This window comes from Nicotiana tabacum, chromosome 11 (assembly GCF_000715075.1).
Source record: "Nicotiana tabacum cultivar K326 chromosome 11, ASM71507v2, whole genome shotgun sequence".
Taxonomy (NCBI): domain Eukaryota; kingdom Viridiplantae; phylum Streptophyta; class Magnoliopsida; order Solanales; family Solanaceae; genus Nicotiana; species Nicotiana tabacum.
The window spans coordinates 74,054,442-74,126,530 of NC_134090.1; the positions used below are offsets into that span (position 1 = coordinate 74,054,442).

General features: G+C 38.0%; 2 protein-coding genes across 2 annotated transcripts in view; one reads left to right on the forward strand and one right to left on the reverse strand.

The window, feature by feature from the left end:
- The first annotated feature begins 20,403 nt into the window (after nt 1-20,403).
- Nucleotides 20,404-40,516, forward strand: LOC107760155 (vacuolar protein sorting-associated protein 53 A). The gene is made up of 24 exons (XM_075225173.1): nt 20,404-20,675; nt 23,214-23,308; nt 24,617-24,673; nt 24,830-24,980; nt 26,823-26,893; nt 27,714-27,838; nt 28,773-28,933; nt 29,036-29,177; nt 29,645-29,708; nt 34,895-35,080; nt 35,184-35,225; nt 35,847-35,951; nt 36,033-36,092; nt 36,338-36,415; nt 36,907-37,014; nt 37,102-37,167; nt 37,462-37,539; nt 37,618-37,751; nt 37,833-37,926; nt 38,062-38,139; nt 38,360-38,422; nt 38,929-38,997; nt 39,092-39,187; nt 39,765-40,516. The coding sequence occupies exons 1-24, from the start codon at nt 20,618-20,620 to the stop codon at nt 40,065-40,067; spliced, it is 2,484 nt and encodes an 827-aa protein (XP_075081274.1). The 5' UTR covers nt 20,404-20,617; the 3' UTR covers nt 40,068-40,516.
- Nucleotides 40,517-71,080: 30,564 nt separating this feature from the next.
- The window catches only part of LOC107813938 (aquaporin PIP2-2), a 2,031-nt gene continuing 1,022 nt past the window's right edge, over nt 71,081-72,089 (reverse strand). The window contains exons 2-3 of the mRNA XM_016639263.2: nt 71,803-71,943; nt 71,081-71,516 (exon numbers count right to left, since the gene is read on the reverse strand). Coding sequence (XP_016494749.1) covers nt 71,397-71,516; nt 71,803-71,943 — 261 coding nt within the window. The 3' untranslated portion in view covers nt 71,081-71,396. The remainder of the gene's footprint in view (nt 71,517-71,802; nt 71,944-72,089) is intronic.

A 72,089-nucleotide genomic window follows, 5' to 3' on the forward strand; every position in this document is an offset into this window, starting at 1 on the left:
ATTCTTTACGTGACTCAGAAAGCGATCAAAGGACGGGCATTGGTAGATCACCTTGCCGAAAATCCCGTGGACGGAGAATACGAACCCCTAAAGATGTATTTTCCTGATGAAGAGGTATCATTCATAGGAGAAGACATTGTAGAATCCTATGATGGTTGGAGAATAAATTTCGATGGAGCAGCAAATTATAAAGGAGCTGGCATAGGAGCAGTCCTAGAGTCAGAAACCGGTTAGCATTATCCGGTATCTTCCAAACTCAGGTTCCCGTGCACCAACAACATGGCCGAATACGAAGCCTGCATCTTAGGTCTCAAAATGGCCATTGACATGAACATCCAAGAGTTGCTAGTAATTGGGGATTCAGACTTGCTCATACATCAGGTCCGAGAAGAATGGGCAACCAAAAACTCCAAGATACTCCCTTATCTGCATCATGTACAGGAGTTGAGAAAGAGATTCACAAAGACAGAATTCCAACATATTCCTAGAGTCCAGAATAAGTTCGCTGATGCATTGGCTACCCTATCATCCATGATACAACATCCCGATAAGAACTTCATTGATTCCAATCCAGTAAAGGTCCATGATCAGCCAGCCTACTATGCCCATATCGAAGAAGAAGTAGACGGAAAGCCTTGGTTCCATGATATCAAGAAATATTTGGCAAAAAGAGAATACCCAGAGCTTGCAAACACCACTCATAAATGCACGCTCCGAAGATTGTCTAACAACTTTTGTCACAGCGGAGGAATCCTGTATAGGAGGACTCCAGATTTGGGATTACTGAGGTATGTTGACACGAAGGAAGCATCTAAGCTACTAGAAGAGATCCATGCTGGGACTTGCGGTCCACATATGAATGGCTTTGTCTTAGCCAAGAAGATAATCTGGGCTGGTTATTTTTGGATAACTATGGAAACGGACTGCATCTAGTATGTCTAAAAGTGCCACCGCTGTTAGATACATGCAGACATGATAAAGGTGCCTCCAAATGAGCTTAATACAACAAGCTCACCATGGTCGTTCACTGCCTGAGGAATGGATATTATCGGACGAATCGAACCTGCCATATCAAACGGAAACAGGTTTATCCTAGTGGTAATTGATTATTTCACCAAGTGGGTCGAAGCAGCATCTTACAAAGCAGTGACCAAGAAAGTCATGGCAGATTCATCCGCAACCGTATCGTTTGTCAGTTCGGAATTCTAGAGTCAATCATTACCGATAATGGCTCCAACCTCAACAGTGACCTGATGAAAGCCATGTGAGAAACCTTCAAGATCAAACACAATAATTCTACAACCTACAGACCTCATATGAACGGAGCCGTAGAAGCCACAAATAAAAATATCAAGAAGATACTAAGGAAAATGATAGAAAAGCATAAGCAGTGGCACGAGAAACTATCATTTGCTTTATTGGGTACCGCACCACAGTCCGCACATTGACCGGAGCAACTCCCTATATACTGGTTTATGGTACAGAGGCAGTCATTCCCGCTGAAGTAGAAATTCCCTCCCTAAGGATCATACAGGAAGTTGAGCTCGACGATGCAGAATGGGTGAAGAGTCGTTACGAACAACTAGCTCTTATAGACGGAAAGAGAAGGAATGCAGTTTGCCATGGTCAGCTCTATCGGAACAGAATGTCCAGAGCCTTCAACAAAAGAGTCAAGCCGAGACGATTCACACCGGGGCAGCTGGTGTTGAAAAAAAAATTCCTGCATCAGGATGAAGCCAAAGGGAAGTTCTCTCCCAACTGGCAGGGTCCGTACATGGTTCACTAGGTTCTAACACGAGGAGCCCTCATACTTGCAGAAATGGACGGAGAAGTTTGGCCAAAGCCAATCAATTCAGACACAGTAAAGCGATACTATATGTAACCTTTATGCTTTCCTTGTATGATGTAATTTGAACTATGCCTGACCAGATTCCCGTTTAAGAGGAGATACGTAGGAAGCCCTATGGGCTCGGTCACAATGCAATTTTCATTTTCCCCCGCTATTGGAAACTGAGGACACTCAAAATTCTGAAGTTGATTTGTAACCCAGTAAATTGGGGCAGAATTTTGAGGAGGACCCTCAAAATTCCGTAACAAGAAGGGTTGCAATGTCTTGGACCACGTCACAGTCGTCGGTTCATCTAAAGAAAACGATTTTATTAATTGTGTATTTATGTTACACTTTCTCTACTAAGATCATGCATGTTTACTTCTGAAATCGCTTTGTTTAGCAATGCTACCCCAGTGATACGCACAATATCATAGCCAAGAAGGTCAAGCAAAGCCAGCGGGGATACGAACTAACCTCCTCCCTCTACAGAACTCGCGATGTTTCTTTGGATGCAGGCACCCGAGTCGCAAAAATCATCAAATACATTATACACTCATATTGATCAGGAATACAACTATCAGAACCGTCATGCCTATTGTTGCTATCCGCACACGATATCCCCAGCGGCCACAATATCGCATCAGCTAAGAAAACTCTATTACCATTTATTTCTTGCATAAGGCTACCATTCTGCCTTCCGAGGTTAAACTCTACCTCCATCTGCATTCTTTGCATTGCATAAGGCTACCATTCTGTCTTCCGAGGTTAAACTCTACCTCCATCTGCATTCTCTGCATTGCATAAGGCTACCATTCTGCCTTCCGAGGTTAAACTCTACCTCCATCTGCATTCTTTGCATTACATAAGGCAACTATTCTGCCTTCCGAGACTAAGCACTGTCTCTATCTGCATTTCTTGCATTGCATAAGGCTACTATTCTACCTTCCGAGACTAAGCACTGTCTCCATCTGCATTTCCTACATCGCATAAGGCTACTATTCTGCCTTCCAAGACTAAGCATTGTCTCCATATGCATTTCCTACATTGCATAAGGCTACCATTCTGCCTTCTGAGACTAAGCACTGTCTCCATCTGCATTTCCTGCATTGCATAAGGTTACTATTCTGCCTTCCGAGACGAAGCACTGTCTCCATCTGCATTTCCTGCATTGCATGGCTGTAAGATCGCCGTTTTATTTCACACTTGCATGGCTAAAATACCGCTGCTTTATTTTACACTTGCATGGCTGAAATATCGCCGCTCTATTTCACATTTGCATGGCTAAAAGATCGCCATTTATTACATTTCATGGGCTGAAAGATTGCCACCTGCTGCATTCTATGGCTGAAAGATCGCCACCTTCACATTTGCATGGCTGAAATATCGCCGCTTTATTTTACGTTTGCATGGCTGAAAGATCGCCACTTATTGCATTTCATGGGCTGAAAGATCGCCACCTACTGCATTCCATGGGCTGAAAGATCGCCAAAATTGTCCAAAGGCGTCATTGTTCGGAGGCACCATTTTCATAGCCCGAGAACGCCATGCCATGGCCTGAGGACCTCTTTTAATCTCTTGCATATCATTATTCAAAGGTATCATAGTTCGGAGGCATAATTCTCATAGCCCGAGAACATCATTTCATGGCATGTGAATCCTTTATTATACGCTTCATGGCCCAAGACGTTATGGTATGAGGACGTCATCCTAACCGTCCAAAGACAGCATTCATGGTCCGACGGGAAATTGCATCATGTTTAAATTTACGCACAATATATGCTTGTATTGCTTATTTGCAGGTAAACCAGCGAGCAACGGCCATCTCGGTAGGAGCGATTCCGCTCCAGTTCCCGCGACCCTATTAGACCTTAACCATTCATCCCGACTTGAATATTGCGGTCGTTCTTGAAAGGTCTCTATCGGCATATTCCGCCGACAGATCCTGAACTACATATGGCCTGATTCCTATAAGACCAGGGATATGTAGGCAGCTCAGAAGCCAGGGCATTTCAATTTCAATTGCCCAGCCCAATTCCAAAATTACCCAACCCACGACCTTTAAAAATAACCCACCCGGCCCCCTTCAAATCCCAGCCGTTGATCTAACAGATCAACAGCTCACGTTCTCCCTTTCCTTTTTAATTTACCAACACCCCCCAACCCTAATCATTTTGTCACCAATAGCCGCCTTTCCCCCCCCCCCCCCATTCTCTCAAACTCTCTCAAAGATTCTCAAACCCTAGCCGCCTCTCACCACTTCCACCCTAAAGCCACCGGAATCCATGGCTTCCAAGGACATTGGAGTCCTACATCGGCCTCCTATGACTCCCACATGCCTGATTTCTGAAGATTTAATGCCTGACCACGAAGAAGCTTGGTCCAGGCTTCATTTGATTCAAGATCTATGGCCATCTCTGGCCTGCTCCGGCGAGCCATGCCTGCTTCGAGCCTAGTTTTGACTTCTCCGGCTCAGATCGGTGACCTTTCCAAGCCTTTCTCACTACTGGGGTTCTTCTGAAACCCTAACCCTTCGAGGTTTTTTTGATCTCCTTAGATCTGTTCCAGATCCATGCCTTCCTTAAGTTTTTAAAACGATTTTCCTGACTTTTCTTTCAAAAAAATACTTTCAAAATCATCTCTTTTTTGGCCTAGGGTTTTTTCTGAAAGTATTTAAATGTTTCTCTGACTTTCTTTTTCTTTTTGTGTGTATTTGCCTCTACTGTGTTCTTGTATGCTTCTTCTACGGTGTTCTTGTATACTTCTTCTATTGTATTTTCCTATACTGTGTTCTCGTATGCTTTTTCTAATGTACTTTTCTCTACTGTGTTCTTGTGTGCTTCTCCTACTGTTCTTACCAATTTTCCCATTATGTTTCGAATTAGTTTCTTCTACTCTGTTTTCTTTGAGCTCTTCTACTGTGTTCTACATGTTACTTTTCTATCATGTTTCTCATGAGTTTCTGTTGCTAAAAGAAACATGTTAGAAGTTTCAATTCTTTTCTGAGACCTCTAAACGTGTTTTGATTTAAATACTTGCCCTCTCATCTTTGCACTCGATTAACGGTGGAAACCCTAGAATTTGGGGGTTCTTCCAAGTTTGGCTATGTGATTTGCTTGAACTAGAGTTTTATTTCAAAAAAAACCTAACTCTTTCAGACCAATTTCGAGTCTCTCAACTGAATTTGGACATCCTTGTTTTCATATGATTCTGACTTTTTGCTAAACTCTTTTAAGACCTTTTGCATTGGACCTTTTGTATGCTACTAGATGTTATTTCTCTTCTGTATTACTGACTTATGTGACAACCATTACCTACTAATTTTTGCGAAGGCATGACATCTTCTTTCAACTCAACATGTTTGTATGCTTTTCATATATGAAGAACTTCCCTCTAAAGTGTCTTTCAAAGTTGTGACCAGTTCAGACTTCCTTCTGAGCAGGTCTGATTGATTTCTTTCCATTGTTTGTTGATTTCCTTGTGATTCGACTTAAGTTAAAAAAAAACCTTTTCTCATCTTTTCTAACTCAGTTCATTCATGGACCAGTAATTGAAAAATCTCAGACCCTTTGATTTACTGGCTACTAATTGATTTTATTACCTTATTTATACAACCGCGTATTTCAAATTCTGTCCTTAAATAACTCTCTTATGTATTTACCCCTAATTGCCTACTTTGCACAAAGTGCTTAGCTAATTTCTTTCCTTAAATAGTTCTTACTCGTTTGAATATGAATTCCTTGATTAAAGGAAGTCTTGTGTATTGATTCTTAATTGATATTCAGTTCCTTAACTATTTTCTTATCTTATTTCCGCCTGATTTTCACACTATAAATGCACGACTCTTTAACAAACACACCATCATAATTGACATCTTCTTGACTCACACTTACACAATAATATTCTCTCTTCTTGTCTGCATTGTGGCCTGTTTACAAGACCTACTGTTTTTCTCTACTTGTTTCTTTGAAACTGGTATGTCCTGACTTAAGCTTCAGCATCACAATAATGTGTTTATTTATAGTTTGTGTATCTATGCCTACTTACTATTTCTGTAGAGCTCATAATTTCAATTAGCATGCTGATCTCTTTTTGTTTTGTTTCTGATATGAATCCCATTCCCCTATACCCTTATATGTACATATTTGTAGTTGTTTCCCTTCCCCTTTCCCTCTCTCAGAATTCTGTTTCTGCACTTGCACTTTCTCTTAGTCTTTAAGTTCGGCCCCCCTCTTGTGAGCCTTGCCTTGGGACCTTGAGTTCCCTCTGAACTTGGACACTTGAGGGCTGGCCTTTCCACACTGCATCCATCCAAATCTGGTAATACATTTCTATCATGTTTCTCATGAGTTTCTGTTGCTAAAAGAAATATGTTAGAAGTTTCAGTTCTTTTTTGAGACCTCTGAACCTGTTTCGATTTAACTATTTGCCCTCTCATCTTTGCACTCGATTAACGGTGGAAACCTTAGAATTTGGGGGTTCTTCCAAGTTTGGCTCTGTGATTTGCTTGAACTAGAGTTTTATTTCAAAAAAAACCCTAACTCTTTCAGACCAATTTCAAGTCTCTCAACTGAGTTTGGACATCCTTGTTTTTATATGATTTTGACTTTTTGCTAAACTCTTCTAAGACCTTTTACATTGGACCTTTTGTATGCTACTGGATGCTATTTCTCTTCTGCATTATTGACTTATGTGACAACCATTACCTACTGATTTTTGCGAAGGCATAACATCTTCTTTCAACTCAACATGTTTGTATGCTTTTTATATATGAAGAACTTCCCTCTAAAGTGTCTTTCAAAGTTGTGACCAGTTCAGACTTCCTTCTGAGCAGGTCTGATTGATTTCTTTCCATTGTTTGCTGATTTCCTTGTGATTCGACTTAAGTAAAAAAAATCTTCTCATCTTTTCTGACTCAATTCATTCATGGACTAGTAATTGCAAAATCTCAGACCCTTTGATTTACTGGCTACTAATTGATTTTATTACCTTATTTGTACAACCGCGTATTTCAAATTTTGTCCTTAAATAACTCTTTTATGTATTTACCCCTAATTGCCTACTTTGCACAAAGTGCTTAGCTAATTTCTTTCCTTAAATAGTTCTTACCCGTTTGAATCTGAATTCCTTGATTAAAGGAAGTCGTGTGTGATTGATTCTTAATTGATATTCAGTTCCTTAACTGTTTTCTTACCTTATTTCCGCCTGATTTTCACACTATAAATGCACGACTCTTTCACAAACACACCATCACAATTGACAGTCTTCTTGACTCACACAATAATATTCTCTCTTCTTGTTTGCGCTATGCCTGTTTACAAGACTTACTATTTTTCTCTACTTGTTTCTTTGAAACTAGTATGTCCTGATTTAAGCTTCAGCATCACAACAATGTGTTTATTTATAGTTTGTGTATCTATGCCTACTTACTGTTTCTGTAGAGCTCATAATTTCAATTAGCATGCTGATCTCTTTCTGTATTATTTCTGCTATGAATCCCATTCCCTTATACCCCTATGTGTACTTATCTGTAGTTGTTTCCCTTCCATTTTTCCTCTCTTAGAATTATGTTTCTGCACTTGCACTCTCTCTTAGTCTTTAAGTTCTCCCCCCCCCTCTTGTGAGCCTTGCCTTGGGACCTTGAGTTCCCTCTGAACTTGGACACTTGAGGGTTGGCCTTTTCACACTGCACCCGTCCAAATCTGGTAATATATTTGGGTGTGAGCATTTCCCGGAGTCCCCTTTGAGGCTCTTAGGGAACTTTGACACATCCAAATGGGAGAAAGGCTTTGGATCATGATCTCTTGGAGTTGGTTTACCTCATATTTCAGACATGAAGTCTGAATCAGGCTCTCCTTGGTTGTACCTTTTAATCTCTGATGTATTCTTTTACTTCATTTTGGGTTGTAATAATTTGTAATAAACTCTTGGGGATGGTTAGTAAAAAGGGCGGGTAACTATGTATGCAAAGGGTAGATATCCTGCCTATAGGTACTTCTAAAATTCTGCATTCTCACATAGATATCCTGCCTATAGGTATTTCTGCATTTCTCACATAGATATCATGCCTATAGATATTCCTGATTTCTGCATTTCTCACATAGATATCATGCCTATAGATATTCCCAATTTCTGCATTTCTCACATAGATACCATGTCTATAGGAATTTTGCATTCTCTCATATAGAAATCATGTCCATAGGTACCGGGAAATTTGAATTCTGCGTATAGAAATATGCCTATAGGTCCTTCTGAATCTTGTATATCCATTCCTCATCAGGCAATCAGGTTTATAGGTCTTAATCAATCAACTGCAATTAGATATCATGTTCATAGGCTTTAAATCAAATTCAGCACCTAGATATCATGCTTATAGGGTTTCTGCATTTTACCATGTCTGTTAAAAGGGGTTTAAAATTAACACGCATAGAAAGCATGTCTATAGGAGTTATTACTCAAGTCTGAATCGTTTCACTTGCTTATAAGTCTAAAACCAGTAATAATGACGCACCATTTGAAAAACCTATAACCTTTTGCAAAAATTTGCTTTTCTTTAACGACTGACGACTTCTCTTAAATCAGTATGTATTCAGTTCACTTCATTGTTTCTGAAATCAATAGATGGCATGCCTATAGGATCATCGTCCAACACCTAGGCAAGCCTTAGGGATAAAATTATAAACTGAATTAGATTTTATTAGCTGCAACCAGCAGGCAGGCCTGATTCGAGCTTCTTATCTGAGCTATGTAATAAATCAGTCTGCCTCAACCTTTAAGTTTTAATCAGACCCTAAACAGTCTATGCAAGACATGCTAAATTATGTGTTTCTCTATCAAAGGAGGTATATCTGAGCCTTTTACTTGTTATGTGTCTCCCCCAACTTGCTATACGTGTTTTGTATGTCACATTAGAATTCTGCCTTTGAAACTACAAATAAGCCTAATATCCCTCCCTTTTAGGATTAATAGTCTTAAATACCTCTGGGAGTGATAGAATTGGGACGGGTAGTATCATGCAATAAGTAAACGAGATCCTTTCGCGCTTTAATACCTTAACGGGGTGGGAAAGGGTAGATATGGATATGATAACCACGCGATAACATCACGTGTATCCCCTCACTGAGGAGTGATTACCGGATATTGTGTGGGGTGATCCATATTATTAATAAACCTAAGACTCCCCTTTCCCTTTGTTTCTTTGTTTCTTCTAAAGATTTCAAACTCTTTTTTTAAGGAAAAATCAGCTTTCTTTTAGTTCTTTCCAACTTTATTTGTTTATAAACCCTTATGTGAAAACCCCCTCTTATTTGAAGCTTTATTTGTTTACGTGTTATTTGCACCTAAGTTCATAACAATAGTCTGGTCGGGAACCACACTAGTGGATTCCTGAGGGGTGCCTAACACCTTCCCCTTGGGATAATTTCAAGCCCTTATCCAATCTCTAATTACCCAAAACAAACCCTTTCCTAGTGTCCTAATGCATTTTAATCATTAGCTGGCAACTCTTCAATTCAACCCCAATTCCCAAAAGGGAACGAGTTGTCCTCCCAAATGTTATAAACCTGATTTCGCGAGAAAAAGGGGGCGCGACAAGTAATACCCGACTTGAGCCTATATTTCTAGCACAATTTTGACACCCAATTGGTCTTGAGAAAGTCAATTTGGGCAAAGTCACTCCATCTACCAAGAGGTATAGAGTGAACAGTTTCGTGCATTGGCTCTATCGCAATCCCCAACATAACAACTTTGCCTTAGGCATTAGATCCCGTTAAGTATTCACCTAGGAGAAAGTCACTTCCCCAGTGCCTCTTTAACCATTTAGAAAACCTTACAAACATTCATACTTAGTTTAATTTTGCATATCAGTAGCATAAAATTAGAAGTAACAAACAAACAAATATGATTGGAAGTGTAATTAAGATCACTACGCACTGCTAGTTTAGATAGGAATCCAAATCCCAAACATTCTATCTCCCTGTGGATTCAATCCCGACCTTCTCGAGTAAAAGCTGCATCAGCCGCTCCACTTTGTAGTGGTGTAGGATTGGATCCGATCAGTGCCCACTTTGGTATTAGCCAAAGGAACCTTGTAGAACTTAAACACTCGAGTGAGGAGAAAGCCATATGGAAGCCCGAGATTGCCACCTTTAAAGTTTGCCACCTTTTGCATATGCTCTATCATGATTGCTGGCAGATTGATCGGGATAAACTTATCAAGAGCCTCCATTAAGACCAGATCATACTTGAAGCGATAGACCGCCTCTCAGCACGAGGTAAAAGCACCTTATTGACTAGCTCAACGAGAAGCTGATACCCAGGAAGTAGTGCCTTCTTATGCACTCGTTCCCCCTGCTGAACAGCTTGCTCTTTCATGATAGCTCTCCTAAAGTTAGCACCACATGCACCCTTTACTGAGGACATCCCTTCACATGGAATTTGGAGAACCTTCCCCAATGCTAAAGTGTCAAGCACAATGTCTACTCCATTTACTAGCACACCGATATGATCCCCCTTAATAGTGAAGAGAGATGCGTAGAAATTTTGTACCGCATCTTCGTACACCTTAGGCACATCCTCTTGAAACAAATGCTTCCATTACTGAAATTCCACCATCTCCAGAACTTGCCTCATACCTGCCATCTCTGAGATTGCCGGATCAAACATACGACCCCACAAGACTTTCTGAGTTCTCAATCTCTCCTACCAAAGACCACTGTCACTGGGTATGGTCTTCATTGAACCAGGTGCCCCTACAGTTTCTCGGTTTTGTTTTTTGGACACCTCAACAAACTTCCCTTTCTAGTTTACAACCCCTACAGTATCTCCTTTAGACATAGCTTGCTCAACTACAACCTTCTTAGACTTACTGCTACCCTTCATGGATGTTCCACTTTGTTTTTTAATAGCTTCATCGGAAGCTCCAACCACAGACTTCTGGATTTTTGTAGATCGTTTTACTAAGGAACTGGGTTCCTCTACAGCATCTTCATCAACCTCAACCATTGGAATACTTTTGTTAGACACAAATTCCCCCAGTTTCATCAACTTCTTCTTCTTTTTCTTAACACTCCTCTTACTTTTCTGCAAGGCAGACTCGAAAGTCTCTTTCTGCTACAACCTGATAGTGAGTCATTTGGAAGACGATTCAGGAGTCTCTGTTGGTTTATGCATCTTAAACCGCGCGCTGAAAACCATATCATCTTCATCAACAGGGATCTTATTGGGTGGAATGGATTCTAAGGGCTTAGGATAAACAAAAGGTTCCTAAGTTGATTTAACTGGAAGAGAATCAGGTTCTCCAGCAGGTTTTTCTGTACTGTTTCATGGACTGGAGACTCGAAGAGTACCAAGGTTTTTTCATTGCCTAGGAATGGAGTTTCTTCCCCCTGAGACTCAGACAAGAGAAAGGCTCATTCATTCAAAAGACTCTCAGCAGCGATAACCATGATATTGTGTGCTACTTTCTTTTCTAGTGACTCTGTGAGAGCCACTGAGTCCAAAATGGAGGAGTTCAGATACTGATCAAGATCATCCTCAGAGACCTCTGACACCTGAGTGTTCTTTGGTGAGATTAGAAGAAGGGGGAGACATGGGGTTTTCAATACATGAAAGGGAGACAGAGTTTGACGGAGTAGGAAATACAATAGGAAATGATGAGGAAACATGTGTGGGTGCATTAGTATTAGGAATAGTAGAAGAGTGAATTTCTAGAGATGACTTTAAGGATGATATGGAAGTGGGAGTGGTGTTGATGGTAGGAGAAGGAAGAGATTGTTCGATTGCCATTGTAGGAGGATTTGGTAGCGAATTTGAGTGAGAGAGAAGTTAAGAGAGGATCATAGAGATACAAAGGAGATAAAGGTTCAGGACTGCTGTGTGTGTGAGAGAGAGAGAGAGAGAGAGAGAGAGAGAGAGAGAAAACTTTATGGGAAGAAGGGCTAATGATGAGAAAGGAGAGAAACAGGTTCTGAAGGGTTTTGAAATGGCGGTAGGTCTGTGGGAATACATAACATGCAGAGGAGGTGAAAGGATTTGAAAGACAAGATGTGACATGTAGACTCTGAAAAGTCGGATGATGTGGCAGTTGAATTAATTTTATTAACCTTTTTTAGAAAGCATGCGAAAACAAATACATTACTATTAACCTGTGGTACAAGAACCTGATTTCCGAATGGTTTTTGAAAAAGATTTTAGCAGCTCTTCTTTCGCAGTTCAGCATTGTACCTTTAGCTTATATGATCATCATGCGTGTTTACCTGCAACGGTATCGATCTGAGTTAGGCTTGGACAGAAAACACTTTAGCTAGTTTGACCTAAAAGTGATTTTCATAGCCAATTGATGAGGTATCAGGTTCTCAATTAAGCTTCAGTAGCCCTAGCTTCACCATGTTTCTTTCAAAATGTTCCCCGCTCAATGCTTTGGTGAAGATATCTGCAATTTGATGTTCTTGTGTAGCAAAATCTCATACAAATAAGTCCTGTTTTCGCATTATTTTTTAGACAAAGGTATCTGACATCAACGTGTTTGGTCCTCTTGCTGGACCGAGTTCTTTGCCATGTTAAGAGCGTCTGCTTCAGATGTTGAGATAACAACTAGGTTGTATTTCCTCATACCCCATGAGATTAAGCATGATCCAATAGAATGAGTCATTCCAGATGTGCTCTTCTTGACCACCAGATAACCTTGTTTACTTCAAAATGATGCAGTTTCTCTTACACTGCTGAATGCCAGTCAGCATCCTTCAAGGCTTCCTTGATATTTTTGGGTTCTATCTAGGATAGAAATACAGAGAAGGCTAGGGAATTTGTGCCTTTTGATTTTGTCTGAATCCAGAATCAAAGGGGGTGATTATGTTATCAAGTGGATGGGAGCTTTTGTGTTTCCACTTGGGGATTGAAATTTGGTTAGTAGAGGAACTGAGTAAATTAAGTGTATTTCCCTGCACTTCTTGTTCTGCTACTTGTGGAGTACCTTGCACTACATATCTAACTCTTTCTTCAGCTTCAGTGATAGTAATTGAAGTACCAGGTTCCTCTTGAGAAGTGAAAGAAGATATTGCATTGTCTTTACCTGTCTCCTTCATCTGACTCATCATATCAGCCTTGCCATTTGAAACATCAGATATTTCCCCATGAACCAAAAGTGGTTCATTATCTTGATCATCATTGTTTCCTCTTTTGTTTGAAGAGGGAATCTTGTTGAATAGATCATGACCACTTTCTTCCACACATTGTGTCCTTTTGTTGCAGACTTTGTAGACTTTGCTTTGAGAGGAATATCTCAGACGGATTCCTTCATCGCTTTTTGCATCAAACTTCCCACGCTGGTCCTTCTCGTTGTTAAGAACATAGCGTTTGCATCCAAAGGTTCTCAGATGAGTTATCTTTGGTTTTCTTCCGTTGAGCAGCTCATAGGGGTTTTTTTTAGGAGGGACCTGATCATACACCTGTTCACCAAGTAGCAAGCAGTGGTTATTGCTTCTGCCCAGAATATTTGGCGATTCAACTGTCGATCAGCATTGTCCATGCCATATTTTCCAGAGTTCTGTTCTTTCTTTCAATAACACCATTTTGCTTTGGAGTCCTTGGTGCTAAGAAGTTTTAAGTGATCCCATTTTTATTTCAAGACTCATCAAATTTGGCATTGACAAATTCTATCTTGTGGTCAAATCTGATACATGCTACCTTCAATTCATCTTCACTTGGATCTTCTTGACAAATGTCACAAATACCTCAAAAGTCTCTTTCTTTGTTTTAAGAAACAGTGTCTAGGTGAATCTTGAATTTGGCAGCCCACGAACCAGGTCCTTCTGAATCAGTTTATTCAGAAGTGAGAAGCTTGCATGTCCCAATCTTTTATGCCAAAGTTCTGCATCATTATCAACTGCCTTCAAGCAACTCACATCACCAGCTTGTAGAGATTTAAAATCAGCGACGTAGATGTTCTTGTATCTTTTGGCTACTAAGACCACTTCATCAGTTAACAGATTGGTAATTATGTGCACTTTTGATAAGAACTCTATTTGTTCTTTTTATCACAGATTTGAGAAACACTCAAGAGACTGTACTTCAGGCAATCTACATAGTACATGTTCTCAATTGAGTGTGAAAGAGACTTTCCAACTTTTCCAACACCGAGAATGTACCCTTTTTTCAAAGGATACATCCCCTTCCCTGCAGGGTTCAGTGAGTGAAAATCCATGGTGTTTCTAGTCATGTTCTTTTAGTATCCACTGTCCATGAACCATTGTAGTCCGCTTTCTCTCACTGTTCCCTGCATATATAAATTATGGGTTAGATTTAGGAACCCAAACTAGTTTGGGTCCCTTGTTATGAGAAAAGGGATGAATAAGAGCTTTCCTAGTCCATGCAGGCAATATTCGTTTCTTGCGAGTGGTACCTGGTCCCTCTTTAGTAGTCATTTTTTTAGTAAACAATTTGTTTTTTTGGACAGATTGAACCCTGGCCTGGTAATTTTCTTTGAAGTGCCCATTGTTCCCACAATGGGTACAAAGCCAGTTATTAGGAACTGTGACATACTTATTGTGATGGTTGTAAGGAATTTTCTCCTTTTGAAACCCGATTCCCTGCCTGTTTCCACTATTGTTGAAGTACATGGCAGTGACAACATCTGAGCACCAGGTCCACTTGAGAGATTTCTCAAGATCAGTTTTTACTTTCTTCAGTTCAGCTTGAAGCTGCCTATTTTTCTCGAGTTCACCACATAGACTAGTTTCAACATCATTTAATTCTTTTTCAAGCTTGATGTGTGACTCACTGGCTACTTCTTTCCCTTTCTCAATACTTGCATACCTAAGTTCTGATTTGAGTCCCTCAATTGTTTCCTCTAGGTCAGTGATTATCACTAAAAAGTCATCCCTCTCTTGCTCAGTAGCTGCAATTTTCTCTTCTAGAGTGTGCTTTTCATTGCTAAAGCCTTCTATGGTTTCCTTCAAATCAACAACCACTACCATCAAGTCATCTCTCTCATTTTCTACACTATTTATTTTTTCATTCAAAGCTTCCTTTCCTTTTTCAAGATTAGATATGGTCTTATTTAGATCAACTACACAAACCACCAGATCATCTCTAGATTGTTCAGTATCTCCTAGCTTTATGGTCAAGATCTCCTAGCTTTATGGTCAAGATCTCCTTATCATTAATAAGGCTATAATATGCATCAATTAGAACATTTGCTAATGACCTTAATTTCTTAGGAGAGTAAGACTTCAGATTTCTCTGAACATCCCTGAAATTTACCTCATCATCGTTAGACTGAGCCATCAGCGCAAACTGATTCACTAGAGGAGTCTCCCCAAGCAGCAAGAGCTTGCTTCACAACATTGTCAGCTGCACTTTTTCGACTGAATCGTTTGTTAGGAACCGGGTTCCTTTTTGCTGCTTTGTTAGGGTTTTGCTTGTATTGCTCCTATTTCAGAAGTGGGCAGTCTTTGATGAAATGCCCTGGCTTTACGCACTTGTGATAGAGATCATTGTTCCTTGCCTTACTTGAACTGCCCCTCTTTAGTATACCACCATTTCTTCGAACCATCTTTTGAAACCTTTTAGTAAGATAGGCCATATCACTATCTTCTTCACTTGAGTCACTGTTTTCAGCCTTGAGCACCAGGTTCGTTTCCTTCTTTGGCTCTCTTATTTCACTGTCTTTCTTTCTTTTCATCTCGTATGTCTTCAGATTTCCAATCAACTCATCCATGGTTAGAGTTTGTAAATCTTTAGCTTCAGTGATGGCATTCACCTTACTCTCCCAAGAGCTAGGTAGAACACTGAGAATCTTTCTTATAAGCTTGTTTTTGGGAATAACATCTCCAAGTAAATGAAGCTCATTTATGATGGATGTGAATCTAGTGTGCATATCTTGTATAGACTCATCATCCTTCATCCTGAAGAGCTCATAATCAGTGGTGAGCATGTCAACCTTGGACTGTTTAACCTGAGTAGTTCCTTCGTGTGCGGTTTGCAATGCTTCTCATATTTCTTTGGCAGAATCACAAGTTGAGATTCTGTTGTACTCATTGGGTCTTATACTACATACCAAGATTTTCTTGGCACGATAGTTCTTTTTTACGGCTTTTCTGTCAATATCACTGTACTCTTTTCTATTTTTCGGCACCAAGTCCAGTTTCATCATAGGAACATGTGGACCATCACAAATGACATCCCACAATTCTAAGTCTTCAGCCATTATAAAATCATGCATACGAGCCTTCCACCAGCCGTAGTACTGACCATTGAATCTAGGAGGTTTGTAGGTTGATTGTCCTTCCTCAAAGTTAGGTGGAGCAGCCATTGAGATCCTTTCTATGTGTTAACCTTTTAGAAAGAACCTGCTCTGATACCAATTGTTAGTTTATATGGATCTACCACACTATAGAGTACCTGGTCCTCTATGAGTTTCCACTGAGAATACTAATAAAGCAGTAAGTAAATAAGACACGGATTCTTTACGTGGAAAAATCCCACTCAAGGGGACAAAAACCACAACCTACACTTGTAGTGTTTCAACTTCACTAACTTGCAATCACACTATTATAAGTCACTTTGTAATGACTCTATTACAAAGAGTTCAACTCAACTAACTTGTGATATACTTACCACAAGTCACTTTGTCACTCACTAGTTATAAAGACTTTAACTTATGACTAACTCTAGTCACAACATAAACTCAGAAGGTTTATGATTTTGGGTTTCCTAAAACACAGCTTCTAAGAAAGAAAGATAGGAGTTACAAAAAAGAACAAATAATAAGATTACAACTCAACTACGGATACACATAGACACATTGTGGAACTGATCCTTAGTGGAGTTGTCTTCTTGTTCTTGACACACTTATGACTTCAATGTCGGATCAACTCTTTAATGCTTGAGAGAATATTACTAAATGCTCAAGTGAATATCTTGTGATTTGCACCATGTTGTTATACTACCAAAGACATCACAAGGATGATGTCAGTTCATGGTTGGTACACGCTTATTCCCAATGGGAAGTGACTGTTGCACTGTCTACTGCACTGTCGCATGTACAGTTGCAGGCAAGTACTTTCTGCAGTTGCTTTCCAGCTGTATAGCTGACTTATACTTCTATCAGAGAACATCCAGAGATCAGGTTCATGTCTTGTTCCTATTTTCTCTTTATTTGCAGCAGTTTACATTAGTTGGAGTTCAGGCTGGACTTCGTTCATTTGAAATTGTACCAAGTGTGTGAGGTTCTCTATCTAGTTCTTGACAATAAGTTTGTTAGATCATCAAAACATAAGGCAAAGACATTAAAACCCCATCAGAGAGTTTGTAGAAGGAAACTTCTCTTCGAAGTCCTTGGTTGGCTGAGTCTTGTAGGAATGATGGTGCTCACTGTAGGAGGTGCAACATCATCGATGCTTTCTTTGTTGTTTAGAGAACTTGAGTTCTTGGAGGAGAAATCCATGGTTAGCAGAAGGTAATAAGAGTCCTTTGAAGAAGAATATTAAAGAAGAATGAAGGCAAGAAAGAGTTGAATGTAAAGAAGTTGAGAAAATTTGAAAAACTATAAAGTGTAAAAGAAGAAGAATGAGGTGTATAAGTAAAGGAATATGCGGCTAAAATCGTGGCCATAATTATCTCGAGAACCGGCAAAAATATTACTAAATCTGGATTGACGCGTGTTTGGGGCATTAAATCCGGAGAGACGTACGTCAAATCAAGCGTCAGAAACTTTTCAGAAAGAATCAGAAAATTTTCCGCCAAGAAAGGTATTTTCACCAATTTTCCGATGACACAAAGATGTGCCACCGAAAAGCAGGGGGGTTATCTTTATAGGATAAAATCGGTTCGTATTAAATACTCGAATAATAGAGCGATACGTGGAACAGGAGACAGACAAAAAGTGAGGCATGTGGAAACCAAAACCGAGGACAACAACTTCAATTGACACCGAAGGGAATATTGCTAGCAAAGACAAACGAATGTTTGCTACTTGATGACATTCAATAAAGAACATTATTCAGTATTAAATACTTAATTTGTTAAAGAGAATAATTGCATTCATGGTCTGCCGTTACACATTCATCAATGGCCCCCATAATTATCATTTAAATAGGGGCTTGATCCTAGGACCTTGTTCCTTAGGTGCAGCTATAAATAGTGACTTCAACAACCATTGTAAAACACGAATTTTCTGACAAACATATGCTACACTTTATTATAAGCTCAATAATACTTTAGTTTCTGTCTATTGATAGTGTTATACTGTCTTCGGAAGCTCTGCTCCCGAAACCAAGTTATTTGTCGTCTTATCTCGATTTTAACGCTAAGTCTTGCATTTTAATTAATTTATTTATCATTTTGGGGATCAAATCAATTTGCTTATCTATGAACCATGTTACAAATTTAACTGTACCATTTTACGAGTAAATTACGACCTTTTAATTTTCATCCTGTATCACCAAACAACCAAGACGGAAGTTAAAGATGAAACAATGACAGGAGGAGCACATCTAATTACAAACCATAATTATAGTTTATACTAGGTGTCCATACCTCATCTAACTGCTTTATTAAAAATATGCATACCTTGTCGATATGCTTAGAATTCGATAGAGAGCGTCTTACTGTTTGATGAGCAGAAGTGTGGTATAATTAGGATAACAACTACAAAGCACAATCTATGCATATACACCATACTTGAAAAGAAAATAAATTTGAAGAAGAAGGTTTAACTCAAAGAAGATGGTTAGAGACTCGTGCAGATAACATATTAAGAAATTAGGCTCAAAATAATAATGAAATAAAAAAGAAGACAATAAATGTAGAGAGGAAGTATGTACAATGTGTTGCCAAAATCTTATATTTATAGGATTTCATTGATGTACTACAAAGGGATACCGTGAATATGACATTAACCATTGAGATCATAGATAAGTAATGGATGTTACAAACATAAGTAATGGAATCGTGAGATTTATGCAGATAATGAAGAAAAGTAATCGGCATTACTCCTTTGGAAGTTATGGACATCCATCATAGTTTAATATTCCATAACATATTATATTGTATCGAAATCTGACAAGAAAAGTTATAGGATTATATATAAGAAAAGAAATTAGAGGACTTGATTGCATATAGAAAGTGATTGAATATAAATGACTAAACTTCATTGCAACATGAAAAAGATAAAAAAAATTCCTTAACTTAATTAATCAATGTAAAAATTTCATAGCGAAGAGTATTTGAATACTGCCATTTAACCTATATCCAGTTTTTCAATTGATAGTCAGAAAAAACTGCGCATCCTTATACCCCTTGTTATGTGAGATGTTTAAGAAAGTTGATCAAGTTAGTCCTTACAAATAGCTTGATGCACTATTTTCCTTCAACTCTTTAATCAATACATGGTGAAAGAAAAGAAAAAAAATTCATACGCCGATCCTATCATCTCCATCTCATAGGAACTACAAGATCACTCCAAGGACGCCTTTGGTATATAAGGGCCATAAACCAACCATAGAATTGCTCAATAAGTGGAACACATTAGATGTCGCTCTCAAGTTGAGCAGTCAGGGTCTGAGAAGGACACCAAATCATTATTAGTTGTTGATAATAAATTTTAAAAGTGGGTCTTGAATTTCGAGTACAACAAGTGAATTTAAATGAAGTACGAGTTGTAAAAAGTTTGAAAATATTTTGAAAACATTGGCAGTGCACCATTATTGCAAGTTCGATACGAAAAGAGTATTTATATCAAGTGTGTATTGTTGAAAAAGCTTAAAAATATAAATCACAATTATTGCCAAACTTTAGGCAAAACTTCGGAGGCGAATATTTGTCACTTCGATCCCGTATATCCGAAATTATTTCTAAAGTGCCTAAACTTATAAAAATTTTAAACTTCACCTATGTCTTAAACATGGGTCTCAGAATCGCAATTGCCCCTTAATCAAAACCATAACAGTTTCGATGGGGTAACCGACTTACTCGTCTTGTCCATCGTAACATCCTTATTTCAATAATAAAAAAAAATTAAAATTTAATGTTTACACCAAATTAATTAATGCTAAGTCATATGTCTTACATAGATATACTTATCATCATTAAATAATATGTATTCTAACTTTACTTTTTAATTGCTAAGATTAAATTGCTTGGTTTTTTTACCTCCTTCTTTCCTCATACTTCTTTCTTTTTTTCCTCTTAATTGATTCTCTAAACAATAAAGAAAGATTTAAAAGGCTTGCTTGGTTGAAAAAAAATCAGAAATAACCTGATTTACACTACTATATGCTAATTAAAAATTAGCCACAATTTTAAAATTAATCGAAATTTGACCACTTTTTCATGTAAAAAATAAAATGTGAACAAAAATACCATTGAAAATTCGAAAAATTCTAGCACAATGTGTTGGAATTTCATAATGTATTAGAGTTCCAACATAATATGCTGAAAGTTTATATGTAGGAGTTTCATAATTCGGTAAGAACTTTTCGTGTTTTATCTAGAATATTTTTGTCCAGATTATATCTCTGCATAAAATAATAATTATTTTTTAATAACTTTGCAAGTATTTTTCTCCAAATATAGAAGTTAATAAAAGAAATAGAAAAAATTAAAAAGACCGAAGAAGGAAAAAAGAAAAAAAGAAGAAGAAATGGGTAGAGACTCCGGTTCAGTGTTTTGGATCTTGCTCTTTCATGGAAGCTAGAAGATGATGGTATACTCTGTGTTTATAGAATAGTCCCACTCACTCCTCAATCGTTCTCTCTTCTGATCTCTCCTTCGGAGTGAGTAATCATAATCATGGCGACATCCGATAAGCAGAACACGTTGGATTACATCAACCAGATGTTTCCCACTGGTAACCTTTTTCTCAACCTTAATTTACTATACAGATTTATTCAATTAGGGCTTTAGGTCAATGCTGCTGATGTTCTGAATGTTCCCTCTCTGAATCTGATGTAGTTAATTTCTGAATTCAGTCTTCTACGAAAAAAATCTGAATTTACAGCTTTTGGTTGAGATTTCGGTTTGAACTGCAGGAAATTTATTTTTTTCCCAATTTCAGGTTAATTATATCAGACTTTCATCTATAAAGTCTCACTTTAGATGGTCCTCACTATCAAATGGTGGCATATGTATTAATTTTTTGAAGTGTTTGATTTGTAGCTGGAACATATAGCATTGCTGGCACTATTGACTGATTGAGCATGAGCAACTATATTTTATTTTATTTTACTTTTTGGAGTTATATGTCATGCTAAGTTGGTCTCGCGTTGAAAAGTATAGATTTGCACTAACAATCTATACAATATTGGGTAGCCTTTTTAAACCAGATTTTAAAGTGAAACCAAATGGAGGGCCTAAGCCTCAAAAAAATTCACATCAACCAAAAAAATCCAACAAGAGATGATCAACTTTAATATTATTGAGTTAGTTACGTTGATGAATATAGAGAAATGAGGGCTTAGAAAGTCCATAGTAGAGCAATTGCAAATGCTTTTCTTGTCTTATGTGAAAAGGATGGAAGATTCACCCTCCGTTAGATCAGTGGATACTAGAATCTTGGAAGGAACCATGAGTTATAAGTTCCATAAGTGTCAAGGCAATGACTCAGATACTTTAGAAGATTTAAAAGGAACTTGCTCTAAGAATTTCAAATGGACTGCAAACCATGCCTACTTCCAATAAAAGTAAGTCTTTATTTTTCACTGGAAGCAGGTCGGCGGAATTTCAAAAAAGATGCTGAATTCAGCTGAAAGCCCATGGAGAACCCGTGTTTTCGTATTAAAAGAACCAAACTAAACTTACTACACTTCAGTTTAAAAGAACCAAACTAAACTTACTACACTTCAGTTTAGTTTGCATATTCATAAAACCAAAAAATGAATCTGAAATAGCAGAAGAGTGAACCAGAAAACCACATGCACATCCCTACTCTTCAAGGTTTAAGTGAGAACCACTTTTGGAGTTTAGAGGACAGATCACATATGAAAATGCAATTTCTTATTAGAAGTTGGACTATAGTAATGTTTCCCTTTTATTCAATCAATTAAAACAATAATACTATCTGCCAGAAATGTGACAGGTTGACAAGAGTGACTAGATGACGAGATGACTTTTTCAAGCTTGTTTGTGTAGGAACAGAGGGAAAAAATGACCATTTGTATTACTTTTTCTGCTACATTACATTAGATTTACTTAGTTTACATTTCCTTTTCTTTTTCAAACCTGCATAAATAATTTATAGAGAGTATAATGATAAGGATCTTTGTTTTATTTATCAAACATCAATTTATTGCCTTTTCTGTTTCACACTTATCTTTGATCCATTTCACCACTTATATTTTTTGCTACTGAAATCATTTCTCTTTGCTCCCTTCTTTTCCTTTTTCTTTGGGATAACTACAGTAAATCCATTCATAAAAATGCGTGACAAAAGAGGTGTAGTAAGTAGGCGTCAGAGACAAGCATTGGGGGATTCATAAAGTCGACCATTTATTTGTACTAATTAATCGTGTGAACTTAAAAGTAGTTTTCTCAAGATTAGGTTGGAAGTCTCATTTCCTTGAGTTTAGTTGGACTTTGGAGGAATATCGAGGCATTAGATATGCATTGAATGTTCAGAACAGGGTTGTGTCGCGTGAAGATTAGTCTTTGCTCATTTAAGGACGGATTAATTTTTTTTTATCTGAAGTTTGTAGTTATTCTTTTGTATGATATATGTCATGAAATATCCAAATGAAAAAGTTAAATGGATAATGGACTTCTCCTTTTAGGTGGTAGTTCTGCGAGGATATTCACTAAAAGGGTAAAAGGATAGAGGGAGTTGGAAGTTGATCTTAAGAGCGTCTTTGACATTTTGCAAATGAATCACTAATACAGTTCCTTCTGGCGAGCTATCCGTAATTGCAATGTGACACTATTTGTTTCTAATATAATTGGATGCCGGAAATGTATGAGAACGTTATATGGTTATTTACGGAAGGAACTAGCATCTGTGGATAGCTGAGAAGAAGGTGAGTTTTGGGCATTGACCACCGGAATCCTATTGCAATGGCAATAAAATTGGTTTACAGTCCATATCTACTCTCGGCCAGTAATCATAGTTAACCTATAAAATGGCAATATAACTGCATAAAGTTTATGTTCCTTTAGGCTCTAATGGACACAAAAAAAGTCTGATATGTAAGAATTAAAAGTTTACTGGTGATCGACTAAGGCTTGAAGTTTCAAAATATTAGAGAGCTAGGTGTAGTTTTTGAACAACTACTCAATGAAATATGTCTAAAATATAATTAAGACTTGATATCATTATCCTGGCTAAGCTTAAGCATGCTTATCTTAGTCAAATTTGTCGGTTTCTCCAAAAATCAGTTGACACATGATTGATGTGCAGAAGCATCTCTATCTGGCGTTGAGCCCCTTATGCAGAAGATACATAGTGAAATTCGTCGTGTTGATGCTGAAATACTGACTGCTGTTCGGCAACAGGTGAATTTCTTGTCACTTATATATCTCTTTCTCTATCCTTTGTCTTGCTTGTCTTCGGGTACAAATATTAATATATGAGTACATCATTATATATGAATGCTGATTATAACCTTTAGTCTGCAAAAGCTGATGCCTCAAGTAGAAAGCTCAGTGTAAACAGACACCAAAATCCCATCAGTAGTTTCATTGTTCTTGTACTTAATTATTTGACAAAATCTTGACTATTCTTAAAATTTAGAAGAACTACTCTCTGATGTTACACCATGTAAAATTAAAAGATAAAAGTTTCATTGTATATTGGAACAAGCTATGAATCAATCAACTATGCCTCAATTCCAAACTACCTGATGTGGGGAATATAATCTTCTATATCCATTCTACTCTACTCATGTCCAATTCATTCCATATTGCGATAAGTGATAATGTTAAAAAGGTGATAAGTTATTTTGAACATCCGTCATATGTGGTTCCATTTTTGTTTCTGATCATGGTTGACAATTATCAAGTGAAAAATTGATGCTCTTTGAATAACATCCAAACATTTTCATGAATGACGAAAGCTAGATGAATTTGCAACAACTGTCAGATAAATTGTATAAACTGTTTGCATCCAAACTGATATTTCCCTTCTTTGTTAACCTATGCATCCCCTGGATGCTTCTTGTTAATGAAATACAACTTATTTCATCAAAAAAAAAAATGTTTGCATTTATTTGAGGTCCTTATATGCAATTTGTGGTTATCTGATTGCCCACTGTTGCTAACAGTGTGGCCCTAGTGACAAGGCTAAGACAGAAAAGACTTTTAGATCATGTATTCAGTTCTTTGTAATTCACCTTTTGTTTTCATAAGTATAAAAAAATTATAAGAAAAGAAGATCGCCCCTGGATAATTTTGGACAATCTGTTGTTTAGATTCACTACCTTTTGTATACCGCTTTTATATAGGGTGTTTTTCCCACACATCAATGAAAGTATTACTTCATCAAAAGAAAAATTTCTTGGACAATCTGTACCAAAATGCAGGTTGGACTGTAAATTCTATACCTCTGAGATTGTTTTAAAAGTACTTTAATGTTTTCACCACATCGTATGATGCTTTTATTTCTTTTTATTTATTTTTCTTTTATTTGGTCAATTTGAAGGTAAGAGAGAGAGAGATAGGAGAGATGGGAAACGTAGAATGTTAAATTCAGCTAGATCACCTAATTAATGAATTGCTATCAATATTTTTGCTGATCAATGAAGCTTCATGATATTTGCTTTCTGATTTATGTAGTCATTATATTTTGGCCTTTCATTTTTTCAGAGTAATTCTGGAACCAAAGCCAGAGAAGATCTTGCTGCAGCTACGAGTGCTGTGCAGGTCTGTTCTTTAGATTTTCTCTCGTCTCTGTTGTATGGCAGAAACTTTAATTGTGTGAAGAATAAAATCTATTGGCTCTAGATATAGTAAAATCATCTTATATTACTATTTATATTTTGGGGGTTTCTTATTCACTATTTGACTTTTTTAAACCAGGAACTCATGAATAAGATTCGAGAAATTAAAACCAAAGCAGAGCAAAGTGAAACAATGGTTCAAGAAATATGTCGCGATATTAAAAAATTGGATTTTGCAAAGAAGCACATAACAACCACAATTACTGCCCTTCACCGCCTTACCATGCTAGGTTAGTGTCATCTTTCATTGTCAAGGTTCTTCTTTTGCATTTTTTTTTGGTTTTGCACTTGTAAGAAAACTGCTGGCAAATCATTTCCTTCTCCATGCTTGAAAAGTATATTGTTGAAGCAACAAGTAAATCTTTTATCATTTCAGATACTATATGCACTTTGCTGTCTGTGGAAAGCGGTGTTTGAATTTTATTATGTATAGAATAGGAATCTTCTGTCTGCACAGGCTTTTCTTTAGATGCTACGCTTGTTTGGGTTAAAAAATCTTTCGAATTTTGAGCATGTGGTTTGTTACCTTTTAAGCAAGGTAGATGTTGTGGGTTAATGAATTGGTGTGGAGAGACTTTCATTTAGAGACTTAAGCGTTCATTTTTCCATGAGTATGTAAAATCAAATCTTGTCCATATTTTTTCAGGAATTAACCTTTGAGTGTAAGTGAAATGTTCTGCACCTCCTTTAATCTCTATATCCTTTTAAGTGCTCAAGACTTTGCTAGATGGCTGGATCACAACTTATTCACGTAGAGAGAAAGTAAAGATGGCTCATTCGTGTTATGGTGCAACAAGAAAATACTTTGACTTTCGTTTATGGATGTTTTGGATTGAAAGAGAGGAATAGAGAGGGATGGACTCTAAAAAAAGAAAAGAGAGGAGAAAAGTGATAGTCTATTGTTTTTGGAGTGATTATGAAAAAGAAAAACAAAGGAATATGCGTAGTTTGACTTTTAGCACCTTAGGGGTCGTTTGGTTGGGAGCAAGTTGTCCCGGGATTATAATGACGGTACTATAATACAGGAATTAAATAATGACGGGATTATTTAGTGGATATATACATTTATTGGTAGATGTTTTGATGCCATTACTTGAAGTTGCTCTACCAATAAAGTATATATTCTCTAAATAATCCCGTCATTATTTAATTCCTGTATTATAGTACCTTCATTATTATCCCGGGATAATTTGTTCCTAACCAAACGACCCCTAAGGGTGCTAAAAGTCAAACTACGCATATTCCTTTGTACTAAAATGGGATATACAGGGTATAATATAAAACATGTATTTGGTTTTACCCTATATAAACTTTTATTTCCAATTTTGATCTTGGCTTTCTTAATAGACTTTGGAAGAAGAGCTTTGAAGAAGCCAAATGTATGATTTTGTTGTTTCCCGGGATTAGTAATCCTGGGATCGTTACCACAGAGTGTGAATGGGTGTTATAAAGTAATGCTGCAATTTTGGTATAACTAATCCCAAGATTGCTTATACCCGAATAAAAAATTTAACCAAATGTAGGATAAAATTATCAGAACAATATGTTTGGTTATTTTATCCCACATGCCTTATGACATAACAATCTTATTCCATTTGGAACACTACTTGATGCGGCTCATCTAGCACTTTGGTACATTTGAATCACCTTGGTATGATTTTAAAGGCTATTTACTTTGGTCAAATGGTTGATTAAAAAATTAAAGTTCGTAGAGGTAAGGGTTGTAGGTGTAAATAGATAAGCGGAATGAATGGGAACTTTAAAAACTGATTTCCCATAGTTCGTTTTGCACAAAGATCTTTATCTATGTTCTGTGACATCACGTTCCCCAGCATCACATACTTTACTAGCCGTGAAAAGACGAAGAAATTCAAGTGTGTGTTATTAAAGAGCATGATCTAGCTCAAATTTCCTCACAAATGCAGATCATGGATAACGAGAAAAGGAATATAATTTCTATTTTTATATCATAGAAGTTATGTAATTTGACTTATCAACAAAGAGCATCTATGCATGCCTTCTTTAGTCCAATAGATACATCATCTCAACACATTTCATTTGTCGTATAACAGTTTCTGCGGTAGAGCAACTTCAAGTAATGGCATCAAAACGTCACTATAAAGAGGCAGCTGCACAGCTTGAGGTATTTGTCTGTTACTCGTCGTAACCTTTTCACTAACCTTCAGCAATTACCATTGCTGCCAACATGCTACTATAATTGTTGCTTGTTGGAACAACTATGCATGTTCTGCACTAGCTTTAGTCATACTTGAAACTTCTATTATTGCAAGATTATGCTTGCTTGCTAAACTAGAGGAGCTGGATCGTATAAGAAAAGTGTTGTGTTGACCCATTGTTCTTACAGTACTGTGGTGTATAAAAGGAGGTTTTTGTTTCATTTTATTATTTCGGCTCACGAATTTAACGTTTATGTGGTCAATGTTAGTGTATGATTATAGGCTTCACTCGTCTTAACGCTTCATCTGGATGCTGGTGTTTTATAATTATACGTTTCTACACAAACGTTATGTTTGCTCTGTAATGAGTTGGAACTCTAGTTTAATCGCCACTAAAAATCCTTACAATTGTATGGTAAACATATTTCTGCCTTTTGTTTTTCTTGAGAATACTCCTAAATTTGACTTATCTCAAAAATGCACTTGTTCTTTTGAGCGCCCCCCCTTCCCACCTTTTTTCTTTTCCCCTCTTTGTGAGGTGAATTTAAGTTGTGTGCAATAGGTTAGCTTGAATACTGATATATTAGCAAACGTTCATTATCTTTCTTAGATACAGCTTATCTCTTTGTAATTTGTGTTTGCTGAAACAACTGTATGAAGATGTACATATCACTAAATGCCTTTCAGCAACTAACAAGCACACACTTCTCGTGCTAATCTTCTAATGCTGTCTTTCTCCGCAAATAGTATGGATATGCTTCTAATTCCTATCTTGTGATGTTTCAGGCTGTAAACCAGCTATGTAGTCATTTTGAAGCCTATAGGGATATTCCTAAAATTACAGAACTTAGAGAAAAGTTTAAGAGCATCAAACAAGTCCTCAAGTCACATGTATTCTCTGATTTCTCCAGGTGTGTACTCGAAACTCTTGTAATGTTACTCTTGAACGTGATTGGCAAATACTTCTTAGAAAAGAAAATATGGCACTTTATTAGATTGGCTTCAACGAACTTGTCTTCTTATCTGCCTTGGTAGTTCATATGTACCTTTGTCAATTCAAGAATCAACATTCTGTCCATGTGTACTTCTCTTAAAAGTTGTAGTGATCGGTTCTTCTGGATAAGAGCTCTCACATATTAAAGGAAAGACAGAAGAAAGATTTTTCTTTCTCCTCCAGAAAGTTACTGTAGTTGTAGTTACCTGGCTTTCCATGTCTAGTTAAACTTGTTCATCTGACTTATCTGTGGTTATCTATTGTGCGTAGAACTCATGGAATTTTCTGTTGTCAGATTCTGGTGGTATGACACTCATAGGAAATGCCCCAGTTATTCTTTTAATCTGTCTCTTTTAGTTAAACTAAAGTTTCTGTTATTCTTTATCCAAATTAAAGTAATCAAAACTTGTAAAACACTGCCAACCTCTTAATTTTGTTCTTCTTGTTTTTCAAGTACTGTTGCATGACCACTCACATTAGTTTGTGAAGCACCTACTAGAAGAGATGGTGACTAAAGTTTCTGGCACTCTTTTCTCCAAATTAAAGTAATCAGAGCTCACTAAAATTTCCAAATTCTTGTTATTAAATATTTTTAGCATGACCACTCGCATTCCAGCCTCACCAGTTTGTGAAGCACCTTGTAAAAGAAGTGCTTCTGTTTAAATATTGGCAAGGGGATATTAATCACAAAAGATACTTGTAATTAGAAAAAAAATAATGACAAAAGATACAGAGTTTTATTCTGATATTTTTCAAGAAATGAATAAAGTGAAAGTTCCAGTTTGGATTTTTTGCATGTCTTTTTTCCTTCTTGTTTCCATGGTCTTTTAACTTCCTTTCGTCGCTTACAGCTTAGGCACAGGGAAGGAGACAGAAGAAAGCAATCTACTACAGCAGTTATCAGATTCATGCTTAGTTGTTGATGCTCTCGAACCTTCTGTTAGAGAAGAATTGGTGAAAATTTTTTGTAATAGAGAGCTTACCTCGTACCAGCAGATTTTTGAAGGAGCAGGTTTGTCCAACTTACTTTATCTTTTGTTATTGTTGAGTTTGATTGATCTATAACATGTTGGATGTCTGTGGTTCTTATAGCCTATCGCGTTTGCAACTGCAGAACTAGCTAAGTTGGACAAGACTGAAAGAAGATATGCTTGGATCAAGCGTCGTCTAAGAACAAATGAGGAGATTTGGAAAATTTTCCCTCGTTCATGGCATGTGGATTATTTGCTTTGTATCCAGTTCTGCAAGTTGACAAGGTCGGATATTTTATTATCGTTTCACCTTATCTTTTTCTTTTCTTTGCCCTCGGAGAAAGCATGAATAATATGACAAATCTAAGCAGTTGTGACAAACCATGTTGAAATGAATTCTCCTGTGTGATTCCTCGCCAGCATCTTATATACCTGAAAAGCTCACATGTTCCTGGAATTTTTTTCTCAAATTACATTGCTTCGTTAACCTTGCAAAGGACTTTTCCATGGTATCATCATGGTTATTACTAGCAAAAACACGCAGTCTCTTGTCATTGATTCCAACAGCACACTAACTTTCCCTATTCAAACTGATAATGCCCTTTTATCATTAGTAGAATAACATTTAACCACAATAACTTTTTTGTAAAGATTTTTATTTGCATACTCTTCCTTAATAAGATGTTATCTTCTTTGCTTTCCTCCTACTGTCTCAGCCTCTCTTTTATCTCACTCTCTTATTTGTATTCTAGGTCTCAACTTGTGGAAATCCTTGTTAGTATGAAAGAAAAGCCAGATGTTGCGACCTTGTTGATGGTAAGTTTCTCTCAATTGTTGGCTAAGCTTTAGTCGTTTTGAACTTCTCTCTTTTCATGCTACGTGCATGAAATCAAACTGTGGCCTTCTAGCAAAATCTAACATGTTTCAACGTTGTGTGTGAAAAATTTAGAATCTTGCTTTTAATATTTGTATCAGATTTAATTGTCTCCCTGGAAATCCTAGTCCTGATAAAATATCATCTGACACTAATTCTACTTCAATCATTGCTGCTGTTAACACTGCTAGCAGTCGTTTTTCCATCAGCTGTTGTAAATTTTGTTGTTCATCTTCTCAACTTTGATGTTTTCAGTCAAGTAACCTGCCAATACAAGTAGAGTGAAATCCATTTGTTTTGTCAGCATTGTTGTCATTTGTCAGTTAACCCTGATGTTTGACGTAACTGCATCGCAACTTGGCAATGAATACCTAATTCACACATGGCTCATCTCATGCTCCTTTGGTCTGCTTTTTACTGGCTTCTAAGGTAATTCATCTTGGACACACTGTTTAAGAAGCAGTGCCGAGTCTTGTCCTAGAGAAATAATAACGAAAACAACTATTGCCCTTTAAGATCCTTTTGGATTTTCCTTGTGTGTTCGGTTTTCCTCCATGTCTTTCAATTTATGAGACATTTTAGATGAAATCCTTATATCTGTTTCAAAATACCCTTATTAGTATAAATCTATATCTATAGAAGCACGAAGCCCCTTAGCAAAATATTGTTCAACTTTTTTATCCCTTAAAAACAGATTTCACATTGGATAGAATTATAATTTAAGTTACTTTCCTAATATTTAGGACTTTAAAATCAACTAAAATTTTGGCTATTAATTTGTTCCTTATTAAACTAGGTAAATTAGAACTTTAAAATTGATATAGTATAGATAATTAATATGCTTTTAATTTGTTTTTGATGCGGCCAACTTGGGTTTTGTTTTTCTTTCCATAAATGTGCTTCTCTAACCCCAGTAGGGATTCTTATTTGTTTTTGCATGATTGGAAATAGGAGCAACGGATATATGATTTACTTCAAAGTCTTAAATAATAATTTATTCAAAGTTTACATTCTAATTTTAACCAACACAAATTGTAACTTAGTTATGAATCATCACTTAACTTTTACACAGTAATAAATTTTAATTACATGTATATTTTGTAACATTTTTTATATGAAATAGAAAATAAAGCATAAAAGAAAATCTTAATAAAATAATGAAGGTGGCAAACATCTCTTAGATGGATTAAAATTGTGGCTGATTGTTCCCTAGACAAAGTCAGAGAGGGAAAAGATCACTAACTTTTAATTTATACACAAAGTTATCATAGGCCAATTTTTTCTTTGTTGAGCTAACTAAAAAAGATTAACATTCATCATTTTCAAAAAGTTACACTTTTTTCTTTATTTTTTGTTATAAAACTCAAACACAAATACTTTAGTTATATAATTTTCAAAAATTATATATCATTAAATTAGAGTACACAAGCAAAGCGCGTACCAAAAGACTCTTGCATAATAAAACCCAAACGAGGTGTTGAGTTTTCAAGAAAGAGTATGGGTGTTATTCTCCATTATTATCTAGCCTTTCCTTGAGGCAAAAGATAGGAATTAAGGTGAAAATGGACTGCAGAAAGAAGCTTTGGATAGAGCAAATGTCGAAATGATTTGGATATATCAAGTGTGGCGTTCATGTTCAAAACAATAATATCCTTGGAAACTCACACCAGTAACAATGTTTCTGCTTGTTAAACACTCTGGTACATTAGTAATGTGCTAACACGAGAGAGAGCGAGAGAGAGAGAGAAGAGGGAGGTTCCTTTAGGATAAACAATTTGGCATCTATGTCTCGTAGGTTGGTTTTGGTTAGAGAATGTGATCAAGACATCCTTTAATTTTGAGTTTTCTTATTTTAGCTCATACTTTGGTTCTTCAACAGGTTATTGTAAGCTATTACCACTGAAGAAGGCCCAAACAGAGGTTTAAAATAGAACCATATTGCGTATGCGTCTTGTTAGCGGGAGTAAAAAGCAAATAAAACTAAAGCATGCTCAATATATTTTCATAGATATAATATTATTAGAAAATTGTAAATATGTTCATCTTACATAGGGTACATATGTCCCAACTGTGCCTTTGGGTAACATTTGTATGTATAAAACATGACAAGCAGCAATGATGCACCAGTCGCTTCTGGAAAACAATGATACTACCAGTAATAGTTAGCATAATACTTTCAGAAACAAGATTATAGTGGGCGGTAGTAGACAATAGCAAACTACAAGGAAAGCTGACGTAGTTGTAGAAGGCTAAGTTGCTCGGACTCTTCATTTTCGGTGCCGCACCCGTGTTGACACGACATAGGTGTGGGATCCGTACCGGATATGGTTAACCGATTTTGGGTACTTCAACCAAAATCGATAGAGAAATTCGTAACAAATGCAATGATTTCTGAAATCAACACAAAAGCTAGGGTGAAAACGGAATACCTTGTATATAGAAATTTCTTTGTTGGTCCTTTTACTTTTTATCTCCTTCCCGTATTCTCCTTTTGATCCATATTTTCTCCTTCTCGGAGTACATTGTAAGTTTTCCACATAGTGTCTCATAATGTAGACATATTTTTATAATTTTTTTTATATATATATTTGAATTATTTTTAGCCGAATCCCCGCTCCCGTATCCGTACCTGGACCCCTACGCTCGAATCTTAAAATTTAGATCATGAAGGATCCGACCTTTAGATCTGCACCCGTATCGGACACCCGCATCCGGGTCCAAGCAACTTAGGTAGAAAGAATGAAGTAAACAGGTAGGAAGATAGGGTTACTAGGGGTGATCGAGAGAAAAGGGTGAGGGTGATACACTTCTCAAAGGATAACACGACCAAAGTATTTCATTCATAATCTGCTCGAGAGATTTTAGAAGCACAGGTAATGATTTAGAGACCTAAAATAACTTTTTGTCTCCAAGACGTGGTACCCTGTTTTAGTAGCATGACATTGATCAAATGATTCTAAGGCTATAAAATATCACGTTAAAGGAATTAAAGGCGCAGCAAGATCACAGACACTTCAACAATGATGGGTTTGAGTTTACTGGAACTACTCGATAAGACAAAAGTAAACACTACTTGCTGCTCCTAACATAATTAAAGAGATGAAACTGACTTTAAAAGCTACTGAAGGCACTCTTGTTAGACCAAAAGGTTACTTGCTTTTTCTGGCTGGATTACATCTGGTTTAGGTTTCCCATCAGAATTTATGTACATTGACTACATTCAGCTGGCTAGCACTTAGCCTATGCTCTATCGCGCTTCCCCAAAGTTTTGTTGTATGATTTATAAGTTTAATATCCTTAATAAAAAGGGGAATTTTCAATGTATACAGCCAACACAACACTTTGCACTCACGTAGCCACACTTTTCAGTTTACACACGCATAGACAATTTGCTACAGTATTTATACACCCTTGTACATTATTACAATTTGTACAGTACTTACACTCCTGTAAAAAACAAGAGAAATTAACTTAAATTGACGCTCGCTCAAAAAAAAAGTCAGCAAATGTATATATTATTGATTATTCATAATTAGTGTATAATATATGTATATTGGCCAGTTGTTACCTTTCCCCAAAAAAAAAAAAAAAATATACTAATGTATATTGGCTAGGGGCTGAAAATATTTTTGGCCAAGCGGTCAAATGTGTTAAAAGCCCTAAAAACAATGTAAACCTTTTATAATAATGTATAAAAGTGTATAACATGTCGGCTGTTGTAGAGACGAACAAGTTTTTGCAATTTTCAGCTGTAATTCTTGTTCAAAACCAGTCCAAATCTCCAACAAATGACTTCAAATTTTGTAGACAACCTTCTTAGACTATTTCCAGCAAGTTTAAACAACACACTCCAAATTTTTAGTCGGACTTTTACCACCCAAATCTTATAAAATCAGTACCTTAACCACAATTTGAGCTCCAAACACAACAAATAATCAAGTTTGTCAACTAACAATCAAGAGGTGGTTGGGTTGAAGAAGAGAAATAGGGGAAGTGACATAGCTTTCAAGTTATATAAAATATGGGGTAATCCGGGTAAGGCTGAAAAACATGGCTCGTTTTTGTTATAAGCTTGGGCCAGGTGACTGAGAGCGTAAAAATCTCAACTAAAAAATGATCCATAAGTTCAATACCATGATATTGCACTCAACTTTAGAGATCTCCTTTGTTCTTGTTTATTGATAGCTAGGTACTTTTTCCCCTGTCATTAGGCATCTTTCCTTAATATAACATTAGTAGCTTGGTTAGCCAATCTACTCCAAGGCACTTATGCAGAGCACTATTTAGACCACATGCTTTTCTAGCTCTTATATTTTTTTCTTCTGTTTTTTTACTTCACTTTAGCAGACCTAATTCTGCAAATGTATCTAATGTTTCTCATTGTCATGGATAAAGATCTGTTTAGTTATCTTTGTTATATGTACTGAGCAATTCAGGAAGTTACTTCCATCTTTCTTTTTTGATTTTAGTATCTCACGTCAATACTTGTTGGGGATTTTCGTGAATATTCTTAGCTTGGTTGAAGTCTTTACCCATCTTTTGGCTAGGTCGTGCTAGTTTATACATTTCTGTCTCCACTTCCCACATCTCTAGCTGTTGATACAGGTTGTTTAAAGCTTTACGTCTGGATTTTCTAATCTCCATTGTAGCTTCTTAGCTCACTTGTATTCTTGAAATCCTTCTTTGATATATATTTGATGCTAGAGAAAATACTAGCTTTTGGCTCTTTTGACTAAATGGACTAATTTTTGCTACCACACTCTACCAAGCCTTCAGAAAACTAGAAAATGGTAATTCATAATAAAACTCTGTCCATATGTACTTTATTCCTTAAGCCCTACCAAATCTGCGCTTATCCACCGATCAATCAACACATTCGTTATTCACAAAATAGAAGCATAAACACGCCAAGACCTGTTTCTCTTCCCTTTTGGAAAGTTCTCTTTTCCTCCATTTTTTGCAGCAGACAGAGAATATGGATCACTCATCAGAGGAAATTAACTTTGGATTGGAAGCTGGAAAAGCAATTTCACTGTTTTATCTTTTACATATTATTTACACATCAACATCTGTCTTTATGTTGATTTTCACTTGTATTGTTTGAAAAATCTTGTGGGTGCACTTCTAGGCTCTGCAGCGTACTTTGGAATTTGAAGAGGAGTTAGCAGAGAAATTTGGTGGTGGAACCCGCAGTAAAGATGCTGTAGATGACAATGAAGAAACAGAAAGGAGCGGAAAAAAGAGCCAGACAGTTTCAGACATTCGGAAAAAATATGAGAAAAAGCTTGCTGCTCATGATGGTAGTCAACATGACGTATGTGTCTGAGTTTCTTTCTTTTAGTTGTAGCATCATGGCAAGTTGGATATGATAATGCTAACTTGTACAGTCGCTTATACTGCCTTGCGTGTCTTATCAGGAACAAGATGGACAAAAAGATTCATCAGTGCCGGGAGCTGGGGTATGTATTTTCTCTGGGTTCTTGACAACATTGGTTGTTGGTGTTACAAATGGTTTACTATTGATCACCCATGTATTCGTACAATACTAGGATTTTGTTGGACTCAGATGCATGATTGTCTCCATCTCTATCTTCTGTCACATTCCTTCTGACTTATGAGAGGGATGAACTACTTGGACCATTACAGTAAAGTTTTGATATGGTGATGGGGCATCCTTCCATTCATTAATTGTCATAGTTGCGTTCTGCACAAGATTTGGGATAATTTTCCTGAACACATTCTTTTAGTCAGAATTCGATAATTTAATAGTCTTAACCTGATATAAGAGATGCTATTTCATAAAATTGCGTCAATTCAGAGATGGGAAAATCCATTTCAGTAACATTTTACTGCACAAAAGCTGTGATGAAAGGGAATGCAGACATGCTTTCATAGTGCATGCAGAGATTTCTAGTATTACATTTATATGGACATATTATTATGGAACACAAATTGGTGCTCTGCGAGCATGCACACTTAATAGTCTTTCCGAAGTTTGCTGACATTAAACATCACCCTTTCAGTTTTGTTCTTCTACGGATTTCAAGCAGGTGAATAATATTATGTTTTTTACATCGCAGTTCAATTTCCGAGGGATCATTTCATCGTGCTTTGAACCTCACTTGTCAGTTTATGTAGAGCTAGAAGAGAAGACTCTTATGGACAGTTTGGAGAAAGAAATGCCGGTATAAGTGTCAATAGCAATAACAGTTACTTTTCCTTAAATAGATCTGTCCTACTAATTAATATTTGTTTCTCATACTTAGGAAGAGACGTGGGAAATTGAGGAGGGAAGTCAGACTAATATTTTATCTAGCAGCATTAAGGTAAGGTATTCAGTATTTGCTGTAGTGCCGCATCAGGTGCACATTAATTCAAACAGTTTTTGGGATTACTTTTATACTTAGTTGAGCTTCTATGTCATCAAATGCTGCATCATCTATGGAGCAAATATATTAGCAGAAATGTTGCATAATCAATAGAGAAGATATGATTGCGGAGATGGTACATTAGACAATTTTTGGGTCACCTGTTCTGCTTGCACTAACTTGTTTCTTTTTGTTTTCTTAAGGTCTTTGTAATCATCAGGAGGAGCTTGAAGCGATGCAGTGCTTTGACGAAAAACCAGACATTGTTTAATCTCTTTAAGGTGCTTTTAAAATTATATGCTTGCTGTGTGCCTCTTGGCCTAGTATACTTTCTTCTGTTGTGAAAGTTCATTAAGAAAAGTTTATAATAATTTAAGAGCTGACTAGAACCTCTCTATAATTAGTGTGATCTCCCATGTTCCCTCTTATAGGCTAACAAAAAGGGAAGGAAAAAGAGAATTGAGGAAAAGAAGGGTGAGGGTAGTTTATCTTTTTGAGGAGGAGAGTTTAATCCATTTTGACATACAAATGAAATATCAGATGATCAAGTTTGGCATGGATTCACCTCGGTAATAAAGGGTTAGGACCCTAGCCTTTCTAAACTTGAAATGACATCTTATGTCATTCATTAGCATAAATTTGCAATACCTCTAGAATATATTCATTGATGTAATGTCCCAAAACTGATATGAGTGAAGAGGCTTTACACTTCCAGATTAGTGACTAGGCCAGGGGTCTACATTAGCTAATACCCTTGATCTCTTTGTAATAGGCATTTCAAAAAGTTCTTAAAGCTTATGCTACCAAGCTTTTCTCTAGATTGCCAAAGGGTGGTTCAGGAATTGTTGCAGCTGCCACGGGTATTGAAGGACAGATAAAGGTATATTCTGAATTCTCATTTGGAGGCTTAGTTATCGTTTTCTACTACTAAATTCTCCACTTACTTCTTATGAAACATTTTTTCCAGACATCGGACAAGGATGAAAGGGTGATCTGCTACATAGTAAATACTGCAGAGTATTGTCACAAAACGGTCAGTTTTCTCCTTGTACTGGTAATTTAGGAATTTTATTTAATAACACATCCAGTTATGCGTCTTGTGCATGCTCAATCAGAATTCCTTTAACCATTGATCAGAAAAGGACCAGAACTAGATGCCTTCCTTGAAGCATTTTTTTGAGTTCGTTGGGGTTAATGAAATTAGAATTTACAAGCTAAGGAGATGAGGAACAGTCGTCATAGAAATTAACAAAGAAATTCCTAATACTCTTTTCTTTTCTGTTGTCTCTTCAAACTCATGCCGAACTCCATTTTATCATGTTACCAGTGTGGTGAATTAGCAGATAATGTCTCAAAGATGATTGATGCTCAATTTGCAGATAGAGTGGATATGTCTGAAGTACAGGTACAGAAATGCTCTACTAGTTTGATTTGTAAATTTTCTTAGATGGTGCCACTGCTTAGTGTTTGAATGCATTTTCAGGATGAATTTTCAGCAGTTATTACAAAATCATTGATTACACTAGTGCACGGAATAGAAACAAAGTTTGACTCTGAGATGGCTGCAATGACTCGTGTTCCGTGGAGTACTCTTGAAAGTGTTGGTGATCAGTCAGAGTACGTTGATTGCCTTCTCCATTTCCACCTTCTGACAGAAACATTTCTTATGATTTGTTGAAGCTTGTAAATTTCCTGCAGGTACGTCAATGGCATAAATTCGATCCTTACCAGTAGCATTCCTGTGCTCGGAAGCCTTCTCTCTCCGATTTACTTCCAATTCTTTCTGGATAAGGTAAAAATTGTCTTCAATTTCAAGCAATTATTTTAAATTTCAAGGCTTACCTATGTAAATACCTTGATCTCTGCATCATTTCGCAAAAAGAAAAAAAAGAAAGAAGAAGAAGCTCATGTTTTCATCATTATGCAGCTTGCGTCGTCTCTCGGTCCACGGTTCTTTCACAATATATTCAAATGCAAACAGATTTCAGAGACTGGAGCACAGCAAGTACTGATAATCTTGACTTACTATCACTTCAATTATAAAGTTTTACTCATCAGCATAAATCTTGACTGTGGGGTGAGCCAAGCTGGCTCTCTTACTACTAGAGCAGTTTGAGCTCACTAGCTCACGGCTTAATAATTTTTGCAATGTCAGCGCCATGTAGCTTATCAAATGGTGATCATCTTAATGTAATTTTAATTTAACTGGCATGACATTATTGCAGATGCTTTTGGATACGCAAGCAGTAAAGACTATTTTGCTGGAAATTCCTTCACTTGGAAAACAAGTAAGCTTGCCAGCATTTCTGAAGAATGGATCCTTCTATTGATTTTTTTTTTCTGTTTAATTATATTTTAAACTGACATTTTGTCCCCAGCTCTGTCATCCTCTTTAAATTTCCATTTCTTTACTTTAAGGCAAGCAAGTAATTGCACTTCATTCCTGAAGTAATAATGTAATATGTAGTTTTGGTGAAATAAAGTGGCTGATAGCTGAAATTGTCCATATGATTGGTCGTAGAAAGCCGAATAAGCAAAGCTGGCCACTGCTTGTTTGAAACATTCAGTCTCCCAATGAATATGAGACAACGCTGTTACAGAAAAAACAGTTATAATATCTCTCAATCCTCGCAGGACGTCTTTTCCATTGTCACTAATATTTTGCGCACTGAGTTCGTCTTGTTGAAGTTATTGCTCCACTAAAAACCATTGCTAAATCTCTGAATGCCCTTGGTACAAAACTTAAACAACAACATTGGCTTTAACTTTTTGCAAACCTCTCTATTTTGAACAGACAGCGGGAGCTGCTAGCTATTCTAAATTTGTCAGTCGTGAGATGAGCAAAGCAGAAGCATTATTGAAGGTCATTGATTGATGAGCTTTGTGTTTAGTCTCAAAAAATGATGTTATTATATATTGAAGGTCTACATAGTATATTGAATTTGGTCTGTTTTTAGGTCATACTATCTCCAATAGATTCTGTGGCAGACACATACTGTGCACTGCTGCCAGAGGGAACACTTGCAGAATTTCAGCGGCTTTTGGAGCTTAAGGTTCCACTCTTCATTTTATTCTCCAGCTCTTTTCTCAATCTAAAATGTTTTATTTCTGAGGTTGCTATAAGAGATTAGCAATTTGGTGAACTCTTTATTTTCCATTTAGAGCATGGGACTGGGATTAAAGTTTTAAATTAGATGATCATGTTAGGCTGTTACCTTCAGTTCTTAGTGCTCTATATAACTCTAGCTATAGAGTACAAACTGACAATTTTGGTGCTTAACATGCTAGACGAATATGCCCTAGACATGGCTTTGCTTGGTCATACTCTATTTGCTTTTAACTTTGACTAAGTACTCTTCAAGATTATTTAAGAGATTATAACCCAAAATCAGTGTCAATGATACGGAGACTCTAATCTTCAGTTCACTTTAGTATAAAGGGTATAAGTTGCAGCAAGAAGCTCTGAGAAGTCAATCACTTTACTTTAGAGAGCTTTATAGTGATCTTGAATTTTCATTCATATCCTGGGGCACGAGAGCTAATGTGCTAGCTGCTCACTTTTTGTTTGTCGATTCTCCTCATGCTTTTCTCATTTGTACACAATGTCTTGAATGCACTTTGTGATTGCAGGGCCTGAAAAAAGCTGATCAGCAGAGCATACTGGATGACTTCAACAAACGTGGGTCAGGTATCTCTCAGCCGACCATTATGGCCCCTTCAGTTGTACCATCTGCTCCAAACACCTCAATAGCACCGGCCATAACTAACGCAGCATCATCACCTGGGGCCATCACTTCAAGAGAAGATGTGCTGACCAGAGCAGCTGCACTTGGAAGAGGTGCAGCTACTACTGGCTTTAAGAGATTCCTCGCTTTAACAGAAGCTGCAAAAGATCGCAAGGATGGGCCATTCAGGAAGCTATTCAATGGATAAGTACCAATTTCTGAGCTCGTCATTCTTGGCAGGTCTTTTCCTTTGTTAGCTCCTTCTTTGTATCTTTCCCCATTAATGTAATATCAACTGTTGTTCATTGATTTTTTTCCCAGGAATAGCAAAAGCTATTGTACATTTTTGCGGTGTAGATTGTAAATTAGAGTTTTATCAAAATTATGAAAATGATTTCAGAGCTGTTTCCACTTTTAGTGCAAAAAAAATCCAAAAGGTACCGCCTGGAATAATGTTTTCTTCGAGTAAAATCACCCTCCCTAACCAACCAGACACATTTCGGAAAATTCATTTACAAGACAATCTTAATTGTTTTTCACTTTGTAATTAGGTCTAACGGCTACAAGAAAGTACTTTATTCATTCCCACTCATGAGTGATAGTGATTTTTATGGACAATATTCTAAGTCTTCCATGGATCAGATGCTTCTGTCTTTGTACAAACTGATTTCTTACAATTGTCGCTCATCTTTTTAGCACCACGGAATGGAATCTGATGGTGTATGCTCATAAGGAGGGGTAACACTGTTCATGTGAAGGAGAATTACCTCTTCTTTGTTTTTTTTTTTGTTTTTCACTTTGATTTTTCGATCTTTCTTGATCTATGGCCTATGGGGTCGTTAATTGCTATTCTAAAAGTCCAGAGCTAGCTGACTCAAATTTTCTATAGCTTCAGCTTTGATGGTCCCCAGGACCACAGCAAATTGTGCTCTCCAGTCTTAATCGTACATGTTACCTAATAGTTTCTTCTTATAACTGACGGTAATAAATATGACAGACATTCTACAGCGCTAGAGTGCCTAAAAATGTAAACAACTTTTAAAGAATTATACTGTAGCTATAACCCGGGGGGGGGGGGGGTTCACATGAATTTAATAACTTTTGTTCAAATTCTTTATTTGTATTAAGAAATTCACTAAATATTTATAACTATTTGACGGTAAATTCATTTATTAAGTATATTACCTTGGGATTACAATATATTCTTTAAATTCTGAATCCCGTTTTAATAACATGTACAATAAGGTTAGCTTTTGTATTTACGACTCAAAAAGAAAAGAAAGAGGTACTGTTTGGCCCAAAATTGAGGTACTGTAAACGAGTCAGCGTCACAAAATTGAAGCCAAATTTCAATTGAAAGTTGTCACTTCTAAGTTCTAGAAAAGAGAGGAAATAGCGCTTATTAGGTTTGGTGGTTCACATATCCATATGCAAGTAACAGTAATTTGGCATATCACGGAGTCTGTGGCTGCGGTTCAATTACTTCACTGTTGTCTTACGCCGACATTAGGGTAGTGTACATGGATCCGGAAGTTCGGTTTTTATCAAGAGATTTTTATATTCATATACGCTAATATGAAACTATATTACCTTCTCTATTCAAGTTTTACTATAATTACATTTTATATATCCAATTATCATTTATGTACATTTTAAGGAAATTAACGATAATAATTAGTGTACATTTTAAGGAAATTAATGATAATAATTATCATTTAATTAGTATCTTTCACTCCCCCACGTTTCTCTCTCCACATCCCACCCCCTCTCCCACGTAGCTTTGAATTCGAATTTGGATTTTTAAAAATTATTTGTTTGAATTGGATGTTGTTGCAAAGAATTGGGAATTCTCTCTACGTCTCTCTCAATCCCTAATTTCAGTAATGTAAAGCAAAAAAAAAAAAAGAGAACATCAATTCCACCATTGACAACCATTAAAAAGCTTTGAATTCGAATTTGGGTTTTCAAAAATCATTATTTGTTTGTATTGAGTGTTGTTGCAAACAATTGGTTGAGAATATGGTTTGGAGTTTATATCTCAATTTTGAGGAGTTTTGGTGAAGATTAGACTTGGGGTGTGTTTGTTATGAAGAAAAATATTTTCCATGGAAAATATTTTCCTAGAAAATGTTTTCATGGAAAATGAGTGGTTTTATCACTTATTTTCCCTTGTTTGGTTGGTGAATGGAAAATATTTTCTAATGTTTGGTTAGTGTGAGCACGTGATTTTTGTTTCGCACGACAATCGCTCCAAAAGAAATAAAAAAATAATAATTGGCCCTGCTGTACAATTTTCGGATTTCTGTGCGGCAATTTGTTGATTTATTTGTGACTTTTGCCCATTTTTATTTTTTCTTATTTATTTATTTAAAATACAAAATGTGTGTGTCAGGCGTAATTCGAACCGTAATCCGGTCGTTAAAAAAAAGAAAATCATAAATAGGCATCTTCGTCCGTGATTTTGATTTGTTTGATTTTACCTGTTTTGAAATATTTTAGTGTGTGTGAATAATTGTATTGAGTGTGTATTTAATTTTTAATTTGATTTTTTGCTTAGTTTTGCTTTTAAAATAAAAAAAAGAAAGAAAAGAAAAAGAAATAATCTTCTTCCGGATTGGGCCAATTTATTAAAATTGGCCCAAAACAAACAACGTCCAAACCAGGCCTGCCCGGTCCAAGTCCAGCTGATGCCTAGAGAGTCCAAACGACGTCGTTTCAATCCAGTGTGGTCTGGGCCGTTGATCTCAGATTGATCAACGGCCAAGATCACATTTCCCATACCCACGAACAAAACCCGACCCGTTCCACCCGGACCAACCCAAACCCCCATTAGTTGAAACGACACCGTTTCCCCTAAGCCCTTAGATCCAAGCCATTGATTTCAGTTGATCCAACGGCTGAGATTAACCCACCCATTCCATATATAAACCCTTTAACCTTACCCTGCCCCCCCATCCGACACCCCAGCCTCCGTCTTCAACCTCATCCCCATCAAACCCTAGAGCCGCCCCTGTATCCCCCACCATGAAAACCGGCGGCATGAACGCCGGTGACCTTCACCTTAACACCATAGAACCCCCTCACCACCCTGAACATAGACCTGTTGACCGCTTAGTTCGAATCATCCCCTAGGTCCTCGAATCTTCATTTGAAGATTCGAGTCAAAACTCGGTTTACACCAACCAACCCCAGCTTCACACCAGACACTCCCCAGACCCTCCTCGTGACCAAACCATACTTGGTTTGGTCCGAATCTGATCAAGGAAGCATGAATCCCAGATCTGAGTTTTGGAACTTTGTAGTTCTTCATCACTGGACCATGTCCGCCCGAGCCACAGAGATTAAGGTCTAATGGACCTTAATCGAAGTGTTTCTCATCTGAGAAACACTTCGATTAAAGTCCGTTCAGCCTTAAGAAAGGTCTGTCCAAATCCGAGTTCAAACTTTTGACTTTTCAAGTTTTAAGGTGAGTCTGCTTTCTTTCCTTTACTTGTTTTAGTCCGTGTGATTTGTTTTAAAAGTCTGTTCATATTTGTTTTAATTTTATCAACTTTTGTTTGTCCACTTTACCTGAACCTCTGTGTTTGTCTGAATCCCCCCCTCCTATTCTGATAAGGCATATGTATTTGTTGTGCAATTAGTTTGAATTTCAAATTTGTACTGATCAACTGATTCCTCGAAGTACAGTTCTGTTTAATCAGTATAAGTCGAGTCATGTGTCCTATAATTTTGAATGTCTGATTTTTGGCTACGATTGTGTATGTTAATGCTAATATAGTCGAGTCGACATGTGTCGTCAATTAGTTTCAACTGCCTGAACAAAATAAATCGATTTGCTTCTGTTGAACATTCGCCTGAATCAATTAAGAACCAAGTTCAGTTACTTATAGTTGTTAATATGATTTCAGAAACCTAAGGCCTGATCTGTAATTGAAATCTGAGTTGATGGCATGTGCACAACATGTGCATTGTGCACAGCCTATTTTCCTGCATAAAAAGGTTTTTGAGTTAAAAATGGTTTGACAGCATATGCTGTCAAATATATTCTACTGCCCATGTTTGCTTTTAGTTAATAAAATAGGAAAGATAAGTCTGCTAGGGAATATTGATGGGTTTAATACTTAATTAGCTAAAGTGGAACTGAAAATGGAAGGCACATGGGAGGGGTATGGTGATAGTCTGAACAGGCTGTTAAAAGGGGTAAGGAAGGCATATAAAAGAGGCAGACATCTGACTAAGGAGAGAGAGAGATACAGAATTAGAGGGGGGAAAGAAAAATACACACACTGTGAGGAGTTTTGAAAGAGAGAGCTTGAAATACATACAAAGATATACAGAGGAGAGGGAGATACACACTGGACCTTGAGAGCTGAAAAAGAAAAAACACACACAGAGAGAAGAGAGCAAAAGAGAAAAGGATACCACCTTGTATTAAGGAGAGGACATACACTGTGAGGATAGAAGAGAAAAGATAGAACTGATTTTAGGAAAACACAGATAGAGAGAGGTTAAGAGATAGAAGGTGTACAATCAACAATCAGAAACTGTTTCCTCCTATTATTATTTGGGTTTCAGTTGTTCAACTTGTTCAAATCAATTCTGATTCGTTGAAGTTCCATTTGTGCCTACTAGTCGAGTGTTTTCATTAGTTTACTACTGGTTTGGTCTGTCTGGAGTTCTGATTCTACTCCACTGGGTGTTGCTGTCATTTGGCTACTGCTTTCTATCGGCCATAGTTGCATTTCTGCACTTGAGCCTGTTCTTGCTGTATTGCTTTGTCTGCTGCTATCCTGCCCTGCTGCTGCTGCTATTCTGTTTCCTGCTGTTGCTGATTTCCCTATATTCTTCCTCTTCTCTTTGGCATTTTCAGTTTGTTTCCAGGTACACATCTCAAGTCTCACATTGGTGTAGCTGAATGTAACATTGAAAAAGCATGAATAGAAAGATTTGAAGGAGTTATAATCACCCGTTTACTGACTGCCTTTTCATAAATGTTGTTAAGTTTATGTAAATTGTAGTTTATAGCTGTAGTTTATAGCTTGTACTATATTGATTTGCACTGTGGTGTTCGATTCGTTTAGTGGCATACAGAATGTAAATAGAACTCTTGGGATGTGAAATTATTTAATGTGATTGTTAAAAATTAAATTCACTCTTTCAGCATGTATTGAATAAGTAAGGGCAAATGGCTATTAAACCTAGCCAAATATAATGTGGTTTTGAACTGCCCGGTTTTCGATTTCTTTAGGCCTTTATAGGATTAGTTTTGAATGTTATCGGTAGTATTCTTCAATAAGGAATTCTATTAACCCTGTTTAAGCAAGTTAATCTAATTTTGACCTAAAGATGTTTGTTCGGATTAAGTGTCGTATTTTATTAGAATAAGCGGATTTCTTCTGTCAAACTAAAGCAATTTTCCATTGAAGAGTAGTGTTTCTCTACTTTGTAAATAATTAATCAGGAATTGATAAGAATCCGGATTAGGCAAAAGCATATAGTTAAATTAGCATGTTCCTTTTCTTTTAGTTTTAGGGACAAACGTAACAAAAAATGTAGTCGCTTTAGGATACCCTTCTAAAATAATGAGACGAGCCTCGCCAAATAAAAATGCAAATTGCGGGGCCCTCAATAAATAACTAATCATAATATTTAGAATTCAGGCTAGGCCGTTTAGTGAATCTCATGGCCTTCTAAAATAGTAACGCGTTAGACTCTTTAGGCACGGCTTAATTAAATCATATTCTTAAATTCGGGTGCACATTGATGTGACCCAAATCCAAATCTCAACGAAGTCAGAAATGTGTTGACGATCACGGGCGCATTGATTGTGACGTGATTCGAGATGCATTTTCACGACGTTGCAATTCTATAAAAATAAGCGATAATAATAAAAGCGGGTTTAAACTTAATAAAAGCACATAAGTCATAACATGTATTTAAATCAGATATTTAGCCATTATAACAATTTAAGCGACCGTGCTAGAACCACGGGATTCGAGGGTGCCTAACACCTTCCCTCGGGTCAACAGAATTCCTTACTTAGAATTTCTGGTTCGCAGACTTCATTTGGAAAAGTCGAAAATTTCCTCGATTTGGGATTCAAGATAAACCGGTGACTTGGGACACCAAAAGCCAAACCTTTCCCAAGTGGCGACTCTGAATTAAATAAATAATCCCCTTTCGAATATTGTCACTTAAATTGGAAAAACTCCACCCGCGCATCTTACCCCTCGGGGCGGGCGCGCAAAAAGGAGGTGTGACAGCTCTGGCGACTCTGCTGGGGATTGAAATCCAGAACCACTGGTTCAGGATTCAAGAATTCGAGCTTAGAATAATTGTTATATTTGGCTTTATTATCTGATCTTTATTACATGTTTTTGCATAACGTGCTAAATGTTGTCTTTTACCGCTTTGATATTATCTGAACTGTATATAAACTGTGCCGAAACCCTTCTCTTCTTACCTCCGGGGAGAAGCTCGCTGGTCGAGACTCCCTATTCTGTTAGTGTCAATACCTGAAATAAGAAAGAGGTCGGACAAGTTACAAAGCCGGACGATCTCGCGGGTCCCCGGTACGTAGCCCCCTCCTCGACTCGAGTTGTCCGCTCGGGTACACAGTCTAGAACAAATACCCAGGTTACGAACCTAGAATAACTTGACTTCATGCCGGATCCCTAGTAGGAACGCTTATTTGCATCATGTTGCATTTGACTTAGGGGACTCAACACAGGGGTTGGGTCCGTCTAGGACAGGCAACCTGAAATGAAAAGACCACCCTGCTGCATCCTATTTGTTTTGCGCATTTATTTGCTTCGGTTCCGCATGCTGACCGGTTTCTAAAAAAAAAGAGGAAAATAGCAGCGTAGGGAGATAATTACTTATTTTGGAAAAATAAAACCAATGTCCAAGTAGTGTCAAAACCTCGCCGGAATTTTTCTAAAAAAAAAGAATAAAAGCAAAATTTGTTTTCTATGTTTGAATTATTAAAAAAAATATATACAAAAAATTTCTTTTCATCATTTCCAAAATCGAAAAAAAAAGAAAAAAAAGAAGGTATTTATTTAAAAGTAAAAAAAAACGAAAATTCATAATTCAAAAAAAAAACGTTGTTTCTTTTGTGGTACCCCTTTTATAAATTCAGACTAATAGTCCAAATATTTTCAAAAAAAAAATAATTAGTAATAAATATTTTCTTTAATCTTTATCTCTTTTCAAAAAAATAATAAAAATACGTATTCTTGATTTTTGGGTTTATTTGATTTTCTCTATTCACAATGGCCCGAACTACGCCGGTTTGATTCTCACCGGATGTGAGATACGTAGGCAACCCTCGTCGGGTTCAACCCCATTTTTTCTAAATAGCCAAAAATAAATAAATAAATAAATAAAAGATGTGTCAAATTTTTAAAGAGTCGTAAATAAATCGGGTGACGCTGTTTTGTTATAATAGCCGAATGTTCCCGAAAGGGACGCTGGAAGGCTGACTTTGCATAAATAGCCACTTTTGGGTCTTGTTTAGCATTGTTATCCAGTAGACCCACACAGCCTTAAAATCTTCGCCCCCGAAATGTTTAAAGGCCGTGTTTAAAACTCGATCCCCTCTGTAAAAAAAAAAAAAATTGAGTCAATTCGTTTTGTTAAAATCACCTTAATAAATGTGCAGGATGAGCACGATGCAAAATGAACATTTTTCAATAATGACCAAAATCCCTGTCAAGTTGCGGCTATGGTGGAATGGTCTAGGTGTTGAAGGACAAAATGAGGTTAAGAAATATCTGAAAGGTCTTGTGGGTCTGTTGGAAATCCAACCTCGGGGAGATATCATAAGGGCTTTGGTTACCTATTGGGACCCGGCGCACAATGTTTTCCATTTCTCTGATTTTGAACTCACCCCGACTTTGGAAGAAATGGCCGGATACATCGGGAATACTGAGCTTCCCTTGAGGGAAAAATACTTGGTCGCCCCAAGAGTCGTCACGGTACATCGATTCCTAGATTCATTGAAGATACCTAGAACAGTCCACAACCCGGATCTGGCGGCCGGATTTTGTACTCCATGCTTCATATATGATAGATACGGTCATGAGTGGGGATTCAATAATCCAATCAACAAACTGTGCAGCAAAGGAGTTCGTCAGAAGTGGGACGAGCACAGACGGGTAGCGTTCATGATAATATTCCTAGGCCTTCTGGTATTCCCAAGGAAAGATGGAAACATTGATTTGAAGATATCTGGAGTCGTCAGCACTTTACTCACGCAAAACGACAGTACTCTCGCGCCAATGGTGGTATCTGACATCTTTCGAGCTCTTACAGTTTGTAAAGCCGGGGGAAATTTCTTCGAAGGTTGTAACTTGCTCCTACAGCTATGGATGACCGAGCACCTCTGCCATCATTCCGAGATTTTGAGCCATGGTTCCCCGGAAAAGACCTGCATAGAAGAATCTTACACGAGAACCAAAAAGATCAGTTTGCCCAAAGGAGTCCTGGCATGGACCTCGTTCTTTCAAACTCTTACGGCCAGCCAAATACAATGGACGCTGGGATGGTTGCCTATTGATAAGATCCTATATATGTCTGCAGCTAAAACTCATTTCTTACTGATGGGGCTTAAGAGCATTCAACCTTACGCGCCATGCCGAGTTTTGAGGCAGTTCGGAAGATGTCAGACAATACCTCATGAGGAAGATCTTAGCGCTCAAGCAGTTGAGATAAGTCCTAACGGACAATTCCCAGAAGCAAAGATTCGCCAAATCTGGAGTGAGTGTCAATATTTAAAATCAGATACTTGCGTGCAGGATCGAGCCAAAGGAGAGACGGCGCCTGGATACCTTGCATGGTATAGAAGGGAACTTGAGCATGAAAGGCCAGCCAAAAGACCCCACATCCGGAATTTCACCGAGTCATCGCAAAGGCATTGGGATTGGTTAGCAAAAGAAAGAGGCTATTGCGCCGAAATCAGCAGGTTAAAGCAACAAGTGGAAAACTTGAAATATGAACACAACGTGCAAGTTGCTACCGATCTAGGAGAGCGGAACAGGTTAATTCAAGGAAATGAAATGCTCAGAGCCCAGATCAAACAGATAAGGGTGGATGCGGATAAACAACCAAGGCGTCGATCAGACGAGCAACTGATAAAAAGGCTAAAAGGTGAAATCAGGGAATGGCAAGATGGTTTGGAGAAATCTGAAAACGTCATAGCAGAGCTCAGAGCACAGTGGGATACAAGAGCAGATAAGCATCGTCGATACCTGAATCAATTGGAAGGCGACCACGAGAAAACTGTTGCTAAAATAAAGAGAGAGATGGCTGCACTTGAGATCAAAGCAGTTAATCAGGCCAAGGATTTCCAAATTGAGAGCGGATACTGGTACGACTCAATAGCCCAGATGAAGTTGGAAGTACGGCGACTGAAGCATCAGCATGTACAAGATGCTCAAGTCTTCAAGATATGCAGCGATCAGATAGAACGCCTGCTTGTAGAGAGGAAGCAAACCAGAGATAGGATCAAGGCCATTGCCCATGCCATCACCAGACGATGTCTACGATGTGAGAACATGTCCAGTGTTACCTTCCTCTTGGCAGTAATGGTTTATGTCAAGCAGACTATGCACGAGCTAGAGCAACTTGAGAGGGATCTCACGCCTAGGACCGCGGCGAGGCCGAACGATGCCCCGCGGAAACCAATTTTCAAAACCATAATGCACTCATAAGTCAAGCCTGTATCTTAGCATCTTCTGTTTGTTTTTTCCATCAGGGTGATTTTCAGTCTATTTTGAGTCTAGGTTTATTTTCAAAGTTTGCTCTTTCTTTTGCAAAATGTAGCTTGTAATAGAACGTTTCAACAATAAAGAGGTTGTTTCTTTTACGCTCATTTATGTTTTTCGAACTACGTAATGATCTGATTCACGTAGGCATCGTGATACGTAGGCAATCCTCATCGGATCCGGTCGCATTTCTTTACTGCAAAATAAAAAAAAAACAAAAAAATAAAAAAAAAAGACACAAAGAGAAAAAAAGAGAAAAGGATAAAAGGAAAAATGCCGGAATGACGCATGCTCTTGTAGCAAACATATAGTAATCCACTTAACTGTATAGGTGCATCATGCCCAACGTGAGATTAACTATCTGTTATTTGCTACAAATTAACCGTGCATTTGTCATTGAGCATTTCCAGGGTTTTTGAAAGGACGGTTGGTTTGGTGAAAGTCTGGCCTCGCACTCATATTTCACGAGGTCAAGGAGAAGTGTTCAACTACCTGTTGTTAGGGCCAGAAGCAGTACTCACACTTACTTCACCAGGTCAAAAGGAAGTGTGGAAATGTCTTCAGAAATTCCATTGCAAACGATCCCTGTTTCTGAGGAAAGCTCAATCTCAGCCGTCCTCACACCTGAATCCGCAACTGCGGAGGAAAATAGAATCCTACGGCTCCGCATGTTGGAAATGCTGGACGACTGGAATAATGGGAAAGAGCCGCCAAGTGTCGTTCCCGGATTCCCTGAATTATTCTCCAGGTCAAGTGGGACTTCTAATGTCCCCATAAATTATCCTGCTTCCCCATTTGGGTTCCCAGTCACCTCAGCCTTCTCTGCTGGATCGCCTTCTGAGCCTCATCCCCGAATGTTGGCCACTGATGCAAGCATGAACATCTTTACTGCATCACCTTGCCCGATTACGACACAGCCTACCACGTACAAACCAAGCTTTGACTCATCCTCTTTTACATTCCAAGCACCATCGTTCTCAATGGAACCAACTAGGTTCGCTACCAGCACTAATCCTCTACCGCCTCAGTGCGAGCTCGCACCAGGGCAGGATCAGAACCCCAGATTTGCAGAACAAAATGAGATTGCCAAAAGGATGAGAAGCCTTGAACAAAGTCTGAAAAATATGCAAGGTTTGAGCGGACAAAAGAGCGTCTCTTACGCCGACCTGTGCATGTTTCCTCACGTGCACCTGCCAACGGGTTTCAAGACCCCCACGTTTGAGAAATACGATGGGCACGGTGACCCCATTGCACATCTTAAGAAATACTGCAACCAATTGCGGGGAGCCGGCGGAAAAGAAGAACTGCTAATGGCATATTTTGGGGAAAGTCTAGTAGGGATAGCTTCGGAATGGTACATGGATCAGGAAATGACCCGATGGCATATATGGGATGATCTCGCCAGAGATTTTGTAAAACAATTCCAGTATAACATCGACATTGCGCCAGACCGAAACTCTCTGTCGAATTTGAAGAAGAAACCTTCTGAAAGCTTTAGAGAGTATGCTATTAAGTGGCGTGAACAGGCGTCGAGAGTGAAGCCTCCCATGGATGAAGTGGAAATGGTCACTACCTTTCTCCAGGCTCAAGAGTCTGACTATTTCCAAAACATGATGTCGGCCATGGGTAAGCCATTCGCAGAAGCGATCAAGATTGGAGAGATGGTGGAAAATGGGTTGAAAACGGGTAGGATTCTGAGTCAAGCAGCCATAAGGGCAACTTCCCAGGCCGTCCAAAGCGGGTCTAGAGGAACGACGAGGGGGAAGAAGAAGGAAGAAACGACTATGGCAGCCTCTGAAGCAAGGGAGTATCGTCATTTCAGGCCCCATTTTCCGGAAAGAGCCCCACAACATTACTACCCCCACTCAAATTTGGCATATGCTCATCAGCCTTATATGGTCATGAATGCCCAACCTTATAACCATCCACCACAACAAGCCAACCGAGGCCCAGCTCCACCTCCCAGAAATCAGCCTCCTTACCGCAACCACTATAACCCACAACCCCCGCAGAATAACTACCGCCCCCAGGAGCCACCTCGACGGCGGACTTTCACGCCCATCGGTGAACAATACTCTACTTTGTTGCCTAAGCTAGTCCAATTGGGTTTCTTGCAACCAATTCCCCAAACGAGGCAAAACCCAACATCGCCTTCTTACAAAGCCGGAGTCAGTTGCGCCTATCATTCAGGGGCCGAGGGACATGATACAAACGACTGCTGGTCATTGAAAAGAGTGGTCGAAAATTTGATAGAGCAGGGGAAAATAGTGCTAAGGGACGAAGAGATCCCAAATGTGACTAACAATCCATTGCCCGCTCACAATAATGGGTCGCTGATCGGAATGATTTGTGAAGACAAAGAGTTCGACCCTGCTTTGAAAGCCATAATTGCCATTGTCGACACGGGGAAGAGGCCTGAAATAGACCAGAAACCAGAAAAGGGGGAAGAGGTCAAAGCTATAAAGAACAAGCCTGAAAAGAAGGTAGAGAAGAAAGTGGTACCTGTAAAAAATGAAGTTCTTTACATACCACGAGGTCGAGCTGAGAAGGCGCAGAACTTCGGGATCAAAAATACAAAACCTATGTACGTGCCAAAAGGGGCCTATGTGGTCCGGGGGATGATTCAACCACCTCGGCTGAATGAGCCAGTGGTTATCGGACGCGTGCCACAAAAGCCAATGACCAACCCGTCCACAGTGCCGTGGAATTATCAAAAGACTTTGGTGATGTACAAAGGTAAAGAGGTCATGGGAGAACTTCCAGAAAATACTTTCATTGGAGGGTACTCGAATACCCAAGAACTGAACAACGCCACACAAAGGCGCTTCCCTCCAAATAAGCCTGTGAGTGTTGAAGAAGCGGAAGTGTTCTTCCAACAAATGAAGATGCCGGATTACGAAGTGATAGATCAGCTGCGCAAGCACCCTGAGCAAGTGTCCATGCTATCATTATTGATAAGGTCGGCCGAGCATCAAAAGATCTTACTGAAGACCCTGAATGAAGCATATGTGCCAGTTGAAACCTCGGTTGAGCAACTAGAGCGGATGACAGAAAGATTCTTCGCCGTCAACCAAATCTCTTTCAGCAAGAATGATTTACCCCCGGAAGGAGCAGCACACAACAAGGCCTTGCATTTAACAGTTAAATGCGAGGACTACTATGTCAAGCGAGTAATGTTGGATGGGGGATCAGGTGTTGACATTTGCCCGCTCTCCACGCTACAGAGAATTGAAATTGGGACAGGAAGAATCCGACCCAACAATGTCTGCGTAAGGGCTTTTGACAGCATCAAGAGAGATACCATGGGAGAAATAGACCTGTTGTTGGTCATAGGACCAGTCGAATTTCGAGTAACCTTCCAGGTGATCGACATGGACACATCCTACAATTTCCTCCTTGGCAGGCCTTGGATCCATGCGGCAGGAGCCGTGCCTTCCACTCTTCACCAGATGGTGAAGTTCGAGTACGAAGATCGAGAGATCGTGGTCCATGGGGAAGATGAGCATGCCATTTATCGGGACCCATCCATCCCGTACCTTGAACCAAGAGAAGGAAGCGAACATACGGTCTGTCAAGCTTTCGAGGTTGTACTGGCAGAGCAACACGAAGAGGGAATACCCTGCCCCCAGCCTTTCTTGTCTAACGCCTCGGTTATGGTGGCCAAAGAAATGATCCGGCACGGATTTAGGCCAGGGAAGGGACTTGGACGAACCCTTCAGGGAATAACAGAACCCATTACTTTGCCAGTCATCAAGAAACCTTTTGGACTAGGCTTCAAACCTACTCCAGCAGACGAAGAGTGGGCAAAGAAAAGGAAAGATGAGGGTTGGAAGTTACCTCAACCACTGCCGGATTTATATGCAACTTTCATCAGACCGAAGTACGTTGAAGAAGATGATGAGGTCTTCACAGCTGAGGAAATCGAGGAGATATGTGGGGCAATGAGGGAAATGCTCTACGAAATCCACATGGTTCAACCAGGTGAAGGAACGAGCACTGCTGAGATGTTGTACATGGGGCCGAGCGCCCAACTCTAAAACTGGGAGGCCACGCCATTCCCGACTAGACGGAAGTCCGGGTAGACATGTCCTGCCACCTTTCCTGTGTCACAAGTTATCCCAGGACATAACTTGAACGTTTTCTTCTTTTCAATTGTTGCTTTGAATTCCTAGTCGTAAACATTGTTGTCTTCCAACTATCCAAAGAAAATATATAAAAAAAAATCATCATTGCTTTCCTGTTCTTTCTTTTGTCCTGATTTTTATTAGTTTTCCTTTTATCTTCCTTTTCAGTCCTAATAATGCGGCTTTAAATATGACATGCTTGCGGACTTCACGCCCAGATCACAATGAGTTATTTAACTGCGAATTAATGAACCCAGAACCAGAATATGATGCGGAAGAGGCTTTTAGGGAGATAAACCGAGAGTTGGAATATTTCGAGAATAAACCTAAGCCAAAATCTGAATGACACTGAACCGGTAAACTTAGGAACCCCGGAAGAAGGCCGGGAGACCAAGATAAGCATTCACACGGGCAAGAAAACGCGAGAGGCGATAATTCAACTTCTTCTTGAATTCAAAGACGTGTTTGCTTGGTCATATGATGACATGCCGGGACTAGGTGTTGATCTAGTGGTTCATAAATTGCCGATTCATCCTGATTGTCCTCCAGTTCAACAAAAGAAACGAAAGTTCAAAACTGAAGTCAGTGACAAGATTAAAGAGGAGATCACCAAGCAGCTGAAAACAGGAGTGATCCGGGTAGTCCAATATACAACATGGTTGGCGAATGTGGTTCCAGTACCAAAAAAGGACGGGAAAACTCGGGTATGTGTAGATTACCGAGATCTGAACAGAGCAAGTCCTAAAGACAATTTCCCGTTGCCCAATATTCACATCCTCGTTGATAATTGTGCCAAGCACGAGATACAGTCTTTTGTAGATTGTTATGCTGGGTATCATCAGGTACTGATGGATGAAGAGGACGCCGGGAAAACTGCTTTCACCACGCCTTGGGGCACCTACTGTTACCGGGTCATGCCATTTGGTCTGAAGAATGCTGGGGCTACTTACATGAGGGCCATGACTGCCATTTTCCATGACATGATGCACCAGGAAATAGAGGTGTACGTGGACGACGTGATAGTCAAATCCAGGACGCAGGATAATCACATCCAAGACTTGAGGAAATTCTTCGAGAGGTTAAGGAAGTATGACTTGAAGCTAAACCCAGCCAAATATGCTTTCGGAGTTCCGTCAGGCAAACTTTTGGGCTTCATCGTAAGCAGGAGAGGAATCGAGCTAGATCCAACTAAGATAAAATCCATCAGAGATCTACCTCCCCCGAGAACAAAGAAAGACGTGATGAGTCTATTGGGCAGGTTGAATTACATCAGTCGGTTCATTGCCCAGCTGACAAGCACGTGTGAGCCCATATTCAAGCTGTTAAGGAAAGATGCAGCGATTAAGTGGACAACTGAGTGTCAAGAAGCCTTTGATAAATTCAAAGAATACCTTTCGAATCCCTCGGTCTTGGTCCCTCCAGAACCGGGAAGGCCACTTTTCTTGTATCTGACAGTCTTGGAGAACTCCTTCGGTTGCGTCCTCGGGCAACACGACGTAAGCGGAAAGAAGGAGCAAGCAATCTACTACTTGAGCAAGAAGTTCACCGGCTACGAGGCCAAATACACTCTGCTGGAAAGGACATGCTGCGCTCTCACATGGGTTGCTCAAAAGCTGAGACATTATCTCCAAGCCCACACTGCATTCCTCATAAGCAGGTTGGATCCTTTGAAGTATATATTTCAGAAACCAATGCCTACTGGGAGACTGTCTAAATGGCAAATCTTGCTTACGGAATTCGACATAGTTTATGTCACCCGCACGGCGATGAAAGCCCAGGCGTTAGCAGATCATTTGGCCGAAAATCCGGTTGATGAAGAATACCAGCCATTGGATACCTACTTTCCAGATGAAGAGGTAAACACCGTAGAAGTGATCTCGGAGGAAGCACATGTTTGGAAGATGTTCTTTGACGGAGCCGTGAACGCCAAGGGTGTAGGGATTGGGGCAATTTTGATCTCGCCTTCCGGTCAGCATTATCCCGCCACAGCTAGACTGCGTTTCTTTTGCACAAACAATACAGCTGAGTATGAAGCCTGCATTATGGGCATGCATATGGCAATCGATCAGGATGTCGAAAACTTACTGATTATGGGAGATTCTGACCTGATCATCCGGCAAGCTCAAGGCGAGTGGGAAACTCGGGATGTCAAACTTATCCCATACCGACAACATGTGGAGGACCTCAGCAAGCGCTTTACCTCAATAGAGTTCAGGTATATTCCGAGGTGTCACAATGAACTGGCAGATGCACTTGCTACTTTGGCTTCAATGTTACCCTACCCGGGCAACGCCCACGTCGATCCTTTGGAAATCCAAATCAAGGAAAGACACGGTTACTGCAGTGTAATCGAGGCGGGATCAAATACGCAGCCTTGGTACCATGACATCAAGAAATTCCTGAAGACACAAGAATACCCCGAGCACGCTACTGGAGATCAAAAAAGGACCATTAGGCGACATGCAAGTGGTTTCTTTCTGAGCGGCGAATTGTTGTATAAGAGGACCCCGGACCTCAATCTCCTAAGATGTGTCGATATCGAGGAAGCGAGAAAGATCATGCACGAAGTACACGCAGGTGTGTGCGGACCTCACATGAACGGGTATGTCTTAGCGAAGAAAATCCTTAGAGCAGGTTATTACTGGATGACCATGGAAAAGGATTGCTTTAGCTTCGTTCGGAAATGTCATCAGTGTCAGGTGCACGGTGATTTGATTCATGCACCTCCCACGGAACTGCATCCCATGTCCGCACCTTGGCCATTTGTCGCCTGGGGCATGGACGTCATTGGACCAATTGAACCAAAGGCTTCGAATGGACACAGGTTTATACTGGTTGCCATCGATTACTTCACAAAATGGGTAGAAGCTGTCACTCTCAAGTCAGTCACTAAGAAAGATGTGGTGGTTTTGTACACTCAAATCTTATCTGTCGCTTCGGTATTCCTGCGACTATCATTACAGATAACGCAGCAAACTTGAACAGTCACTTGATGGGAGATGTATGCGAGCAATTCAAGATAACGCATAGGAATTCCACGCCTTATCGGCCAAAGGCCAATGGTGCTGTGGAAGCGGCAAACAAAAACATCAAGAAGATTTTGAGGAAGACCATCCAAAGTTCCCGACAGTGGCAGGAGCAGTTACCATTTGCATTATTGGGGTACCGCACTACGGTACGCACATCAGTAGGAGCGACTCCTTATCTTTTGGTTTATGGGACCGAGGCTGTAATACCGGCAGAGGTAGAAATTCCTTCGCTTCGAATCATTGTCGAAGCAGAAATCGAGGACAGCGAGTGGGTCAAGACTCGGTTAGAGCAATTGACGTTGATTGATGAAAAACGGATGGCCGCAGTTTGTCACGGACAGTTATATCAACGAAGAATGGCCCGTGCTTACAACAAGAAAGTCCGGCCTAGGAAGTTCGAAGTAGGTCAGTTGGTACTAAGGCGTATTCTGCCGCATCATGAAGAAGCAAAAGGAAAGTTTGCCCCAAATTGGAAAGGCCCATACATCGTAAGGAAGATATTGCCGAGAGGAGCATTGTATTTAGGTGATATCGAAGGAAATGACCCCGACACAGCAGTAAATGCAGATGCAGTCAAGAGATACTACGTCTAGATCATACTCCAGTGGTCCTGACACATTTGAAAATGGCGAAGGTTTTATCCCCCACTACTCCCAAACACTACCCAATCCTCTCTACAAAAAAAAAGAAAAAAAAACAAAAAAAAAAGAAAAAGAAAACAAAATTTTTTTTTTGAGGCCTGAACTACATTTGACTTGATTCCGAAAGGATACGTAGGCAGCCTCTCCCTGAGGTTCAGTCACACCAACAATAAAATCCCATTCACCCTGAAATTGAAACCGGGGCACGTCGAGCAGTTGGGAAGTTAGTATCAGCTACTTCTCTTTACCAAGTACAAGCCTTCAAATCAATTACCAAAGATAGTGGGAAACCAATAAGCACCACGAATGGAAACCGGCACACTCTGAATTGAGAGAAATTAAACGAAAGAGTCTCAGCGGTGAAAACCTTCGGGCACCACGAGGCGACGGGAGAAGAGAAACCAAAATGAGAGAGAGCTTGTTTAGTAAAAACTCGTAAAGAGTGCTATCAAGCGATGACAGGAAGAGAAATGAGAGAGGTCAGCCAGCGAAAACCCACAAAGGGCGCTGTTGGCCGAAAAAGAATGACTCCACCCCAAGAAGGTTTGGGCAAAGTGCCACCGGTTTGGAATCACAGATCCGTTCTGGTTCAGGGAAACGCAAGTTCATGGAAGATCAGGCGTCCAGTCCAAAGAGCATGTCATGTCATTTAAAGCCAGCGTTATCTTTCTCAGATAAGTCTTTTTCGTCCCGAAAAGGGCACTCCCTTCCCGAAATTTGTTTTCTCCTCAAATCTCTTTTATGTCTTAACCCCAAGTTCAGGATACACTGGAAAGGGCAGGTGGCAGGTCTGTTTGCACGGAATCCCGTCTCATGAAGGAAAGCGCCTCATTTCGTTGGTACGATTCCTAAGCCTGATGAATCATGACGTTCGATGGTGTTTAAAGTAAGGAGGAAAGAGAGAAATCTTCCCCAGCAAGTCCGCCTTCGGATGAATCCCTACAGAGTCTCCCCTGTACAAATCCCCACAGAGTCTCTCCTATTGTACAATCTCCCACAGAGTCTCCCCAATGTACAAAAAAAAAATAATATAAAAAAAATGGAATCTCCCCAGCACATCCCAGCGAGTCCTTTTGTAAAAATTCCCCAACAAGCTTACCCCAACAAATCCTAGAAATCCCGCTTTGAAATAAATCCCCAGCATGCCCCATTGTACAAAAATCCATACAAAGAATCCACTTTGTAAATATTCCCCACAGAGCTTCCTTTTTGTACAAATTCCCACAAAATACCTCCAATAAAATCCCCGTTGAGAACCTCCAAGCAAAACGGGACACACAAAAAAAAAAAAAGAGAAAAAGAGAGCCTTACGAAGCAAGTCATCACAGAATCCGGAAATACAAGCCTGAGCAGTCTAAAGGTTTCGCCATTCGAATCAAATCAATGGCGGGACTTCGCAACAGAAATAGAGACGCAACAAAGCAATTGGGAACGATCAAGGTCACCGAACCGACCGTCATTTCCGAACTAACAATTGTTCTTTGTCTGAAAAGTTGAAACAGGTATAATCCAAGACAACCGTGCAAGAAGCAGGTGTCGCCCAAAGAAGAAGGTACACGGGTACAAGAAACATTTTGGCAATAAGGAATTCACTCAAAAGGTAAGTTCCCGCAAAACTCCCTTTTATCTTCTATTAAAACAAGAAACTCAAAAAAATAGATCGTGTAGTATTCTCGAACTTTATCCCCAGCCGATCAGCATTAGGGTTTTAAACCCTAAACTGAATTTTCCTTTTAGTCAGCATTAGGGTTTTAAACCCTAAACTGAACTTTTTCTTCCAGCCAGCATTAGGGTTTTAAACCCTAAACTGAGCTTTTCCATGCAATCAGCATTAGGGTTTTAAACCCTAAACTGAATTTTTCCTTTAGTCAGCATTAGGGTTTTAAACCCTAAACTGAACTTTTTTCTTTCAGCCAGCATTAGGGTTTTAAACCCTAAACTGAGTTTTTCCATGCAATCAGCATTAGGGTTTTAAACCCTAAACTGAATTTTCCTTTTAGTCAGCATTAGGGTTTTAAACCCTAAACTGAACTTTTTCCTTTCAGCCAGCATTAGGGTTTTAAACCCTAAACTGAGTTTTTCCATGCAATCAGCATTAGGGTTTTAAACCCTAAACTGAATTTTCCTTTTAGTCAGCATTAGGGTTTTAAACCCTAAACTGAACTTTTTCCTTTCAGCCAGCATTAGGGTTTTAAAACCTAAACTGAGCTTTTCCATGCAATCAGCATTAGGGTTTTAAACCCTAAACTGAATTTTCCTTTTAGTCAGCATTAGGGTTTTAAACCCTAAACTGAACTTTTTCCTTTCAGCCACCATTAGGGTTTTAAACCCTAAACTGAGTTTTTCCATGCAATCAGCATTAGGGTTTTAAACCCTAAACTGAATTTTTCTTTTAGTCAGCATTAGGGTTTTAAACCCTAAACTGAACTTTTTCCTTTCAGCCAGCATTAGGGTTTTAAACCCTAAACTGAGCTTTTCCATGCAATCAGCATTAGGGTTTTAAACCCTAAACTGAATTTTCCTTTTAGTCAGCATTAGGGTTTTAAACCCTAAACTGAACTTTTTTCTTTCAGCCAGCATTAGGGTTTTAAACCCTAAACTGAGCTTTTCCATGCAATCAGTATTAGGGTTTTAAACCCTAAACTGAATTTTCCTTTTAGTCAGCATTAGGGTTTTAAACCCTAAACTGAACTTTTTCCTTTCAGCCAACATTAGGGTTTTAAACCCTAAACTGGGCTTTTCCATGCAATCAGCATTAGGGTTTTAAACCCTAAACTGAATTTTCCTTTTAGTCAGCATTAAGGTTTTAAACCCTAAACTGAACTTTTCCCTTTCAGCCAGCATTAGGGTTTTAAACCCTAAACTGAGCTTTTCCATGCAATCAACATTAGGGTTTTAAACCCTAAACTGAATTTTCCTTTTAGTCAGCATTAGAGTTTTAAACCCTAAACTGAACTTTTTCCTTTCAGCCAGCATTAGGGTTTTAAAACCCTAAACTGAGCTTTTTCCATGCAATCAGCATTAGGGTTTTAAACCCTAAACTGAACTTTTTCCATTCAGCCAGCATTAGGGTTTTAAACCCTAAACTGAGCTTTTTCCATGCAATCAGCATTAGGGTTTTAAACCCTAAACTGAATTTTCCTTTTAGTCAGCATTAGGGTTTTAAACCCTAAACTGAACTTTTTCCTTTCAGCCAGCATTAGGGTTTTAAACCCTAAACTGAGCTTTTCCATGCAATCAGCATTAGGGTTTTAAACCCTAAACTGAATTTTCCTTTTAGTCAGCATTAGGGTTTTAAACCCTAAACTGAACTTTTCCCTTTCAGCCAGCATTAGGGTTTTAAACCCTAAACTGAGCTTTTCCATGCAATCGGCATTAGGGTTTTAAACCCTAAACTGAATTTTCCTTTTAGTCAGCATTAGGGTTTTAAACCCTAAACTGAACTTTTTCCTTTCAGCCAGCATTAGGGTTTTAAACCCTAAACTGAGCTTTTCCATGCAATCAGCATTAGGGTTTTAAACCCTAAACTAAACTTTTTCCATTCAGCCAGCATTAGGGTTTTAAACCCTAAACTGAGCTTTTCCATGCAATCAGCATTAGGGTTTTAAACCCTAAACTGAATTTTCCTTTTAATCAGCATTAGGGTTTTAAACCTTAAACTGAACTTTTTCCTTTCAGCCAGCATTAGGGTTTTAAACCCTAAACTGAGCTTTTTCGTGCAATCAGCATTAGGGTTTTAAACCCTAAACTGAATTTTCCTTTCAGCCAGCATTAGGGTTTTAAACCCTATACTGAGCTTTTCCATGCAATCAGCATTAGGGTTTTAAAACCCTAAACTGAATTTTCCTTTCAGCCAGCATTACGGTTTTAAACCCTAAACTGAGCTTTTTTCATGCAATCAGCATTAGGGTTTTAAACCCTAAACTGAACTTTTTCCTTTCAGTCAGCATTAGGGTTTTAAACCCTTAACTGAGCTTTTTCATGCAATCAGCATTAGGGTTTTAAACCCTAAACTGAACTTTTTCCTTTTAGCCAGCATTAGGGTTTTACACCCTAAACTGAATTCTTCCTTTGTTTCGCGTTGGGGTGTTAAACCCTAAACCGAACCTTTCCCCAGCTAGTCGGTATTAGGGCTCCAACCCTGAACTGAGCATGAATATCCTCTTTCATCAATTTTATGAACTTCCTGGCGAACAATTAACGAAAGTTTCCTAGTGAAACTGGGGAAGAAAATTTCGTTCGTTTGTTTTCTCCCGCAGGTCTGACCTCGAGCCACATGGATCGAAATGACCTACGAGATGAGTCCCAAACGAATCAAAGAAGAAAAAAAAAGAGATGTCCCAAGATTCGGAGTAAATGGAAGGCGGATTGACTCCAACATTTGATTAAGGTCCTGAACCCTGCCAATCGCGTCTCACTCAGTATCCCAGAGATTAAACAGGTCGCCGCAACTCGCAAGCATCAAGATTCAGATCGGAGTCTACAAGCAGAATCAGCTAAGACCCAAGATCAAGTCGTAAAAGAATCATAGATAGGAATCTTGTAACTAGCAGTTGACATACATATAAGTAGTTAGCTCAGTTTCCAATTTTCGTTTGGTTGTAATAAGGCGGTCAGTGACGCAGCAGTGACAACATCAACAGCAGTAGCAGCAAGCATTGCAATCCCATGGTAGTCCCAGCTACCAAAACTTCTCGAACTACATTGACATGATTCCTGTTTAGCCCAGGATATGTAGGAAATCTTTGAATCAAGATTCGGTCAGATCTTTCAAAAAACATGCTTCATACGGAGTGGTCCATAGGCAAAAATCGCTCATACACGCTCACTTTATCTTTGCACGAAAACTCTTCGTGTTTCCGAACAAAGAGGGGCAGCTGTGAGCACGTGATTTTTGTTTCGCACGACAATCGCTCCAAAAGAAATAAAAAAATAATAATTGGCCCTGCTGTACAATTTTCGGATTTCTGTGCGGCACTTTGTTGATTTATTTGTGACTTTTGCCCATTTTTATTTTTTCTTATTTATTTATTTAAAATACAAAATGTGTGTGTCAGGCGTAATTCGAACCGTAATCCGGTCGTTAAAAAAAAAGAAAATCATAAATAGGCATCTTCGTCCGTGATTTTGATTTGTTTGATTTTACCTGTTTTGAAATATTTTAGTGTGTGTGAATAATTGTATTGAGTGTGTATTTAATTTTTAATTTGATTTTTTTGCTTAGTTTTGTTTTTAAAAAAAAAAAAAGAAAAGAAAAAGAAATAATCTTCTTCCGGATTGGGCCAATTTATTAAAATTGGCCCAAAACAAACAACGTCCAAACCAGGCCTGCCCGGTCCAAGTCCAGCTGATGCCTAGAGAGTCCAAACGACGTCGTTTCAATCCAGTGTGGTCTGGGCCGTTGATCTCAGATTGATCAACGGCCAAGATCACATTTCCCATACCCACGAACAAAACCCGACCCGTTCCACCCGGACCAACCCAAACCCCCATTAGTTGAAACGACACCGTTTCCCCTAAGCCCTTAGATCCAAGCCATTGATTTCAGTTGATCCAACGGCTGAGATTAACCCACCCATTCCATATATAAACCCTTTAACCTTACCCTGCCCCCCCCCCATCCGACACCCCAGCCTCCGTCTTCAACCTCATCCCCATCAAACCCTAGAGCCGCCCCTGTATCCCCCACCATGAAAACCGGCGGCATGAACGCCGGTGACCTTCACCTTAACACCATAGAACCCCCTCACCACCCTGAACATAGACCTGTTGACCGCTTAGTTCGAATCATCCCCTAGGTCCTCGAATCTTCATTTGAAGATTCGAGTCAAAACTCGGTTTACACCAACCAACCCCAGCTTCACACCAGACACTCCCCAGACCCTCCTCGTGACCAAACCATACTTGGTTTGGTCCGAATCTGATCAGGGAAGCATGAATCCCAGATCTGAGTTTTGGAACTTTGTAGTTCTTCATCACTGGTCCATGTCCGCCCGAGCCACAGAGATTAAGGTCTAATGGACCTTAATCTGAGAAACACTTTGATTAAAGTCCGTTCAGCCTTAAGAAAGGTCTGTCCAAATCCGAGTTCAAACTTTTGACTTTTCAAGTTTTAAGGTGAGTCTGCTTTCTTTCCTTTACTTGTTTTAGTCCGTGTGATTTATTTTAAAAGTCTGTTCATATTTGTTTTAATTTTATCAACTTTTGTTTGTCCACTTTACCTGAACCTCTGTGTTCATCTGAATCCCCCCCTCATATTCTGGTAAGGCATATGTATTTGTTGTGCAATTAGTTTGAATTTCCAATTTGTACTGATCAACTGATTCCTCGAAGTACAGTTCTGTTTAATCAGTATAAGTCGAGTCATGTGTCCTATACTTTTGAATGTCTGATTTTTGGCTACGATTGTGTATGTTAATGTTAATATAGTCGAGTCGACATGTGTCGTCAATTAGTTTCAACTGCCTGAACAAAATAAATCGATTTGCTTCTGTTGAACATTCGCCTGAATCAATTAAGAACCAAGTTCAGTTACTTATAGTTGTTAATATGATTTCAGAAACCTAAGGCCTGATCTGTAATTGAAATCTGAGTTGATGGCATGTGCACTTGTGCACAGCATGTGCATTGTGCACAGCCTGTTTTCCTGCATAAAACGGTTTTTGAGTTAAAAATGGTTTGACAACATATGCTGTCAGATATATTCTACTGTCCATGTTTGCTTTTAGTTAATAAAATAGGAAAGATAAGTCTGCTAGGGAATATTGATGGGTTTAATACTTAATTAGCTAAAGTGGAACTGAAAATGGAAGGCACATGGGAGGGGTATGGTGATAGTCTGAACAGGCTGTTAAAAGGGGTAAGGAAGGCATATAAAAGAGGCAGACATCTGACTAAGGAGAGAGAGAGATACAGAATTAGAGGGGGGAAAGAAAAATACACACACTGTGAGGAGTTTTGAAAGAGAGAGCTTGAAATACATACAAAGATATACAGAGGAGAGGGAGATACACACTGGACCTTGAGAGCTGAAAAAGAAAAAACACACACACAGAGAAGAGAGCAAAAGAGAAAAGGATACCACCTGGTATTAAGGAGAGGACATACACTGTGAGGATAGAAGAGGAAAGATAGAACTGATTTTAGGAAAACACAGATAGAGAGAGGTTAAGAGATAGAAGGTGTACAATCAACAATCAGAAACTGTTTCCTCCTATTATTATTTGGGTTTCAGTTGTTCAACTTGTTCAAATCAATTCTGATTCGTTGAAGTTCCATTTGTGCCTACTAGTCGAGTGTTTTCATTAGTTTACTACTGGTTTGGTCTGTCTGGAGTTCTGATTCTACTCCACTGGGTGTTGCTGTCATTTGGCTACTGCTTTCTATCGGCCATAGTTGCATTTCTGCACTTGAGCCTGTTCTTGCTGTATTGCTTTGTCTGCTGCTATCCTGCCCTGCTGCTGCTGCTATTATGTTTCCTGCTGTTGCTGATTTCCCTATCTTCTTCCTCTTCTCTTTGGCATTTTCAGTTTGTTTCCAGGTACACATCTCAAGTCTCACATTGGTGTAGCTGAATGTAACATTGAAAAAGCATGAATAGAAAGATTTGAAGGAGTTATAATCACCCGTTTACTGACTGCCTTTTCATAAATGTTGTTAAGTTTATGTAAATTGTAGTTTATAGCTGTAGTTTATAGCTTGTACTATGTTGATTTGCACTGTGGTGTTCGATTCGTTTAGTGGCATACAGAATGTAAATAGAACTCTTGGGATGTGAAATTATTTAATGTGATTGTTAAAAATTAAATTCACTCTTTCAGCATGTATTGAATAAGTAAGGGCAAATGGCTATTAAACCTAGCCAAATATAATGTGGTTTTGAACTGCCCGGTTTTCGATTTCTTTAGGCCTTTATAGGATTAGTTTTGAATGTTATCGGTAGTATTCTTCAATAAGGAATTCTATTAACCCTGTTTAAGCAAGTTAATCTAATTTTGACCTAAAGATGTTTGTTCGGATTAAGTGTCGTATTTTATTAGAATAAGCGGATTTCTTCTGTCAAACTAAAGCAATTTTCCATTGAAGAGTAGTGTTTCTCTACTTTGTAAATAATTAATCAGGAATTGATAAGAATCCGGATTAGGCAAAAGCATATAGTTAAATTAGCATGTTCCTTTTCTTTTAGTTTTAGGGACAAACGTAACAGAAAATGTAGTCGCTTTAGGATACCCTTCTAAAATAATGAGACGAGCCTCGCCAAATAAAAATGCAAATTGCGGGGCCCTCAATAAATAACTAATCATAATATTTAGAATTTAGGCTAGGCCGTTTAGTGAATCTCATGGCCTTCTAAAATAGTAACGCGTTAGACTCTTTAGGCACGGCTTAATTAAATCATATTCTTAAATTCGGGTGCACATTGATGTGACCCAAATCCAAATCTCAACGAAGTCAGAAATGTGTTGACGATCACGGGCGCATTGATTGTGACGTGATTCGAGATGCATTTTCACGACGTTGCAATTCTATAAAAATAAGCGATAATAATAAAAGCGGGTTTAAACTTAATAAAAGCACATAAGTCATAACATGTATTTAAATCAGATATTTAGTCATTATAACAATTTAAGCGACCGTGCTAGAACCACGGGATTCGAGGGTGCCTAACACCTTCCCTCGGGTCAACAGAATTCCTTACTTAGAATTTCTGGTTCGCAGACTTCATTTGGAAAAGTCGAAAATTTCCTCGATTTGGGATTCAAGATAAACCGGTGACTTGGGACACCAAAAGCCAAACCTTTCCTAAGTGGCGACTCTGAATTAAATAAATAATCCCCTTTCGAATATTGTCACTTAAATTGGAAAAACTCCACCCGCGCATCTTACCCCTCGGGGCGGGCGCGCAAAAAGGAGGTGTGACAGTTAGAGAGTAGAAAATATTTTGTATGCTACTCTCCTCCCCTCCCCCCATTCCCCCAAGTCCCCATGTTTCATTGCTCACCCACCCTCCCTCAAATACAAACGTTTTCAGGATTTATTTTGTTCAAGAATTTTTTATTTTTTTTAAATTTACACAAACGCAAAGGAACTAATGTGTTGCTTTACTTTTTACACAAAAATAACATTAAAATTATGCCCCATAACTAAAAAAATACTCTTTTTTTCTTAAAAAAAATACTCTTTTTACAACATGAAAATTAAATACTCATTTTGAAATAGAAAAGATATATACTTTAATAACCAAAATTCACGTACTCCCACGTCTCTGATGACTATTGACAAAACAGTTATGGTAAATATAAAATTTCAAATGCAATCATTTCCTCCAATTTTCTTAGAGGAAAAAAAATAGTGGATTTGTGGTGAGTCTCATGAAAAAAAATATTTTTTTTACACAATGAAAAAAAATACTTATTTTGTTGAAATGAAAGAAAGTACTTTTTCTATGAAAAGAAAATACTTTTTTTGTTGAAATGAAAAAAAATATTTTTTATATCATGTAAAAAAAACTCATTTGTTGAAATGCAAAAAAATAAATCTATCTATAACATGAAAAGAAAGTAGTATTAATAATATTTTTATTTAGGGTGGGGATGGGGGTGGGGTGAAAGGTGGGGTGGGGGTGGGGTTGGGGCGGGGGGTTGGGGTTGGTTGGGTGGGTCTGGGGGTGGGTTGGTGGGGGTGGGGAATAGAGTGGGGAAGGTTGAGAAGGAGTTTTAGAAAATGTTCTCCCTTCTCTTGGTAAGGAAAACATTTTCCTTTATGAGGAAAATGTTTTCCAAAATATTTAAGCTAACCAAACATGGGAAAATTGGAAAATATTTCCGGAAAATGTTTTCCTTTATACCAAACATACCCTTGGTTTTGGCTGAATTTCAAATTGAAACTCGAAGAAGAAGAAGAAGAAGAAGAAGAAGACATGATATACATTATATTTATAAATTTGTAGTAAAATTGTAAAAAAATTGTATTCTGTTGTTTATATATTTTTCTTTTATTTATTTAACTATTGTATGAAAGTTGAACAACATTATATAAAAATTATATTTAAGTTGTATGATATTGTAGTTGTATATAACTGAGTAGAAATAATGTATGAAAATTGTAGATAAGAAATTTGTTTTTGGTATGTATAAATCAGATACAAAATATACAAAAGACATATTGTATAAATTTTGTATTTAAGTTGTATGTTATTGTAGTTGTATTTAACTGGATAGAAATAATGTGTGAAAGTTGTAGATAAATTGTATAATATATAATTTGTTGTATGAAATTTATTTTTACTATGTATAAATCAAATACAAAATATACAAAAGACATATTATATAAAATTTACATTTAAGTTCCATGTTATTATAGTTGTATTTAACTAGATATCTTTAAAGACTTGCACATAAACATTTTTTCCTTAGGAAAAACTTCTACTGTACAAATTTGTATCAGATACAAGATATGTTTAAGCTATAATGTTGAACTAGTACTCTAACAAGTGAAGGAACAACGAAGAATCATCTTTCTTTTTGTGCATACAAATGCATGCAGATTAACTTTGTTGGCTTTTACTACATTAGTATATTTGTACCATCCAGATGACAAGCCGTCAATTTGAAGAACTTCAAGCAGAAAATGCTTTCTGTCAAGGACAAAGAAGAAAGGAATTCACCTCCGCGCTTCTTCTAGGAATTTTGCATCAATTTCCTTGTTTGGGGGTACTTAGGCAAGCTTGATGGGTCACAAGCGTAAGGTTTTGTATTGAAATACTGCAGAAAGGTATACGACAAATGTTGAACCGAAATATTAGCATGTTGGGAGAATTGTGTTGAACTTGGAAATAGGACATCTACAAAAAACTGAGATAGCTCGAGAACAACTCCCAAAAAAAGTAAAGGGTGTAACTAAATCCCTTAATTGAAGGCACTAATAATGGATTGGGAGCCTTTTAAGGTAGAATGTATATATTTTGTAAACAAAACTTGTGTAGGTAGGGTAATTTACTAAACATGAACATTTAGGGTATTAAAGTTTCCAATAGTGTATAAGAATGAAAAAATTCATGTTATCAAAATCAAACCAGCCCAACTATATCGATTTGGATTGATTCAGTTTTATCGGGGTTTCGGATTTTTTTGGGTTTCTTATTAGAATTTTTACCTCCTATAGCAAAGGTTAACACCTTATTTATTTTAAATAAATATCATTTAAAAAAATTATATTCTATAGATGCCTTTTACTGTTTATAGCAAAATATCTAATTTTGGTTACCTCCTACCCTTAAGCCACTAAATACGCTATTCAGTTACACTATTTTCTTCCTCTTTCTACATTGATACATGCCATTCTCTTCCCCCACAGAAAAATCGAGTCAATCACCGGAATCCGAACAATGACAAAGTCCTTCGGAGTACCAGGAATCGATCAACGGTTAATCTACAATGGGAAGCATTAATTTTCCTAAAATAAATATCTCCCATTTTCAGCGATGAGACAAACACTCTTCTTGCTTATGATACCGTAGAACTATCAATGACCTATCACATTCAGTTCAAACGCCAGTTTGATGATTATGTTGTTGCCGCCGCCGACGACGTTGTACCTCTCGCCGTCAGGATGCGGAAGACGAAACTCTCCCTTCCTTCTCTCCTCCATCAACTCGCATTCAGTTCTTCGTCCGTTTATTTTCCGGCGTCAATAAAACCCTAGTCCTTCACGCCCATTCCACCGACATAGTTTTATCAATTCACAAAAAAATCTGCCCTTCGGCATTTTCATGTATTTCAATGTTTTTTCAACGTATCACGTTGTATTTTCATGTATTTCATTGTATTTATTATCTTTTTTTCATTATAATTCAATGTATCTCGCTGTATTCCATGTATTTTATTGTATTCACTGTCTTTGTTCCATTGTATTTCAATGTATCCCGCTGTATTCTATGTATTTCATTATATTCACTGTCTCGCTATATGCCATGAATGTATTCATATGTTTTTTTAAAATTAATATAATTTATGTATTCAGATGTATTATATAATTTCTCTGAAGATTGCTATGTTTTTAGGGTATTTTTCGGTTGATAATCTTTTTTATAACTGGAAATACAAAATTTGTGTGTTATAATTGAGTTTGTTGAGTTATATTAGGAGTCTATTATGTTAATTGATTCACTTTCCGTTTAAAAATAGTGTAATCCCCTGTTTCACGCCATGAATACAGTCGGAATACAATAATCTGTCTAGCTGTAATCCCATGTTATACGCTATGAATACAGTCGGATACACTCGAATACAACAACTGATTAGCTGAACTTCTCTGATTCACGCCTATTTTTGCTACTGTATTAATAAATACCTACAGTAGCTTAAATACATCTTATAACAACAGAAAACGTATCTACAATCCGTAATATAGCAAATGGTATCTATAGCTAGCTAATTACCACTAAAAGATAGTGCTTTATAAAAAAAAATTCTTTTTTATTACTTAAATATTATTTCAATCTTACTTTATTAAATTTTTTATAAGTAAATATATATTTAGTAAAAATTTAAAAAATTGACAAACATATTATCAACTACTTCACTGTTGTCTTACGCCGACATGAGGGTAACTATGATATAACCCAAATAATTGAATAACTACTTTGCTCTAAAAAAATGAATAACATTATTGGTAATTTCACTGTGCTTGAGCATGCGCAGTTGGGCAGACAGCAAATTAAATATGGTCCATCAAGTTAGCTTTCTTTCACGGGAAATCATTTGTTACCACTAAGCTTCAATTGTAATTAATTTGTAAACTGTAATCCCGATATATTAGGAAGTAAGTTTTAATACACAACATCATATATTTAGCCTTTAATTTTCTTATTTTTTGTTTTTTAGTGTTTAAATTGAATTCCTGAATATACTATGAGAACACTTTCTTCTGATGAAATATAAAAAAGAAAAAAAAACTGCTATACTATTTCGTTGGATTTTGTACACGAGTAAAACTCAAGGAAAGTGAGGTGAGATCCAACTACTTGAGTAAAAAGAAAAAAAACACTGCTATACTACTTGATTGATAGTTGATAGCTGCTTTTATCATTGCTGGTTGGCGGAACTTCTTGTCATATATGATTATTACTCCTCACCCTTTTTTAACTTCAGACAAGACTTAATCATGCATTTTTGGGCAGGTTTACTACATTAAATTCAACCATCATGTCCATGAGAATACTTATTTCCATCTCCTATTCACTATAGAAACTAACTTAATTCCCACGTCCACCACCGAGGGTATAATAAAATGGTTCATTCTTAATCAAAAGTTTCATGTTTCACTATAAAAAAATTAAAAATATGTTGGTAGCAAGGGGACACCCTAGCTCCCTTCGTGGATTTTTAGCGGTGGGAAATTGAGTTAGTCGTGCAATGAGTTTCACATAACGAATACCTTTAAAAAAGAGAGAGAAACTACAAGCCAGCAATATTAACACCCACCCACCCCACCCAAAAAAAAAGACAATATTAGAGATAAAGACTTGGATATAGACTTTTTGAAAATGATTCGTTTTGTTTAATTTATTTCTCTCTTGGATATATATATTACGATTGAATAAATGTGCAAAACATGAGTATGTAAGAACTATAACAACCCACCACTAAAAGGCAAATAATTATCCAAAGAACAGAGATGAAAAGTGGACTGAAGCATTAAGTGAAAAATACAAAGAAAGATATTCCTAAACACAAAGTGTAGATCCAAAGGTCAATTGTCAATGATAAAGGGAATACAAAAAAAAAAAAAAATCCCTTTCCAAAGACAATACATTTGTAATCTACACATATTTGGCTGTCAAGTACAACACCACTATTGCGCATGATGTTCAAAACCATCATAACTTGGGACAAGGAGAGCTAGAAATTAAGACCACTAAAACAAAACATTGACATAAATATATAGAGTACAACAACCCTTTCCTCTTTTAATCATCAAACTTGAGAACTGCTCCTGAATGAACCAAGGGCTTTAGCTGCACCTGCTCTCAATATGAATTGATGGTAGAATGCTGCAATTGCTGCTCCAATGAATGGTCCTACCCAAAATATCCACTACCAAAACATGAAAGCAATTAATCAACACAAAGTATTAAGTAATAAATAGTGAGATATATATATATATATCACATACATTTATTCTTAAAATTTTACTGTGTTTTCTATAAAATCATAAATCTTTAAAGAGTTTCACTTCTCTACATTGCAATATAAAATGTTTACACTATAATAAGTAAAATTAGTAATCCGAAAAATAAGGTAAGTAACCTTCTATGTCACGTCAAATTGCACTAACTATAAGTGGATATAACTTAAATACAAGAAAGGGAGAGGGGCTTACGTGGTCTTTCCAGGCTTTGTGTTGGTTGAAGATAACGGCAGCGCCAAGACTCCTAGCGGGGTTGATTCCGGTACCGGTGATCGGAATGGTGGCTAAGTGAACCATGAACACTGCAAATCCAATTGGGAGTGGTGCCAACACCTAGTATTCAATTGTTGTCATATTAAGCAAGACAAATAGAGGCAAACGAATCAAAGTTCAAAGTAAAAGAACTTTATGGAAATGCAATGGACCATTTGCGGTTGTACAATACTAGGAAATAAATATAGTAGTAGTATTTAATTTGG

Excerpts from the sequence above, each read along its gene's own strand:
- LOC107760155 (XM_075225173.1), top strand. The coding sequence starts at position 20,618 with ATGGCGACATCCGATAAGCAGAACACGTTGGATTACATCAACCAGATG. Across the intron at positions 35,952-36,032 it reads GTTTGGAGAAAGAAATGCCG|GAAGAGACGTGGGAAATTGA; the intron begins GTATAAGTGTCA and ends TCTCATACTTAG. Across the intron at positions 39,188-39,764 it reads AGCGGCTTTTGGAGCTTAAG|GGCCTGAAAAAAGCTGATCA; the intron begins GTTCCACTCTTC and ends TTGTGATTGCAG.